At 35.5% G+C, this 72089-nt stretch overlaps 2 protein-coding genes and 1 pseudogene across 2 annotated transcripts in view; 1 reads left to right on the plus strand and 2 right to left on the minus strand.

The window, feature by feature from the left end:
* Positions 1-13480: 13480 nt before the first annotated feature.
* On the minus strand, positions 13481-14407 carry LOC103267466 (olfactory receptor 8D2). Its single transcript, XM_008065060.1, has one exon. The coding sequence runs from the start codon at positions 14405-14407 to the stop codon at positions 13481-13483; it is 927 nt and encodes a 308-aa protein (XP_008063251.1).
* A 3980-nt stretch (positions 14408-18387) lies between these two features.
* LOC103267477 lies at positions 18388-38810 on the plus strand (annotated as a pseudogene).
* A 32881-nt stretch (positions 38811-71691) lies between these two features.
* LOC103267467 (olfactory receptor 8B3-like) overlaps positions 71692-72089 on the minus strand; it is a 933-nt gene continuing 535 nt past the window's right edge. The window contains 1 exon segment of the mRNA XM_008065061.1: positions 71692-72089. This exon segment is cut by the window's right edge and continues 535 nt beyond it. Within this exon segment, the coding sequence (XP_008063252.1) occupies positions 71692-72089 (398 nt within the window).

Raw genomic sequence — 72089 nt, forward strand, 5'->3', positions numbered from 1 at the left:
AAGAGTATACTTTACTTTTCCAAGAAGCAGCATGGGAATCTAGTTGGTCCACCCCTTTCAACATGAGCTGACTCCTGGTAGAGCCATTTTAGACGAGTGTGTGTGTGTGTTGTCAGCATACTAGTTATTCTATTCTTTTATTAAGAAAAGGTAACCAGAGATAATAATGATTCTCCTTCTCTTCTTCCTCCTCCTCTTTTTTCTTTTTCTTCTTCTTGTCCTTCTATGCTTTCCTTTTCTTCTTCATTGATTGCATCTTATTTCTAAGTGCTTCACATGTATTATACTATTGAATTTGTCAATAATCCTTGAAATAGTAATTATTATTTATATCCTTGTTTTTCTGATAAAAAAAAAACTAAAACATATGGAATTTATCTAAAGATTAGTACCTGGGGAGGAGGGTAGAGGGCCAGAGTCATTTTTTTCCCTGCTAAGCTTTTCTATTTTTACTTAATTGCTGTATTAATATCTATTAGCACCTGTTATCTTCTGACTCATTAAAAATGGAGAGAATGAGGGACTTCAGGAAACTTGACCATTATAAGGTTGCAGAATGTTCCAGATTTCAAAACACTCCCAAAAAAGGAACAAATTTAGGTGATGTGCCACAACAGGGCATGGGGCTTGGGCGTGGTGAGCACCCTGGAGACTCTGCACACCTTGTTGTGGTTTAAACAGGAATAGCAGGGAGCCACACAAACTTCTTTATAGAGCCTTGGAGAAAATACAGAAAAAAGATAAGAAATGTTTGGGGTTATGGCAGAACCTGTTATATAATGAAATGCTACATATACAAAAATTATATAAAGAACATTTTCCCAAAGCAAGTTTAAAGGGGCACACTGAGGCGCTGAGTTCATAGCCTAGAGCAGCATCTCCCAGACAATGTTCAAAATGTTCTATCAAGGAAAATAACAAAACAAATAAGTGTGCTTCCATTTTTAAGTAAGTATGTCCATATATCTTAGAAGTTTATAGCGAACGTTTGTGCCTTAGAGTCTCCAAACAGTATAGCTAGAAAGAAATACGTTCAACTTTGTGAACTCAGCACTTTCCATATTGACTTGATTTAAAAAACCATTAAATGAGCTTAACCAGGTGAACTTATAGTCTACTCAGCAAACCACTGGAAAGGTTTTGGTGTCAAAGTGGTCTTTTATATTCGTCTAACTTTAGTGCAGACCAGTTTGTAACATTGGGAAAGTCATTTAACATAAATTCCAGTGTTTGAATTTGTAATAATACTGGTTTCAAAAAATTACCATAATCAACTAAAATAATGAATGCAAAGATTAATTATCTAAAAACACTAATCAAAATTTAATGAGGTACATATTTTAAAATATGATTGAATATAGAAAGACACATAATGTGGGACGATGGAAATATACTACCTTGGTATGAAAAAAAAAAAACGGACATGTTTCTTCTTTGTCCTATATCTTTTACCATGGTATGAATGATGAAAATATTTTAAACATTTGGGACTGGTTAGGTTTTTATTTATTTATTTATTTTAATTTTATTTTTTGAGTTGGGATCTCACTCTGTCACCCAGGCTGGAGAGCAGTGGCACACTCCTGGTCACCGCAGCCTTGGCCTGCTGGGCTCCTGCAATCTTCCACCTCAGCTTTCCAAGTAACTGGAACTACAGGCATGTGCTACCACGCCCAGCTAATTTTTGATTTATTATAGAAACATCTTGCCAAGTTGTCCGGGTGGGTCTTGAACCCAGGGGCTCAGGCAATCCACTCACCTCAGCCTCCCAAAGTGCTGGGATTACAGGCTGAGCCACTGAGTCCACATTTACGTCTCTAGATTTAGAAACTTTGAGAGGGGTTGGAGGTGCTGGGTCGTTTTTTGAAGGAGTTTGGGTACGGGAGGATTTTTATCCCAAAGGGACAATGCTCTGAGGCCAGGAGGAAATATAAGGGCTACATAAGCTGAATGGACTCTTGATCTACCTCCTAGTGGCCTGAGAACATCTCTTTAAGATAGATGAGAAAGTAGGAATTTATATTTAATACTCTGTCCAAAATGAATACTCTACTTGGGATTATATCTTCATCTCTTAGAAACGTGTTGTGTAGGCCTGGAGTACAAGAAGACAAATACCACTAATAAACACATAAGCCAGAAGCATTTCAGGGAAGCAAATGCTTCAGAGCCATATGGAAACCCCAGGCAGGCTCTCTGCCCCAGAGCTGGTTGAACTTAGACTGGGAATCATTCCTGCAGATTGTGTGGCCTAGGTTACAAAGATGTAACAAGGCAAGATTCACAGAAAAGGAGAAGAAAGGGTATAGCCATGCAGAGAGAATAGTGGGGTAGATACTCCTGAGTAAAGATAAAATGTTGCACGCAGGTTAGCAACCTTGTTAATCCCAACTGCCCTTCTATTAGATATGATGCAATTACCATAAAGGAAACTATACACTTACCTTGATCCCGTAACAGAAATTGAAATTCTTAAAAATTGCTCACTTTGCTCATGTCAGAGATCCCTGTTATAATTAACAAAGAGCAAAGTCTCTCCCACAGACTCAAGGACTCAAGGACTCGAGTATTTGGTTGGCTAAAAGTGAAACATAAAAAGTTACCTCATAATACAAACTCTAGGGGCTTTGAAGCAGATCATTACCTCTAGCTTCCCTAATCTTAAAAGCAAGAAGGTGTCATGATATGCACCTTTCATCTGAGGTTTAGTGAGTTTAGGGATCTCATTAGGGATACAAAACACACACAAACACATACAAATCCCCCAAGACCTATTGAGCGTAGAGATTACTGGAGTGCTCACCATTTAATGACTCTCAGCAAAAATGATCATACCATGTTCTGAGCCCCCTTTTGCTGCTGTCTATCCCAAGAGTGATAAAGATCCTGAAATAAAGCTTTTATTTTTTAAATGTCCCAATGAAGACATTTAGAGAAATTAGAGTCACTTTTCACAAAATCAAGTCTAAATTCAGTTACTGGCTCTTGACTAAGATTTCATCAATGAGTAAGAATTTTTTTAAAATTGAAAAAACCAAGGACAATGTAAATCTTTTCTAAAATTAAATTTATTTGATTTAAAGACTGTCTTTTCCAAGGCTGTCAATTTTAGAATTTAAAATGTTGTGGGGATTCAAAGTATTATTTTATATTATGGTATGGTTCTTACAATAGATAGTAGTTATGCTTTATGGTTGCTTGCTTATTAATTTGTGTATTGTGTTTGAATGCCTTTACTTGACACACCAAATTTTAGCAATCTTATAGTGGTCCCTCATTAAAATTTTTTTTGTACTGGGAAGCTAGATTCTGAGAATTGTAAAGTTGATTAACCTAGACAGAATGTAGATTGTCTTGTTTGACCTTCATGTGAAAGGTCAAAAATCTTTTAAGACCTTGAAAAAGGATTCCAAGAAACCTTTTCCACTGAACCAATCTTCCATTACCAGAATTCAGTAATTATTCTGCCTCTGTTCCTATACTATTTCCTATGACTACAGTTTATCTCATTCAATGGCTTAAACAACTTTAGTCCATTTTCACCATTATACCTGTCTAAAGTACTCGTGCTTCCCATTGCAGATCACTTGATGCATGTGTTCTTCTGATGTGGAGCCAAGTCAAAGGGGGTGTAGCACTTTAGAACCACCTTAGCTTTGTTCTGCTGGCCAGAAATACCAGGGTTCCTTCAGTGAACTCCTTGAAGTTGATTATAAAGCATCCAAAGATCTGTAGTGAAGTTTACAGATAAATAATATGTTGTTGATTCAGAATTACATTTACTCAGTAGTGTGTTTTAGTTCCAAATCTGTCCTTAATAATAGTAATATCATTAACCATAACAACTACTCTTTATACTATCATTATGAGAGAGGAGATAGCTAGAAAAAATGCTAGGCAGACAGACAGGGTGGGTTTCCCCAGTAACAATGTTATGAACTTCCAGCAGACCTTTGGACTGATAGACACAGATGATAAACAAACTCCCTGCAAGCCTCTCAAGCTGGAGCTTAAGTATTCACTGATGGGATAGAAAAACAACCAATCGGCTCACCATTAGGCCCATACATCCAGTCGATTTGTCCTCAGTACTGACCAATCAGAACAGCTAGTGTGCCGACCAATTAGCTCACAGCTAGTGCTAGCCAATCAGCTCAGTCTTAGGGTTGTATAAGCACCAGGTTTCAGCTCCAAATCAGCAATCCCCCTTGGTTCCCCTCCCACTATGGTAACTTTTCTGTTCTCTCAATAAATACTGCTCTCTCACTTTCTGGCCAGTCAGTGTCCTTCATTCCTCCTGGGCACAAGACAAGAACTTCAACCTGAAGAGCTACAGATGATCATCAGTGCACCCCAGAGGTTGACTTGCTACCTGACAGAGCCAGCTGAACTGGGGGAGCTTCTGGAAGAAGGGGAGACTCCAAAGCTGAGACAATTCTGGAGGCTGCAATACTATCAGGGCTTGGCTTGCCAGCCCATTAGAGCCAACACCTCTGGGACCAGACTTGCCAACCCATCAAGCTCACCTTCTCTGGGACTCAGCTGGCTGACCCACTGAGCTGACACGCTCGAAGCCCAGGCTGACCTGAAAAATCCATGTCAATTATTAATAATACTGTTTATCAATGCTCATTGTGTAGTAGACATTGGACTAGGCACTTTATGTATAAAATGCTGATTTGATTAAAATAAATGTAACTCTGAGGAAGTCATTGAGACTCTGAAACTCATATTTCTAACCTTTAAAACAACAGGATTCAAGTAAATTATTTTTCAAATTTCTTACTGCTATAACTTTTATGGAAGGAAAACTTATACCAGAAGCAGAAGGACACTTTTTGTGATTCAACTATTCTTTAATTCAGAAGTCATGTTAAAATTTTTTGACATTTTATTCCAATAATTGTTCATGATGAAAAGGTAGAAAGAATCCTGGACTGATACTTAAGAGATTAAGACTCTAATTTTGGTTTTATGCATATTATCTCTGACTAAGTCAGTTTAAACTTACTGAACTTTAATTTTCTCAACTGTAAAATAGTCCCATTTAGTTCATGGAAATGTCATGAAATAATGTAACATATATTACAAAATGCAATTTGAAAATTATGAGACACTTTCAAAAGTAAGAGATTAATAAAACATACAACTTACCCCAAAAGGCAGTCCAGAAAGTAATGTACTGCCATTCTTGTCTCTTCTCCCCTCTCATTCATGCAGATATCATTATAGGCACAATTATTCTGTATTGTAGGTGATAGTGAAGGTGGATTTGTTGGCTGGGAATAACACAGAGGCCTGAGTTCTGCCCTACTTTAGCTTAGAAACTACCTGACTAAAATAGAGAAACTCAGACAATGTACCGACAATGTAGAAGAGGCTCTACTTCTAATCATTTCCGAAAAGCAAACAATTCCAACAGCAAAAAGAAATGAGACCATTATGACTGGCTAGAGTACTGGTGTTTGTTATAAGTGACAGATACTGAGAGGTTTTAAATGCCTATAATGATGAATCTTCAAGATGTAGAAGGTGGAAGAAACAAAGGTATCACTTTTATATAACAACAGATGGTGATAATAACTTGGACTCAACATATGTCCTTCCTCTAAGCATTTAGACATATATATTCTGAATGAGTTAGAGTAACATATTCTGGTTTGTGGCTAATAGAGTTTCAAAATCACTTTTTCTGTGTTATTGCCTCAGTCAGTACTCTAAGAATCATAGAAAAAATATGCTACTTTTAAATTAATCTTATAGGTCCTTGTGTCCCTAGAGGCCTGTGGTAGGCTAAAAAGTGTTCCCCAAAAGATATTTACATCCTAATTCCTGATACCTGTGAATTTTACTTTATAGAAAAAAGGACTTTGCAAATGTGACTAAATTACAGACCTTGATATAGAGAGATTATTTGGATTATCCAGGTTAACACTATATGCAATCAGTTGTATTCTTATAAGAGGAAGCTGAGAAAAATTTCACGAACATACACAATAAAAGGGAATGTCACCACAAAGGCTGAGATTAGACTGATGCAACCACAAGTGAAGGAATGCAAGCGGCCATTAAAGCTAGAAGAAACAGGGAACAGATTCTCCTCCAGAACTTGAAAAGAAAGGAAAGCCTGCCAAAGTCTTTATATTGACTGATTAGTACTATTTTTAGAATTCTGGCCTTTACAGCCGTAAGAGAATAAATTTATGTTGTTTTAAGGCATGAAAATTACCATAGTTGTTCTGGTAGCCATAGAAATCTAACATAGAAACCAAGAAAAAGATTTTTTATTAACTTCTTGCAAGGAAATTTTTTCCCACACATTGTACATTCCTAGGTATAAGCTGAGTGCAGGCCAAAAAATTAGCCCGCTGATGCTGAAGGCAGAACAGGGTCTCATCCCAAATACAGGTGGTGAGAGTGTGTAACTGTGCAATGTGAGAAAATGACATACTGCCATAAAAATGAGAAGGAGTCTTCTATACCCAAACTCACTTTTTGAAAAGCTAAAATGAACCCACTGAAATATATTCTCTACTCTCTTCCAAGTAAGAATACTTTATACTTTCTGTTGATCATTTGGACTGGTGTTTTTGTCTTTTTAGTGTATAACTCAAATCCTGTATTCTGCAGTTTGCCAATTTCTTCAATATGTATTTAAGCTGAAAAGAGTATCTTATAATTAAATTTAATTTATTTCATTTTCAAAAAGAAATGAAGCAATTAAGGCCAAAGATTTCCCCAAACCAACTAAGCCAGTCACTTCTGTATAATTTATCTTTACACTGACTGAAACACTATATGAAAAAGCTAGTATATTGATTTTCACAGAAACGGGGATACTAACTGAGTGTATATGTAAACTCATTCAGATACATTCTTATTCCAATACTCAGAAAGATCCTATAACTAAGTTACCCCTAATTTCCAGCAGGAGAGAACAGTATTACTATCATAATTATAAAATGGGATTGCAAATAATTAAGTATAATATTCTATCAATGAACACTTTTTTATTTTCAAGATGTAGGGTGCAATACAGGGTTAGGGACATAAGTGGTCATAATCCAGGCGAAGTTTAGGCCTCCCGTTGGTCCTCACTTCACCTGGTTTGGGATCAGGTACCCTTATTAGTTTTGTGTGTCCACTCCTCCCAGGGCAGTTTCCTACTACTGCCAATCTCTTTCATGTAGTATTATGATTCATGTTCAGGGTCCACTTATGAGTGAGAACAGTTCTTGTTTCTGTGATAGATCACTGAGCATTATAGACTCTAAATTCATCCAACTTGCTGTGAAGTCCATAATTTTGTCCTTCTTTATAGTTGTGTAATATTCCATTGTGTATATGTACCACATTTTTTTATCCAGTTCACTTTCAATGGCCAGCATGGTTGGCCCCATGTTTTTGCTGTTGTGAATAGTGCTGCAATAGACATGCAGAATACTCTTTTTTGAAGAAGTAAACATATTCATTTTTATTGTGGTAAATAAGTGTGAAGGGGAAAGAAAACCAAAGTACCAAAAAGAGAGTAATAAACTAAGAACAAAGCCATATCCACCTTCCAGAAGATGTTTCATAGCTCAGGGCAAGCTGATACAAGAATGACACAATTGAAATAAATTACTGTTACCTGCTTTAGACAATAAGCACTTTATGGTGACAATCATGTCTAATTCATTTTCATGTCTTTGCCACAATAACATTCAGTACATATTTAGTGTATACCAAATAGTGAACGAATGTATGAATGAACAATTTGTGCCTGAATTCCTTTACGTATCTTTCAAAGTCCTGTTTAATGCTCTCCACTTAGCTACACACTACTTTCAGACATTTCAATCTTCTGAAAAGTATCCTGCAGACATGCTGTGTTTATCTTCATACCCTGATCTAATTAATAGTTTTTATTTAATTAAAAAATAAGCTTCTCTCTTCAGTCTGCTTAGTTAAATGTTTCCTTATCTTTAAGGCTCAGCTTGGTCTTAACATGTTTCATGTACTTCCTACCTCCTTCAGTACAAATGAACAAGTTATGTAAACCAGAATTCGACTGCTAATTGTACAATATATATTGCATTTTTTTTGTAAAATGTCTTAATACAGAGTTTTGAAGGCATGAACCAAACCAATTTATAGTGGCAGAAAAAGTATCAGTTGCTGCCTTAGGACAGGGCTACAGATAGGGATGTATTGCACAAATGTACAAGGAAATTTTGGGGATGATGAGAATGTGGTGATGTTCAAACGTGGTCATGTTTTGCAAGTGAATGTACATATATCACTTCAATTGATTGGAAATTTTTAAAATTTTTAAAATGTGTAGTTTGTTATACTTCAGCTATATCCCAACAGGTTGTTAAAAAAAAAAAAAAGTCATTGGACAGCTAAATTTGGGAATATTACAAAGCATAAAATCTTTGTATGTTGAAGAAGAGGTTTAGAAACATCAAAGTTGATCCAGGAATCTGCTGAGGTTAAGTCTTCAGTTGGAACAAAATATAAAATATTATTTAGGCTGCTTCTAAAGTGGGAGCTCAGGTATCACCAGGTATTTGAATAGTTCCCTCCTATGAATGAAGTTAGGCCAAATTAAAAACAAGGGAAGGAAAAAGTATGGTCTCAATTTTCTTCTGTAGTCTAGTTTGTACAAGATGATAATGCTTTCAGTTTTATACTTTTATCTTTTTAAACTCAGTCGGGCTCAGTGGCTCAGTTTGTAATCCCAGCACTTTGGGAGGTCGAGGTGAGTGGCTTGCCTGAGCCCGCAGGTTCAAGACCCACCTGGGCAATTTGGCGAGACCTCATCTCTACAATACATCAAAAATGATCCAGGCGTGGTAGTGCGCGCCTGTAGTTCCAGCTACTTGGAAGACTGAGGTGGAAGGATTGCCGGAGCCCAGCAGGATGAGGCTGCAGTGGCTGGGAGCGGCCACTGCACTCCAGTCTGGGTGACAGAGTGAGGCTCCAACTCAAAAACTAAAAATAAAAAAAATTTTAAAAAACTTAAAGATGTATGCATATTCATATTTTAAGGTCCTCCATTTTTTGATGGGGTTCATTGAGTAATTTATTGTACATAATGTTGCACGATGTATTTGGGCATAATTTAAATGAAAAAAAGAATATGGAGTAAAGTTTTTGACTTGTGAAAAATGAGACCTTTAAGTTAAATTAATGTTCCTTCTTTTTTTGTTTTATAAATTTCTAGGGGCATCAAGATGAAATATCTATTTCACCGACCACAAGAGCATACAAGAGGAAATAGTAGATATCTAATGGAATGGTTTCATATAGAATGGGACAGGATATCCTGCCTTTTTCTGTCACTATGAGGGAAAGCTAATCTTTTGGTTAACTATAGGCTATACTTTTAATTCCAATAGAAGAAACTAAAAACATGAGAATGTGTAGTTGTGGGTGGAAGTGGGAGCACTCTTCAGTCCTTCTCTCCACAATTTTTTTTTTTTTTTTGAGTCAGAGTCTCACTCTGTCGCCCAGGCTGGAGTGTAGGGGCATGCTCACAGCTTTGAGTTGCTCTTCAGGCAAGCCTTCCGTGTCAGCCTTCCAAGTAGCTAGAACTACAGGCACACACTATCAAGCCCAGCTAATTTTTTTTATTTAATATATTGCAGAGCCGAGGTCTTACGAAGTTGCCCAGGCTGATCTCGAACCCCTGGGCTCAGGCAATACTCTTGCCTCAGCCTCCCAAAGTGCTGGGAGTACGGGCTTGAGTCACTGCACCCAGCCTCTCACAATTTTTCACATCTGTCTGCTTTTATCTCTGGCCACCCTTCAAGAGAGGAGGAATTGCTCATTGGTGAGAGGTTATTCATAATGTTATGCTTTACAAGAGATCAGTTATTTTCCCTCAAGATCAGCAAACGCAATGGTGTTCTCCCCCATCTTGCTTTTCATATTTTTGTGGGAAAGCAAACTGACACATAACTTTATATTTCTCTTCTCTTCCTATTTCTTGAAGTATACAACCTAACAAGTAAGCCAGACCAATAAAGTTCATTTCTGGTAGTTTACACATTTCTTAGACCTCTCTAAGAAATTGTATGTACTATTTCTTGATATAGTAGTAGTAGAATTTCAACTTATTATTCCATTATTATTGCTATTATTCTATTATTCCCAGACAGAGTCACAGTTGTACATAAGTGCTACATAAGTGCTAAGGAAACTGTACATAAGTGTACATAAGTGCTTGTATATAAGTCCTTGTACATAAGTGCTAAGGAAACTGCCAAACCAGATGCAACAAAACCAAACCAAACAACTCACTACTCTCTCTCAATAAGCATTCAGCCTAACCAGTTCCTTCTGTTTATACATGTCTTGGCAATCTATGCTGCCATTGTATTGAGGAGACTGAGCACAATACTTTTAATTGTACTTCATTCTCATGTTTATGAACCTACGTGCTATTTCATCAACAACTTGTCCTTCATTATTCTCTGCCATTCCTTCATCCCAGTCTCCAAATACTGAAGACCTTTTATCAGAGGAGTGTGTGACTCAGCTTTACTTCTTCCTTGTTTTCCCTTTTTCAGGCTGTCACTGGCTTCAGGGTTATCAGTATACCATTGCTATATAATGTAGCTGTATCTTGTCAAGTATGTTGGTGATAAAATGTATATTTTGCACCAATTGTTCTAGAGTCAATTCTACTAACCATTATTTTGTTTTTCCCCTGCTGAAGTTCTTCTGTTCCAGCACTTATGCCACTAAATTATTGCTTCCATGTTTCACTGCACTTGGAGATCTTATCTCAACTCTCATTAAATTAAATTCTCAATCCTTATCATTACTGACATATATCTACATATAATCCACTGATGGCAGATTTAAAGACTTCAGCATCTGTAGCTCTGAGATAAGACTAGTATCCAGGCATCTAGTGAGATGTACAAGTGACAAATGTGCTATAAATTACCAGCTTATCAGCCAAGGAGGCAGACTATTTTAATGAAAATATTTTTTTTTACTGTCACCAGGGAGCACGTGACCAAAAAAATCTATTTTTTTCTCATTAATGATTTTTGACTTAATCAGACAATATTGCCCACAGCACTGTCAATCAATACCTATTTTTAAAATTTACTTTATATATATAGGAGGAGATATAATACTATTATTTCTATGGAGATAGAATTGATTGAAGACTTTTGATACTTTGGTTTTACTTCATAGAATAGCTCCCCATCTAGAAGTGGAATATGAAAGAAAATAGGAAGATATACAGTCAGAAAGACTAAAAAAGGCAGAAGGAACACTGGAAAACTTTTTATCTGAAATTTGGTAATTTTTAAAAAGTTAAAAAATTAAGTGGAAAATAATCATGTATTGCTCTATCATAGATTAAATCTCTTTCTTCTTTGAAGTTATATTATGTCTTAAGTTTTAGGTAAAAGCCATTTAGTTGACTTCTACAGCTTCATTGAGAATCCTAGGGGTGTGCTCAAGTGAAGAGTTTTGTCTATAGTTTACAAAGTGAAAGAAACTATGAAGAAAATTGCCTTGGATTTAAATTGCTCAGAAGAGACTCAACTCAATATCCCATAAACAGATCCTTTTTAATTAAACTCCAGGGTTCTCTCTTCCCACAGCAAAGTTAGTCAATTTGTAGGCTACAAAGAAAGCAAGGTGGTACATAGAAAGACAAGAATTGGAAACAAGCTGACCTAGATTTGAATTTAAGTTCTGTATCCAGGCACCTAGGGAGGTGCACAAGTGACAAATATACTATAAATTATTAGCTTATCAGCAAAGAGAGTAGGACATTCTGAGAAAAATATTTTTTACTGCTACCACAGTCTTGAAAAATCGATTTGAACTCTCTGAGGACAAAGTAATTTAGGATAATGGTATCACATTATAGATAATTATAAAGATTATGCACAAATATATACAAAGTAATTAGAACATAAAAAGTGCTCAACAAAAAGAATTGTATATGGATAATATTCCATCTGTGGCATTGGTTACAGTTTGTCTTAAAGAAATGTTAGTCACCAAAATTGTGCTGAGAAATGAGGGTTTAAGGAGAAATTATTGGCAATAATTTGGTTAATTAAAATGAAACAGGTAGGAAAAATGGAAAGCAAATTGTATTTTTTGATCCTGACAATCAAGTCCTTGGTTATGATAATGAAATAAATTATAACAATGCCAGAACATATGCATGTATACCTCAAGATGTATAATCATGGGCATATCTTCTGCAGTTTATGACCTTAAACAAAGATTACACAATGCATTCAACTAAGGCCTTCACAACATTTAAAGTCAAGAAAATCTTATTTTAAAACATTGACTACCAGCTACACACCATGAGGGTGAAAGTGATTAAACAATTATATATTTTTAAAATTTTATTTTTGTAAATTTAGGGGGTACTTTCTTCCTAGCTACCTTATGCACATATGTCTAATAGAGAGTTCTATACTTAGGTGCAAAGTGATCTGGAGGTCTGGAATGATGTTCCAGCATGGGGAATCACCAGTGAGATTGTGTTTTTGGTCTCAGAGAGGGTTGGATTCCCACACCAAGAGGAAATAGTAGATATGAAAAAAAATCACAGGATGTTAAAAAATGAATATTCATACAGGGGATAAGAAAAACCACAGAATTCCAGAAGAAAGGCATCACTGACATCATTAAAATTGTTATTCAAATACAAAATTAAAAATGAGTTCAACTTCCTTCATGGGAGTCAAACTTTACTAGACTTTGTGCTGGATAGTCATAGCCTAAGGGAGGCAATGTGGAACTTCAGAACAGTTATTAGTGATCTCTTCTGAATGTGTATAAATTGTGGATAAGATTAGCCTATTTATTTGCCATCTTTTGCCCTAACTCACAGCCTAAACACATAGTTCTGTCTCCTCTCTCTGCCTGTCTCTCTCTCTCTCTCTGTCTGTCTGTCTCTCTCTCTCTCTCTCTCTCTCTCTCTCTGACTCCATAATCCACATATGAATTGTTCTTCGTCATCAAATATTCCCCTCAGAGCTTCATCTAAATATCCTCAATATCTTAACATAAAGGCTTTTGAACTGAAACACAACCTTTCTTCTCAAAAAGTTAAAGACGTCTCTTTTCCTGCCTTCCAGGAATTTTGACTTTCCAATTAACATCATCCTTCTCAAATGCAACCCTTAACTCACTGTCTAGCTCTCAAACACTTTCAGAATTAATATGTTCAATATATTCTTTTTTTATGTTTATTTGCCCTCCCTCTTCAATCAATTCCTGTTTCTCTATTACATTTCTAAAGATTATATTGACTATCAGAAAATCATATTTTAATAATCTCCAAAGATATTTCAATCATTCTAAAATATAAAACATATATTTTATAAATAATGATGAATTTTCTCTCTGGAAGAGAGAAAGAAAATTACAGAGCACTTATGATAACTTTGTATGTGGTTCATTTTTATCAAGCTTCCCATGAGAACCCATTTTGTCAGAGTGACTACCTTCTCCCAAACATCTTCCTCAGTTCACTCTTCACATCCTTGTTTCTCAGGCTGTAGATCAGGGGATTCAACATAGGGATCACTGTGGTATAGAAAACAGAGGACACCTTCTCCTGCTCCATAGTGTTGCTAGAAGGGGGCTTGAAATACATGAACGTTATAGACCCAAAAAAGATGCCCACAGCCATAAAATGGGAGCTACAAGTGCCAAAGGCTTTGGATCGTCCCTCAGTGGAGCGAATACGAAGGATACTAGAGAGGATAAAAGCATAAGAGATGATGATGGCCAGTGTAGGTGCTAAGGTATTAACTCCTCCAATAATAAACAGGAGGATCTCATTGATGTGGGTGCTGGAGCAAGACAGAATCAATAAGGGGAGAATATCACAAAAATAATGATTGATAATATGAGACCTACAAAAGGACAACAATGACATAAGGGTAGTATGGACCGTGGCCCCAAACAAACCCAGTGAATATACCACAGCCATCATTATGGTACAGACCCTTTGGGACATGACAATATTGTAAAGCAATGGGCTACAGATAGCAGCATAACGGTCATATGCCATGACTGTCAGAAGATAGCCTTCTGCAATTACAAAAATAAGAAAGAAAGAAAGCTGAGTCATGCACTCCAGAAATGAGATGATGTTCTTCTCTGACACAAAATTCACCAGCATCTTAGGGGTAATGACGGAGGAATAGCAGAGATCAATGAAGGACAAATGACTAAGAAAATAATACATTGGAGAGTGAAGTTGAGAACTGATAGCAATTAAGATGATCATGCCCAGGTTCCCCACCACTGTGATCACATATATTCCAAGGAACAGAAGGAAAAATGGCAATTGAAGCTCTGGGAGTTTTGTCAGGCCTTCAAGAATAAACTCAGTCCCTGAAGAATGGTTTGAGGGAGCCATGTCTTACAAGGTATTGTCTGTGGGAAGAAACAAGAAAAAAGAGGCACGTTAGTCTTATTTCCTGATTCCCAAAGCAGAAAATGACATGCCTTTCACAGTTGTTTTCATCCCTGGTAGTATTATTTGTCCCATGACTAGTTCCTTTCAGGAACCCATTAAAAGCTCAAGGACAAGAACTATGCGCATAATCCAGAGCCTTGGTCACCCAATCCTGTTAAATGCTCCTCTTTAATTCAGAGCCCTTTTGTTTTGTTCCCAGGCTTTAGCTTCTAACTGCCTCACTTTGAGAGAAGGCACATACTTTCCAGTCCTAACTAGTTTGTTTTATTGCTTTTAAAATAAGACTCCCTTCTCTCTTTATCTGAGCATTTGTAACTGGATCGCATGAAAAATTTCAGTACCCCAGCATTTTTAGTGACTGAAACAATGAAAAATCCATTTAGGCCCTTGCTTGCTTGCACATGTTAACTGCTCACTTTTTGCCCAATATCCCTTTTTTCCCACAATATAATAACACACTGCTGGTGTACTGTTTCTTTTCCAAGCAGAAAGAACTTTAGGGACACCATAATTTTTGCAGAAGAAATGAATGCCTTTTAAATGTTGCAACCAGCTGCAGACACCCAAAAGTCTGCTTGCTCAAGGTGTTATCTGATACTGAAGAAACACAGATGTTTTTCCTTTTGTGTTCCCTAAATTCTCTCCCTCCCCCACTTTCTAGCAACATAAAAACTCTTGCTTCATCCCTTTGTTAAGACTGATCTAAGAGATCTTGCTTTGCTGCCTTTATTCTTTGGCCATATGAAATAAACCTTTCTCTGTCTCCAAGTACTTGTGACTCAGTGTTTGGCGTTAGCTGCACATCAGGTCCATGAGCTTGAATTTGAGGTTCTACTAAAACGTATATGAATAGAACCTTAAGACTTTGTTACAACGTGGCTTCCAGTCTAGCTCTGATGATGTCAAAGTAGTTCATTTCTATTTGCCAACCCATCTACATGAATCAACATAATTAACACTATCTAAAACTTGGAACTAAGAAACACAAAAGATAACTATGAAGAGACAGTCAATACAAAAACAAATTATAGTAGCGGCTCTATTCAATTCAGACCCTCATTATCTCACTGTTCTTGGAATGGAGAACGGGAGTGGGTCATGACGTTCTTATATTCGATGTGGATGTAGTTGACAGAAATGTGATGCCAAAGGCTATTCTTACACTATAGTTTAGACCTTTCTTGGTCCAGAAATAGCAAAGAAGTAGGGTTGACTTTCAGATGTGATACCTGAACAATCAACAAATCAGTGCTTCTCTCCCTGGTCCTGCCTTGCTAACCATCATTCATGACCAAATCTCACTGACCTTTTTCTCTCAAAGCTGTTAGATCAGAAATGAAGAATTTCTTGTTTACTGAGTTAGTTTCTCCTACAGCTCAAGCAGAGTATTCAGGGTTTCTTGCTTTCAACTGAAACACTATATACTGCTTCAGAATCAAGTTTGACAATTTTTCATTGGGTTATTTGAATAGTATAAAATATTCCTTTGTTTTATGATACTCAAGAGAGAGGTGTATAGTGTCTGGACATTGGTATGGCTTTGAATTCCAGTTTTCTCCAAAATGAGAAAAAATATCATGGAGGAAAGACTTCACAAGTAGAATGATATATACTTTGCTTTTATTTTGCATAAAAAACATTTTTATGACTACAAAAACAAATTTATAAAAATTTCTGCAATATTTCTTTCTTATATACCTTCCACAGTTCATTAAGTTTGCTCAATATATGTGTTGATTTAAAGGCTGAATTGGATGGGGTATCATTATCTCCAAGAACACATGAGAAGAGATCCATGTTTTGGAATTTAAGAAATTGATTAGATAATACTCTAAGAGAAAGAGAGTCAGAGTTGCCGGGTTGCAATTCTAACTAGCCCCATTAATGATGACTACGAAATTGTATCATTTTCAGGTAGATGCTCTGAACTCATTCAATGAACCACATGAATCAGACTGATGCTTGACATTTTTGTTACTCGTACAGGAGCCAATAAGCTATGAAAGTCAGCAGGAAGAGAGGTGGGGCACTTAGGGTTGAGACCCACTTAGTGGGGACCACAGCTTTTGGATAGGCTTGCATAGAGCTGACTGAATTTTCTTTTATAGTCCCAAATAATTTAGAAACCATTACCACTAGAAAGCATTGTTCAGAAGTGAGAACCACAGCAGATCTCTCTATTTGTGACTGTAGAGATATTCCTGCTGATTTGAAGACTAAAACTGCTGATCTCTCAGAGTAAATAAAGCTCATTAGGTTATGCTTTGGCAGAGTCCAATAGATTGAGGAAAGTAATAGATATGCAGTAATAATTTGCTCATCTGGAGGTATTTATCTAGTCACTTAAAATCTCAGCATTATCAAAAACCTGAATGCGAACAAAATCTTTTAAAAATTAATATAAATGTCACAACATCCACTTATGAAAGTTTATTCATGTATCAGTTCATGTTGGTCCTCACTTAACATCATGTCATTCTTTTTCTTACAAATAATGTTAACATACCTGAAGAGACCAGAATGAAGGCAGTAAAAAATCCTCAGAATAGTTCATGTGTATAAAAATGATTGTTCTGAATTATCAAAAGAGCATTTGTTTTCACTATCTTCAAATCAAAAAGGCAAAGGAATGTGAAATGCAATATTTAAATTTTCTATCAAAGTAATTCAATAAACAAAGCAGTTTAAAGTTAAGAAAAAATAATTTAGTATTTACATATGTGAGATTTCACTGAAAAATGAAATGATATTATACCAGATGAAAATAAAAGTGAGCAACTTTATTTATATACATGATATACTTCTCCATGGACAGAAAGTAAGAGACTAATTTGCTTCTCTCTCAATGTTTCTCCCCCATCGTTGGTGACTTACAAATTTACTGCTTTTAAAGCTTTATCACATAGTCCTGGTATAAGACAGAAAAGTGCCAGCTCTTTTCCTTGAGAAGCATAAATGCATATCAAGAAAAGTAGCTTTTTTTTTTTTTTGCATCATCACCTATTCCAAAACATAAGAATACTGCTCAGCAGATTCTTCATGAAGTTATCCATAAAATATCCAGGATTTAATTTAAAATTTATTTGTGTATATGTGCGTCTAACTAGAATTTAAAAAGTCAAATTATGAAATTTTATTTCTTTTGTATAACATAGATATACAAATTTAACACAATCTTTCTTACAAACTTCTACTTTGAGGGAAGGTATTGATCTATCATTTTCTCCCACTAGAAAGATGGCATTTAATAAAAATTTACCTAAACTAATCTGTTGTAGGCTATAGAATATAAAGCTATAGGTATTAAAGAAATTCTAGTGTTCTTCTCATTTCTATCTTGTAATAAAAATAAAGATACAATTGGTTAGACATCCAAATCTCAAATAACATTGGGAATGAAGCTTCTTTTGGACTCTAATAAAGCAGGTGTTTTTGCCAGGAAAATAGGACTCCTAAGGACCACTTCCGGGCAGAGAATAAGGTCTAATTTTTCATGAGATGCAAATGCTGTTAATATTCTTTTGTTTATTACTCTCCAAAGCAAATGTTATAAAACATCTATATAACATTAATCAGAACAAAATCTTTGTTAATATTAAACCTTACCTACCTTGGTTATATAATTACATACATGGTCTTCCTATTTAAAGTCAGAAGAATGGGGTAAAAGCTAGCATGATCCCACTACTCGGTGTAATGTCTGTGTGACTAGAGCAAGTAATTCACCTCTGAGTCTTTATTTCCACACCTATAAAAAGAGTAGCTGTGAAGATAAAAAGATCTGTACAGAGCTTTGTAAACTTTAAACCATTAAGTACCTGTAGGTCACTATTTTATAATACATTTATAAAATGCTTTATGAGTTTGCTGTCTGATTGACTCCAAGGATTCTCAAAGCAACAGGCCCCTTTCCTGAGGGCATGAATCAAAAAGCAGGTGAGTGTATGCATTGCTCAAGATTATTAAGAGAAAAGCCATGCTTGTTCCTGGCTGTTTTCAGGAGGAGTACTCTCTTTTAACTAGAAAAATAAAAAATTCAAAAGTTATAGTTTAAGAAGCATAGAGGTCAAGTGATGCTTGGGATTCCTATAGTTACTTTGGGAGAGTTGTAAAAACTTGGGCACATATTAGAGGCTATGACTAACAGGACATTATGATTTATATATAAGAAGGTAGTGTATTAGCAATTATGCCAACTCTGTTCCTGCTCTATCAGGAACATGTGTTACAGTAAACTGCTCAGACAAGAGCAACAGGAGGATGAGATCATGAAATGTTCACATAACCAAGCATGTTGACCTTTCCACATCTAAAATATTCTTAACAATTTTTTAAACCTTGACAGCAATGATTAAGAACTCAGTCACAACTTACATTTGCCAATTTAGCAAAACAATTGCCAATTGTGCCTTTGATTGGACATAATTTAACTAAGAAGCCATCTGCAAAATGAAAGTCTTCTAAGTAAGCCAATGAAACAGATTTCAGGACAGCAGGACATTAAAATGTTGGGTTCTACAACATTTGCTTGGCTCATTAGTGGTTCTGAAAAAAATACTAAAACTAAAATGGAATAATGGAAAATTGAATCAAAGAAATTAAGTTATTTAGGGTACATTCAGACAGAAAATAAGCTAATAAATATAGATGACCCTTGGTTTACTCTGGGGTCCCGAAAAAACCATCATAAATTGAAAATATGAGGAGGGACCCCAAAAAACCCTGAATTTACTTACCAAAAAATTGTGTATTTATTCTGACATGTTTAAACTTCAGTCACCTTCAAAGTACTTTTTATTTTATGCAAAACACCAATTGAGATGCTTTTTTCACTGCTCAAATTGGTTTTTGAACCTGTTAATTTTGATATATTTTAGTGCTTTTGCCATTTTTTGTTTCATCTCTTCCACATTCACGTCAGCAAAACATTTTCCTTTAAGGACTATTTTCATTGGGGAAACAACAACAAAACTGCTCGGGACCAGATCGGGTGAATAGAAAGGCTGGGGCACAGGATTCATGTCTTTTGAGGTCAAAAACTGCTGAACCCTCAGTGCATTATGGCAGGTTTTTTGTATAAATCATCCATCATGAATTGGGCAAAAATATTGGAAGAATCTCAAAAAAAAAAAAAAAAAAAAAATTCACTGAAGCCGAACGCAGTCTCTCACAGCAATGCTAGTTGGCACACTGATGTTGATGGCTTCCTAGAACACTTACCTAGTGGGGGATGCCTGTACTACAAGGTGTCCACCCTCCAAAAGCTAATTCCAGGTTTTTTGGGGTCCTCCCTAACATTATAAGTCAAATATGCATTTAATGCCCCCATTATACCCATTATAAAGTCTAAACCTTTTTTTTTTTTTTTTTTTTGCGTTAGAGTCTCACTACGTCGCCCAGACTGGAGTGCAGTGGCGGCTCCCAGCCACCACAGCCTGGACCTGTTGGGCTCCAGTGAACCTTCCACTTCAGCCTTCCAAGTAGCCGGATCTACAGGTGTGCGCTACCACGCCCGGCTGATTTTTGACTTATTGTGGAGATGAGAGCTCACCAAGTTGCCCAGGCGGTCTCGAACCTGCGGGCTCAGGCAATCCACTCACCTCAGCCTCCCAAGGTGCGGGATTAAGGCTGAGCCACCGAACCCAGCTGTAAAGTCTAAATCTTAAGTGGAACCATCTAAAATATAGATGTTCTTTGACTTATAATAGGGTTATGACCTAATAAACCTATCCTAAAGTTCAAAAATTGTAAGCCAAATTGTTATAAATCAGGGGCCATCTGTATATGTGAAATTCAGGATTAATTTTTTTCCAGGAGAAATTTTCAGAACAGTTGGCCTTACGTGCACCTACATTTTTACAGCCATTTAAAAAAAAAAATACGTGAATGCAACATCAAAAATTAAATGAATACAATAGTACAGTGATAAGAGTTTTAATGCCACTCTAGGGTTCATCTACTTATAATGCATCAACTCTTGGTCTTGCCACTTTCTGATTTTGTGACTCTGCACAAATTATATATTTCCTATGACTTAATATCCTCAGCTGTAAAATTTATCTCATAGGATTTTTTAAAAGAATTAAATGAATCAATAGAGAATACAAAATAAAAAGCTTGGTTCATATTAACTGTGATATAGCAGATTTCTATTATTAATCTAATATCTTAAGGAAGCAATTATTAATTGGTGTATTTCCATAGAACCAATCCAAACATCATGTAGTACATATATGACCCGATGAGAAATTGATTCCCACTTACCTTCAAACATTTACCTTCAAAAACTGGAATCCTAGCATTAATTGAAAACGTTGAGATCAGGCTTAGAAATATACAACTAATTCCCAAAGGTCTACAAAATCTCTCAAGATTTGGCTCTGTGTGCAATATGCAATGAATGAAAAAACAAACTAGAATTCATATGAACTCAAAACTATTTCGTCACCCAAGAAATCAACCTCTGTTAGTTAAAATAAATAATGAAGGATACTTTGTCCTTCTATAACACTTCAAGATTTTCCAAGTGTTTTGCCAATCATTATTTATCTTAACTTTTTTTTTTTTTTTTGGTCTGAATCTTTACTTTAGTTGCTCTCAGACAGCCCCAAAGAGCATTTGCTGTCTGGGAAAACTTCTCCGTCTTTCCTATTTAATAGTCCTGCTTTCTGTATAAAATCAGTTAGAGAACATAGGGTCTCAATACAGTTGTTTTTGAAACAAATCCAATTAAAATATACTTTCCTATAAAAATGACTTTTATATTTTCATTTGTGTAGTTGACCTGTTTAAATCACAGTTTTCTACATGGTAACATAATGGCAGATAATTTAAGTATTTCTGTAACATAACAATGAAAATGAATCACTGACCCTTCAAAACATGTTGAGATTGCTTTATGGATATTCCTTTCTCATGCTGTCTTTGTTGCTTGAGATATAAATGCTATGTTAACAATTAGAAAGAACTATCCTTCCATATCTGGTCCATGAAAGTATTTACATAAATTAGAGATAATTTATTTTTGTAGTTTTGCTAGAATTTACAGGTAAAACCATCTCAAGAATTTTTAAGGAGATAGAAATTGCAAACTATTGATTTGATTTATTGTGATTTATTGATTTAACTATAGGTTTATTCAGATCATATATACATTAGTTTTTGATAAGTTGCTTATTGCATCTAAGTTTTCAAATTTCTTACATAAGATTATTTAGGGTATTCTCAGGATGTATTTTGTTGTTTGTGATGTTTTGTGTCTCCATTTTCTATTCTTAATATTTATTTGATTCTTTTTAATTATTGCTTAATTGATTTGCCAGAATTTTTTCTATTTTATTAGTCATTTTAATAACTAGCCTTTTATTTTGTTGTTCTTCTTTCTCATTTCTTATTATTCTCTTTTCTAATATTTATTATTGAATTATATTACTATGTATTATATTAATAATTAATACTATAATACTCTTAAAGTATTATTATTCTTTGAGTTTACATTCTAACCTTAGCACATTAATTTCAAAATGCTTTCCTTTTTAAAACAAATTTAATTAAAGGCCAAAATTTTTTTCTAACGACTACTCCAAATGTATCTCGTAAACTTTGGTATGTGCGTTTTAATTGTTCTACAACCATTTTCATTTTGAACTTTTTCTTACCGTGTGAAATATTGGGAAGTGTTTTATAAAATTTCAAATGTGAGAGTGGTAAATATCTTTTTGTTGTTGTTGTTTCTTTCTAATTTTAATTCACGTTAGACAGAAAATGTGGCCTTCTTGATATTGGCTTTTTTGCATTTGTTGAGATCAAATCTAAAGATGAGTCCATTTGCAATTTTGAAATGTTTTCTATATGTTCTAAAAACACAATGTATATTTTGTTGTTGAATGCAAAGAACTATGTGTACTATCTACAGTTCTAGCATATTAATTTTATTGCTCAATTTTGCTTTGCTTGACCTATAAAAAATTAAGAAGCATATAAAAATCTCGTTCTATGCTTCTGGATTTGTTGATTTCTCAAAATTCTGTCATATTTTATATGATATATTTTGAGGTTATATTGGTGTGTATACACATTTTAAACTGTTATATCCCATTATTTGTACTGTTGTATGTTGATTTATTAATCTCCAATGATCATATTTAAAGTATATTTTTCTTTGTATTAATTTAATTATGCCAGTTCCCAGTAGATTTTTGCCTAGTATTTCATTTTCATTATTTTACTTTTATTCTTCAAATTTGCAGTAGTCCCTTCTAAACAGTGCATAACTGTATCGGGATAAGACTTGAGAATTGTGTACATTTTGATCACCTCTAATCTGAAAGTCTCACCCTTTTAAATAATTGGCTTATTTTATTTACATCTATTGTTTTTACTTATATATTTGGATTGATTTCTACTATTATTGTTTTTCTATTTATTATGCTTCTTCTGTTCTGTTCTTTCCCCTCCTTTTTTGGTTGCATTAAACATATTTGTCTATTCAAGTTTTTCACTTCTCATTTGAAAATTACATATTTTATTTCTACTCCTTTGGCAGTTACTCTCACATTTTAGCATGTATACTTGAATTAACAATGTCTAAAATAACCTACATACACATGTTCCTCTCAAACAGTTAAAAGATCATAAACTATTTTAACTCTAATCCTCCTCCTTTTACATAAGATTGTTGTTTGATAAGTTAATGTCATTTTTAAAAATACTCTCATTGCTGTTATTATTATCATTTTTTACTTACAGTCAATGCCTATTTATATCTACCAACATGTTCAACAATTTATTCCCACACTGGGGCTTTTTGTATCTTATCCATTTATCTCTGACTCCATATCTACCATTCCAAAGTCCACCTATTGATTGTACTTTCAATGAGAAACAGAAAATATGGTAGTGGTAAAAATACCCCCGTCTTTGCCTGAAACCGTCCTTATTTTACTATGACTCATAAATGAAAGCTTGACTGCACATTTTTTCTCATATTGGAAATATATTATTCCACTACTTGTGAACTCTATTTTTGCTACTGAGAAATTTATCATCACTAATTATTTTTCTCAGCTGGGCTCGGTGGCTCAGCCTGTAATCCTGCGCTTTGGGAGCCCGTGGGTTCAAGACCCACCTGGGCAACTTGGCGAGATCTCATCTCCACAATAAATAAAAAATTAGCCGACTGCAAAGCCAAAGAAACCATCAAGAGAGCAGGGAGACAGCCTACAGACTGGGAAAAGTATTTGCCAACTCCAGGTCTGACAAAGGCTTAACATCCTGGATCTACAAGGAACTCAAACGTGCTGAAAAGAAAAAAAACAAACAACCCCATTATAAAATGGGCAAAAGATATGAACAGACACTTCACAAAAGAAGACATCCGAGCAGCCAACAAACACATGAAGAAATGCTCAACCTCACTAATCATCAGGGAGATGCAAATCGAAACCACACTGAGATACCACCTAACTCCAGTCAGAATGGCAATTATCAACAACTCAAAAAATAACAGCTGCTGGAGAGGGTGTGGTGAAAAGGGGACACTTCTACACTGTTGGTGGGAGTGTAAACCAGTGCAACCTCTGTGGAAAGCAGTGTGGCGATCCTAAAAGCTCTAAAAATCGACCTTCCATATGACCCCGCAATCCCCCTACTGGGAATATACCCTGAAGACCTCAAATCACTCTATAAAAAAAAACCTGCACACGTATGTTTATCACAGCGTTGTTCACAATAGCAAGAACCTGGAAACAACCATGCTGCCCATCAAAAGAGGATTGGATTAAAAAAATGTGGTACATATACACGATGGAATACTACGCAGCCATAAAAAAGAACAAAATCATGAATTTCGCAGCAACCTGGATGGAACTAGAGTCTATAATACTGAGTGACCTCTCACAGAAACAAAGATCCGAGTATCACATGTTCTCACTCATATAATGGACCTTGAACATCCAATGTAATACTATAAGAAAATGACTGAGCGAGACCTCATCTCTACAATAAATCAAAAAATTAGCCGGGCGTGGTAGCATGCGCCTGTAGTTTCCAGCTACTTGGAAGGCTGAGGCGGAAGGATGGCCGGAGCCCAGCAGGTCGAGGCTGCGGTGGCCGGGAGCAGCCACTGCACTGTCTGGGCGACAGAGTGAGACTCCAACTCAAAAAAAAATAAAAACAAAATAAAAATGACTGACGGTACTGGGAAACTATGGGGGGGGAGGGGGATGGGATTAATAGTCGCAAATATCTGTCTGGGGATGGGGAAACACTTCTTATCAACAGGGTGCCTGAATGAAACGTAATTGTACACCTAACCCTTAACCGTACCCCACAAAATCATAATAAAAAAAAAAAAAATTAGACAGGCGTGGTAGCGCGTGCCTGTAGCTCCAGCTACTTGGAAGGCTGAGGCGGAAGGATCACCAGAGCCCAGCAGGTGGAGGCTGCGGTGGTCGGGAGCCACCACTGCACTCCAGTCTGGGCGACAGAGTGAGACTCCAACTCAAAAAAATATATATATATATTTTTTTTTCCCTTTTTATGTAGGTAGTTAATCTCTCTCCACCTCTCCCACACTATTCTTATTCTCTAAATAAACATTTCTGGGTGTTTATTTAGTTTTATTTATTGTGTGTGTAAGAATTTGAGTGTTTTTTTTTTATTCTAAGTCATTTTCTGTCATTATACATTTAGGTATGGCCTCTTCTCAATTCTATTTCTTGAGCTTTTTCAGGAGATTTCTGGGTATATATAAGATTTGTCTCTTTAGTGTCATTTAGGCTCTCTTTCATAGTGTCTATTTTTATCTTCTGTCGAATATTTTGCTCAGATCTATCTTCTATTTATCAATTATTTTTTCAAGTATCTATTCACTTTTTAAAATGTCAATGATTACATATTTCTTTCTAGAATTTGCATTTAGTTCTAATTCAAATCTGTACGCCACCTATTTATAGTGACATAGAGATTCGTGTTAGTATTTTTAGTTTCATTATCTTTTTTATTTTTTTATTTTTTTTGAGTCGGAGTTTCACTCTGTCACCCAGACTGGAGTGCAGTGGCCGCTCCCGGCCACCGCAGCCTCGACCTGCTGGGCTCTGGCCATCCTTCCGCCTCAGCCTTCCCAGTAGCCGGAATTACAGGCATGTGCTGCCACGCCCGGCTGATTTATCTTTTTGTTTTTAAATTATTTTAAACAAATGTTTTTTATTCTACAGTAGAAGTCTAAGAACATGGAGCATAATGTCACTCTTCTCCACTGAGTTCTGAACTGCTGAGAAATAAGATATATTAGGGACAAAAATGTCACCTCTTAACACATAAGTTTGGTGGTGAGGACACTAACATATTTTTCTCTTTGATTTTTATTTTTGTTTTTGTTTTTTTAATCAGAGTCTCACTCTGTCGCCCAGGCTGGAGGGTAGTACACACTCACAGTCACTGCGGCTTCAACCTGCTGGGCTCAGGCAATCTTTCCGCCGCAGCCTTCCTGAACTGGAGCTATAGGTGTGCACCACCACACTCAGCTAATTTTTAAATTTATTGTAGAGACAAGGTCTCGCCAAGTTGCCGAGGCTGGTCTCGAACCCCTGAGCTCAGGCAGTACTCTTGCCTCTGCCTCCCAAAGTGCTGGGATTACAGCATGAGCCACCGCACCCAGCTACATATTTCAAAATAAATAGACTTGCTAATATTTTCTCCTGCATGACTGAACAGCTACTGATCTCGTTGCCAGGTTCACCTCTCCCTACAGTGGGAGGATCTGATGTTCAGGATAGAGAATCAAAATGGAGCACATGCTACCTGTAGGCAGGCTAGTGTTCTAAAAGAAAAGGGAGAAGATGGGAAAAGTTATCCTCAGTCAGACAGGGGCTACAGAAGGGCTGGTTGATTACACTAAAGTTCCTCCACATGGAAGGAAACAAGGAAGGAGAAGGCGATAAATATCCCCTCCTTACTCCACAACTGTCTTTTATAGATTAATATTCTAAAAAAAGCTGTTGGGGTTCTAATGTTCCTAATTGTTTTATATAATTCTTCCCATTTATAGTGTATTGTTTGCCTTTTTTGTTATTTTTTTCCACTGAGGAATTTTACACAGCCTTACTTATGAGAAATTTCCATAATTTTTTTTTCCCGGCAACTCAAGATGAAAAAACAAGAGACTTACAAAGAAGGGGAAGACATGAAGCAAAGCTATAAAAGTAAGATATATTATGTATATTAGGGGAAAAAAAAAGATTTTAGGGGTTAGGAAAGAGGTCTCTAAAGAAGCTCTTTAGTGTCAGAGACTTGTTCCAGGTTGCCTTAAGAAAGAAGGCTAGTACAGCTGGAGCCTACAGTAGGTTCTGGCAGTGTTAAGATACAAGGGTGAGAAAACATGAAGTACATGATAATCTGGCAAAACACTTTTAATAGTTAATATCTTGACATATACATCTGTTTCATGATTATAAAATACTGAGCTTTCTGCCTATTTTATTTTTTATTCTTTTACCATGTGTTGTTTCACGTCAGTGAACCTCATCCAATCCCTAGCTTTCACTCAGGGATGAGTGGACATCAGAGATGGTGTGAGTCAGTGTCTCAGGATGAGTAAGGGTCCGTGCTTTGTGAGAACACAGGTGAAATCAGAAAAGAAGTGAGGGTCAAGGATGGAGTAAGTTTGGTGGGGATGTGATTTATGGAATGAGGTCTAAATATGGAGATAAGGCCAACAGTGTAGTCAAATCAATAGATAAAGTGAAGAAAAGAGTGAAGCTCAGTGTTTGGGATAATGTTCAGAGGTGCAGAAGAAATGGTAGAAGAGTTTAAGAATGGGTAAAGGTGCAATAAAAGTCAGGAAGATGGACAGGGTAAGGAAGGGTGAAAATGTGAAATGTGGCAAGTATTAGAGGTAGAATAAGATTACAGGGTGGAGCAAGGGATGAGGAAAAACTAAACAATCTTCATTCCTTAGTATAGGAAATAAACCCAGGTTAAGGTGAGATTTATAAAGAAATTCATAGAAGGGGAGTTATAAGTAGAGTAGATAATAGGAATGAATGAGGTTTCGGGAATTGTCAGAGACTTATAAATGGAATGAGAGATAAGGTAAGTAAGACTCACTAATGATTGATGAAAAAGAATGACCTTGATGTAACCAATTAGTTAGTCCTTCTCTCCTACTAGACTAATTTTATTTATGAAGACCTTCTCTGCCTTATTCATTGCATATCCATTCTACAGAGTATGGTTCTGACACATACCAGGCACTCAATACATATGTGTTAGTAGTCGTGGAATTAAAGTCAAATCAAAATGACCCTTTGGATATTGCTTGTGTGTGATCCTTGTTTCTGCTTTTTAGTGTCTTTGTCTGTGCTCTTTCCATATCAGTCTGGACTCCACAAAAATGACTGCTCTCCTGATTTCAAAGATTGCTAGATAATATTTTAGCATAGGAAATGGACCTTTCTCAATATCAAGTAGCTATAAAGTTTAGATCCTCTTGCCAAAGAAAGCCTCAAGGGACGAAAAATCTGTTTGACACACAGTGACTCCATTTTCTCTCTGTATTGCCCGTGTTCCCTGCTTCTATATCCTAACATAAGAAGACCCTAACACTTAGAGGTGTTTCTAGTAAAAAGACAGATGGTTCTGATAAAAGCTTGGCTCCATTGGCTATGAGGTTGAAAAGATGAAATAATTTTTCAAAGAGGTATTAAATTAGGATGCTCACAGATTTTTCTTCTTGAGAACCTAATTCTGGTCCTTATTTTCTCTCTTCCACAAATGTTTTGGGTGGAAAATTTTCAATAATATGAATTAGAAGAGTCCTGCCACAGATTCCTTAGCTGCCTAAAGTGATGAGGGTATCAGAGTACAGACTTCCTCCACTGAATGGTCCTGGGACTCCTCCAGAACTAAGAGATCCATTTCATTGGCCTTCTTAAGAAGTTCACTTCAGTTGCAGCAGAAGGAATTGTCATCTTTAGAATCAGAAGAATAGCCTAGTGATTCAGCACATAAGATTTTATATCATTTGTAGATATTGAGTAATTGATTAGTACCCAGAGGCAGAGCCTCTCCCAAAACTTTGACATTTGAGCTAAGATGCTCGCAGTGTCTCCTGAGAGACACTATCTTCGAATGAAATTGTATCTCTACACTAGAGATTTCCTAGTCCCCAATTCAGTGGAGGATATAAACTTCTGTGTCCTGACTCCCTCGGCACTTCTAACCCATGCCCTAGACATTAAATAGTATTCCACTGGCTCAATCATCTATAGTGTTTTACAATAAGGTAAAAATTTGGAGACTAAGAGAGTATAGGTACTACAGGCCCTTAAAAATGGGCACATGCAGATCAGGCTCAGGCAGGTCAGGAGTTGTTTCCTTATAGCGGCATCTCATAAATAGGACCTCTGTTGATTTCACTGGATGAAAGTTACTGTCACTCGTACTTTTATAAGTTGAAGCCTCAATGTTCCAAATATTACCCCTGTTGTGACTCTTGCTAAGTCCTCCAAAACCAAAATATAGTGAACCTTATTTCACTGCAACTAACTCCAAAAAGCATCCCAAAATTCTTTTAAAGTGTCGGGTGTTCTTTTTTAAAGTGCCAATCTATAACGTACAAACCCCTATGTAGGCATTACCATGCTCTGAACTGAGAATTATACAAAGACACATATTTTTCTTAAGACAAAAATTGGCTAATAAATTGGAAAGTTTGAAGAGAGAAGTCTTGAAGTTGTAATTTGACCAGTGGAATTATCAGAAGAAATTAGTTCTGAGAACTAAAGCGGTATGAGGTGAAGCAGAAAAACACAAAATGTACTGGGGAAAGAATGATTGGCGCATTTGAACTGAGGTCAAGAGTATAAGCCAGGAAAACTGAAAATCAATTCATACGACTAAGAACAATTTTTGAAGACTTAAATATCCTTTTCTTATCATTGGACCTTAATACTATGAAGAGTGATTAATGAATGTTGAACAGCAGAACGACATGATTAAGCCACCTTTATAGAAAAATAAACGCAGAAGTAGAGCACATAAAGCAGAAGAGTCTTGGAACAGGAGGTCAGCAGAAGGCCCATGTAATCATGAAGCCAAATGTGACTTGGGAGACACAAGATTTCACACAATGTGGAAAATATGAGACACAGAACAAGAGGAATAAACACAAAATGAACATGTTTTTGGACCTTGAAACTAGGCGAATAGCATTTTCATTCATATAAATGGGAAGATACTAACAGAAACTAGTTTGGGGTGGAATGTTGATGAATTCACCATTGTAAATGTGAAAAATTGAGGACACAACTCAACTTGTATTCTGACTTATTCCAACAGGCACATTAAAATGCAAGTCTAGAATGCTCACCACCACCAACCACCCTCTATCAAGACCGCTCCCCTTCTGAGTAAACATGCTCCTACCTCACTAGGTCTCCACTCACATATCATCTTCACCAAAAAGACTTCATTGCTTTCTCACACAGAAGTTGATTCTTTTCCCTGTACTTTCATGTGTTTTTACTCCAATGTAGAACTTAACACAGAGTATTGAATTTACCTGTGTGTTTAATTTATCTCCCCTCTGATTCTTAAGAATCAGATGATTCTTCCTCAAGGAAGAAATGGTGCTTTTTTCAAAGAATCTCATAAAATATTTGTCACATCATAGAAACTTATTTAAAGATTATGGTGGTGATGGGTTTTTAGAAATAGTGATGGTGGTCATGGTGAGTTGGAAAAGAAGAGTCAAAAAAAATAGGGGAAATTACCTTAATAGAGGTGATTATTAAAATTGTATGAAATGAATGAAATATTTACAGGGGAGAATGAAAGTCAGGCAAATACAAGTGGAGTTTTGGATCACAATTACGTTAGATAAGACTAAACTCTACTCAACAATGCATAGTCCATTCCTTCTTCTTCCTTTGCCTAACAAACTTGCAAGCCTAATTTCTCTTTCTCATGTGCAGTCTTATCAGTTGGATGGCTGACATATCAATTTTAGATTTAATATACTTGATATTATATATGAGAGCAGGAAAGAGACCCTTATAAGGAAAATAATTCAATAATAATGTGTTAAAAAATTAAACAGAATATGTAAAATATGTGCTCATAAGATGTTGTTACTAATTAGTAGGATTGGCAAGATTTTCCTACAAAATATGTGTCTTTTGAAATACATATTGAGTAGATCTATTGTTTTCATACTAAAGATTTCAAAATTTTAATTATTGTTATCTTCTCTGTACCTGCAGAATAATTAAAAACATTTTAGGGATCAGAGTTTTGAAAAGGTTGAAAAATACTGACTAGATGATAAGTCTGCGAAGGCCAGGAACTTATATCTTTCTTCCTTACCATTTCATCCCATGCCTAGAACACTGAGATAGTGTTACACAGTGATACGTAGCAGGAAGTGCTGTATAATACCTTTTTGGCTGAATAAGTGAATATGTTTCAGGATGTTAATTTATTGGTATAGTTTGCTTTTAATCTTCTTTCATAAATGTAATAATGGTTTAATTATCTCTTACATTTATCTCTTTAGCCAAAGCATTCTTTTTTATGTTATCACGGGTAAAGATTCATCATCATAAAATCCCAGAAATAACTAGTATGCAACCTGGTTTCATTTTTATTAGAGTTCAGGCTCACTAAATAAAAGGGAAAGATATGATGAATTTTAACTCTGAATAATACATCAGGCTGTAACAGGATTTAAAATCATAATTGGAGGAAGGCATGAAAGAATAATGTGCTCTCTAATACCCAGTATTTATTTTTAAAACTTTGGTTTAGTATTTCCTCAGAAGCTTCAGTTATTCTAATGAGTCCCAATGCTTATTCCCAACCCACTTGCATACACCAGAGAAGCATAATTCCTTAAAAAAAAAGACAAAGAAAAGAGAAATGAGTCCCACAAGATAAGCCTGAAGGAGATGAATACCACATGGATTTATTAAAAGTTTTTTGTTTTCTTTGGAAACTTTTGAGGGCTTATCTCTAAATGATGTAAGATACAGATTCATTTTCTATCTCAAATTCCAAGGGAATTTTATCTCAAAGGAATCAAAGTCAGACTGTAGAAAATTGCTAATACTCAAATGAAATGAGTCTGAGAACTACTCTATTTCCTAGTCCCTAATGAGAAATCTTTTGAATTTTTTAATTTTTATTATTTATTTTATTTTTTATTTTTTACTGAATTTTTCCTCCATCTCTAGCCTTTATGCTAAGAGAAGCATCAGTTAAGATGGGTTGAGAGCTAGGAAGGTGGGATAAGTCTATCTCCAAGAGGCTTTATTCGTGGTGAACAAAATTTCAAGGCTTGTCCCTCCAATTTTCAGACCAAAAGGTTTTTTGCCGATACATCAAAAATAGGGAGAGACACACGATTACTTAGATTGAGAGACTAAAAGTTAAAGTGAATGACAGCTTACTATTTTTTATTGAGAAATATAGCTGCTATGCTACAGAATCTCATACTATAATTGGCAGCAATAATATGACTCAGAAATAAAATGACTTGTCAAGTCCTCATAGTTAATAAGGGGTGCAGTGGGACTTTGGGTTCAGAACATTCAGAACCCCTTCCTTTACATAAAATGCCCTTCTCCCACCACTTCCTGGTTTCCTCACCCTTGTTCCAATTCTCTATTGTCATTGACTTGAAAATGAGATTAGAATGTTAAGTTTTAGACTGAATAGGCATTAAGCACTAATGCTCCTCTGAAATAAAGTACCAGTGTACTATCACACACAGACACACACAAAAACCCAGTAATAACACAGTGAAAGTTGTACATTAGGACTGTGAATATAGTTTATAGTACACTGACTTATATTGGGCTTTGAACTCATTTTATGTCTTGGAGCACAATATTTATGCCTGAAGTGGTTCTTGAAATATGTAAGAGCTAAGTATCTTATTTATGGTATAGTTTCTATGAAATCTTTGAATTTTATTTTTATGAATAATAAAATATAATAAATTATCTCACAAAATAGAAGATCATTTTGGGGACTTAATTACATTGTGCATTGTTAGAAAAATACTGAAGGGTGTGTGTGTGTGTGTGTGTGTGTGTGTGTGTTGGAAAGAAAGAGAGAGAGAGTCATTCAGAGGTAACTCAAACTCGTTAAATAAAATCTTAAATTGTACAAGATGAATTTAATATAAACATTATTTATTAACTAGAACCAGTAATTTGGACACATTCACTGTGAATCAATATCAAACAAACACTTAAAATAATATGAGTACAGTAACTTAGGAAAACTAAGCATCACTTTAGGAAAAATATCCGAAATGAAATTTTATTTAGTTATACTATTAGCAGGTGAATGGAACCCAAGTTGGGCTGAGATGTAGTCCTAGATGCTGGCTCATTCCTCTGCCTCTTTTCCTTTCCTAATTCCTTTAAAAGCCTTTCTTTGACTACATCATCAATTCTCTTGCTCCGTATCTATATGCTGTTTGTATTTGACATAACTGAATCGGAGTGCCCCTCTAAGTTTTCTAGTCATTCACTTCAGCTGTTAAGCATTTTAACTCTATGGCCACAAAGCCTCTGACCACAGCTGGGTCTCCCTTCTAATCCACTGTCAGACTCAGCATCTACTGTGGGTTATTTTAAACCTTCCCTTCATTCCTGAGGTTCTATCCTTCATCTCTGTTATCCCTACAGGCAGATGGCAATCTACTATTTAATGGAGGAAGACAATCAGCAGGTGTTGAAAGAATAAGAATAATGTCCCCTTCCTGCCCAAGAATATATCCAGTCTCATAGCTCTAATTTACCCTGCCTCCAGGATATGTTACTCAGTCAATTATTTCTTCTCATTTCCTGATTCAGACTCTCCCTTCTCTTCAGGCTTTCTTCTAGGCTTTTAAACCTGGTCAACTACAGCCACTCAAAATATTTTCATCTAGTTTCAGTCCTTGTTTCCCCCTTAGCATTTTCCCATATCTTTCTTTTTTTTACTGTTTCCTTCTTTTGTTGTTGTTTTTTAATAGATGTTATTTTTTTAGTGCCATTATAGGTTCACAACAGTGGAACGTATACCTTCAAATATCACACACTAGTGTGGTATGGTACATATGTTACAAAGATGAGCCAAGATTGACACATCAGGCCAGGTTGGGTAGCTCAGCCTGTAATCCCAGCACTTTGGGAGGCCAGAGTGAGTGGATTGCTTGACCCCCAGGGTTCGAGACCAGCCTGAGCAACTTGGTGAGACCTCGTCTCCGAAATTAAAAAAAAAAATTAGCCGAGCATGGTAGCGCGTGCCTGTCGTTCCGGCTACTTTGAAAGACTGAGGTGGAAGGATCACCAGAGCCCAGCAGGTCGGCGCCGGGGTGGCCGAGAACGTGCCACTGCTCTCCAGTCTGGCAACAGAGTGAGACTCCAACTCACAAAAAAAAAAAAAAAAAAAAAAAAAAAATATTGGCACCACATTATCACCCATCGTTGCTTTATGGTTACTCTTGATGTGGTAATTCAATAAGTTTGGACAAATGTATAATAATGTGTACCCACCATTATAGTATCATACAGAATAGTTTCACTGCCCTAAAAATCTCTTGTGTTCAACCTGTTCATCACTCCTTCCCTCAAACCCTGGAAACCACTGATATTTTTACTATCTCCATGCTTTTGTCTTTTCCAGTTTATCATATATTTAGGATCTTACAGTATGTATTCTTTTCTAATTGACTTATTCAATTTAGTAATATGCATTTAAAGTTCCTCCATGTCTGTTTGTGACATGATAGCCCATTTCTTTTGATTGCTGAATAATATTACATCACATGGATGTACCATAGTTTATTTACTCAGTTACCTATTGAAGGACATCTTAGTTTATTTCCAAGTTTTAACGCTTTTGAATAAACCCGTGTTAAACATCTGAGTGTGGGTTTTTGTATGGACATAAAGTTTCAATACATTTGAGTAAATACTAAGGAGTGCAATCGTTGTATCATGGTAAGAATATGCTTAATTTTATACATAATAGTACACCTCTATGACATTGGTCTGGGCAGTAAGTTTTTTAATATAACCCTAAAAACACAGACAACAAAAGCAAAAATGGACAAATAAGATTACTTCAAACTGAAAACCTGTACAGCAAAAGGAATAATAAAGTGAAGAGACAACCTATGGAATGGGAAAAAATATTTGTAAGTCATATATCTGATAAGGGGATAAGATACAAAATATATAAGGAACTCAAACAACTCAAATGTAATAAAACAAATAACTCAATTAAAAAATGAGTAAAGGACTTGCAAAGACATTATTTCCAAAGAAGATATGCAAATAGGAATCAGGTATATTTTTTTTAATGCTCAGCATTAGTAACAATCAGGGAAATGCAAATTAAAACCACAGTGAGACATCTGTTTGCCTGGCCCAGAAAATGGTTGATAAATGTTAAAATTCACAAGATGGTGAATATAAAATGTTTCCCTGTAGAACTATGCTATATAAGTTTTAATTTTAGCTAGATATGTATAATTTAAGAATTATATCTTCGTGGTCAGTTACCTATTTTATCATTGTGTAGTCAACATTACTATCCCTGATAATGTTTCCATGTAAAAAACTACCTTGCCTAAAATTAATATAGTTATTTCAAATTTCTTTTGGTTGTTATTTTCCTGATATCTGTTTTCTATCATTTTATTTTCAACTTCTCCATATCTTTATAAGGTGAGCCTTTTATAAACATCATGTATACATTTTTAAAATTATTGCCTGAAATGATAATAATCTCCATCTTTTGAAGTGTGTCTAGCCCAATTAAATGTATGAGGGTTATTGATATAAATTATTTTTTCATCATTTAAAATTTTGCTCTTCATTCTCTCTCTCTTGCCTTTTTAAAATTTAATTTCCTGTGCTTCTTTTTCGTTCTTTTATTCTAACTCTTCAGAGGTGGGATAACTACTTCCTATTCATCCTCTTTTTAGTAGTTACTCATGTGATTTTACCATGCACACTTAAAACCCAAATTTAATTTCTTTAACCCCATCTTGAAAAATCCAAGAAACTAAAGTACAAATTTTGACACCACTCTAATAAAAATATTGGCATCAAACAGTATTTTAGTTCTAACTACAATAAATAAATATACATATCTTACTTTATTAGTAGAAGGAATATATTAAATAGCTAATGGTTCTTTACATTTAATTACATATTTGCCAGTTTTCTTGCTCATAGTTCAGATTGATCTTTTTTATTACTTTTATTCTTCCTGTAGGTCATTCTTTAGAAATCCTTTTAGTGTAAATTTGTAGTGAAAACTGGATTGTTTTTTGTTTATCCAAAAATGTCAATGTTTTATCCTTGTTTGTGGAAGATAGTTGTGCAAGTTACACAGTTTGGGATTTTGACATTTATTTTCTTACAGCACCTTGAAAATATTATATCAAGGTCATTAGTGACATTGGTGACACTGCAAAGTCCATCTATTTTTGGTCATCATCTTATTCTTCTCTTAAGGATAACTGACACTGTTAATCATTTCCTTCTTCAAATACTTTCTTCCCTTTTTTTGCAGGACCCTTCAGGCTTTCTTGAGTTCCCACCTCATTCTCAATCTTTTATGCTGGCTCATTCTCTTCTCCCAATGTCCTGGGACTCAACTTCTGAATTTCTTTATTATGGACAGAACTTTGATGACCTCCTTTAGGGTTAAGACCTTAAAATCATTTGCATGTTAATGACTCCCAGATTTATATCTCTAGCCTAACCATCCCTCTGAGTTTTGTACTATAATATTTAACTCTCTTGTCAAGATTTCTGCAATTCTATCACCAACTCTTTATGCTCTAGGCTGAAATTTTGGTCTTGCCTCCCAAATCTGCTCCCAAATATTTTCCAATTAAATTAATGAAAAATTTTCTTTTCAGTTAAACAAGCCAAAAACCTCAGAGTCAACATTGGTCCCTCCTTTCTCTTTTATACCAAATTCAATTAATAGCAAATCTTGTTACTTCTACCATCAAAAACTATCCATGCACAACTGTTTCTTACCACCTCCATTGCAATTCTAATCTAATCTCTCATTATCTCTTACCTGCATTATCACAACAGCCTCAAAATAGTTCTCTCTGCTTTCCACCTTTGCCACACTACATACTAGCCAGAATGATCCTGTTATAATGCAAGTCATATTATGTCACTCCTATGTCCAAAACTCTCTCATGACTCCCCATCTCACTTGGTAAAAGCTTAAAATCACTCCACTTAATTTTTGTTGTTCCTTATCTACTTCTCTTCCCTTACTCTGTTCCAGTCTTCTTGAAGTTGCTTTAACTGCTCAGTCACCACCTTCATACCTTAGGATCATTGCACCTACTGATTCTTCTTTCTAGAATGTTCTTCCCTCCGCTGTTTATGTGGCTTATTTCCTCACCAACTTCAAGTTTTTCTTCAACAAACAACTTAGCAAGGTCTTCCCTTAATACGCAATTTAAAGATGTATCCCTAATACCCAATTTAAAGATGTAACCCTAACATTTTCAATATCATTCCATGTAATTGATTTATTGTATTCATCGTAGCCACATGAGAACAGGGATTTGGGCTTATTTCCTGGTATATTTATGGTGCCTAGAACACTGTGGAGGAGTGATACTAAATATTGGTTACATAAATATATGTATGAGTAAATTATTTCGTTTTCTCTGGTTTATCACTGTTGTTAGAGGTCTTTGCCACTCTGTAATTCTTTTCAGGGTGACCCATCCCTTTATCAGTTTTAGATTGTCTTAGTCTTCACTGTTATATAGTTTCAATAATGTGTATGGGAGTGGGCGTCTTTTTATTTGCTCTGCTTTATATATGTTGTGCTTTCTATATTTCTGCCCTCTCCTCATTTCTACTGAATTCTGATTAGACATTTAGGAGACCTGCTCATTCTGTGTTCCACAATTTGTAGCCTCTTTTATAATTTTTAAATCTCCTAGTGTCTCTGTGTTGTCTTCAAAGTAATTTTTCTCAGTCTTTCTTCTAATTTGTGTCTATTTTATTTCAGAGAATATATTCCCAAAAGCTCTATTTTGAATTTTTATAGTCTCTGTTTCTTATTAATCTCCATGGCTCTATTTGATCATTCTTTAAATCATTTCATTTTGCATCATTTATCATTATATGTCTAATAGTTCAAATATTTCAAATCCATGAAAGTCTAAAATTTTTATTCTTTCTGATGACTCTCAGAGGTTGTTCTTTTTTCCCATTGTGAATCTGGTGATCTTTAATTATGAAGTTATATTTAATTTATCTTTTTTATACACAAAGACAGGATCTCACTATGTTGTCTGGTCTAGTCTCAAACTTTTGGGCTCAAGTAGTCCTCTCACTTCAGCTTCCCAAAGTACTGAGATTACAAGCATGAGCCACCATGCCCAGCCTACTTAGTTCATCTTAAGCTTTGGACCTAGATTTAATTTAATTTAATTTAATTTAATTTTTTTGAGTTGGAGTCTCACTTTGTTTCCCAGGCTGGAGTGCAGTGGCACACTCACGGCCACTGCAGTCTCGATCCAGCCTTCCAAGTAGCTGGAACTACAGGTATGTGCCACCACACCCTGCTAATTTTTTTATTTATCATAGAGATGAGCTCTCACCAAGTTACCCATGTCATGAACCCATGAGCTCAGGTAGTCCTCTCATCTTGGCCTCCCAAAGTGCTGGAATTATAGCCATGAGCCACTGTGCTCGGCCTAGGTTTAATTTTAAAGATTCAGATTTAAGCACCTGATTTTGTTTCTGGTATTAATAGTTGACATAATCCTCTGCTCTCATGTGAGCCCCTAGATCCATACTCACAAATTATTACTTCAATTTCAATAATTTATTTTTTTAAAGTTTGCTGTAAGACAATGGATGGGCCCTCTGGGAAGCTGTGGCGCGAGGGTCCTCCAGAACATCATTCCTGCATTCACCTGTGCTACCAAGACTATGGGCAAGGTCATCCCCATGCTGAATGGAAAACTCACAGGCATGGCCTTCTGTGTCCCCACCCCCAGTATATTTGTAGTGGACCTGACCTGCCATCTGGAGAAACCCACCAAATATGATGACATTAAGAAAGTGGTGAAGCAGGCATCCAAGGACCCCCTCAAGGGCATCCTGGGGTAGTCAAACACCAGGCTTTGTCCTCCAACTTTAACAGTGACACCCACTGTTCCACCTTCAATGCTGGAACTGGCATTGCCTTCAATGACCATTTTGTCAAGCTCATTTCCTGGTATGACAATGAATTTGGCTACAGCAACAGAATGGTAGACTCCTTGGTCCCCGTGGCCTCCAAGAAGTAAGAGCCCTAGACCTCCATACCTAGTGAGAACATGAGAGGAAGAGAGAGGCCCTCAGTTCTAGAGAGTCCCTGTCACACTCAGTTGTCAACCACACTGAGTATTTCCCCTCCTCAGAGTGTCCATGCCAGACACCCTGAAAAAATACATTTTATACATATCCACATATGGGCCCCATCTCATCATGTACCATCAATAAAGTCCCCTGTACTAAAAAAAAGTTTGCCTAGCCGGGCTCGGTGGCTCAGCCTGTAATCCCGCGCCTTTGGGAAGCTGAGGTGAGTGGATTGCCTGAACCCGCGGGTTCGAGACCCGCCTGGGCAGCGAGACCTCATCTTTACAATAAATCAAAAAATCAGTCGGGCGTGGTAGTGCATGCCTGTAATTCCGGCTACTTGGAAGGCTGAGGCGGAAGGATGGCCGGAGCCCAACAGGTCGAGGCTGCGGTGGCCGGAAACGGCCACTGCACTCCAGTCTGGGCGACAGAGTGAGACTCCAACCCAAAAAAAAAAAAAAAAAAAGTTTGCCTAACTTTCTTCTTTTCTTTATTTCTTTCTTCTTTTCTCCTTCTCTCCTCTTCTCTTCTCTTCTCCCCTCCCTTTCTCCTTTCTTCTTTTTTGTTCTCCTTGGCAAGTCTCCATATATCCTATGTGCAAAACAATTCTATAAATATTATGTTTTATATGTGATCTAGTAATTTTATAGCAGAACCCACAAGAGTATCTATTTCATCAGTAAGTGAGAATTAATGCTTCCTATTTATTATCTTTGTATTTACAGAAAATGTTCACTATTTATCTTTTTTAAACAGGTTTTTTCTTGTAATTTCTTCTGTCTTCACCCTGATAATAGATAAATATTCAAATATATTACCCAGCACCATTGAACAAGACCTCAATGAATTTGGCAGCACCCCCACAACAGTCTCTGCAGACAAAATAAGTATGAGTAGAAAGCAATCAGGGTATCCTGCAGCCTCCTACATCAAGGTGGCTCCCCTCCAGACACATTGCCTGCTCTGAGCTCAAGGAGTGTGAAAGGACCCCCAAATGTCTGAATGCACAGCACAAACCCACAGCCCTCAGGCAAGCCAGCCAACAGAAACACTAAGCAGGATTTCTACAAGGCTGATCCCACAGCCCAGAGAGAGAGAGAGAGAGAGAGAGCAAATTACCAATACCCTCAGAAGACAGGAAATTAGCACATGAACTCTGGCAACACAAAAGTCAGAGTCACTGCCCTCATACAATCATGCCAGCTCCCAACTAATGAGTCATATAAAGAACAAATTGTCCACAACGACAGATGTAGAATTCAGAATAAACAGAGTAAAGAAACTTATTGAGATCCAAGAGGAAGTACACTCTCAGATCAGAAAGGCAAAGTGGAAACTAAACTCTCAGATCAAGAAGTAACATGGTGATTCAAAGAAAGAACCACACTGAACTCTTAGAAATGAAGAACTTGCTACAAGAATTTTAAAACAGCCACAAACCTTGAAAACAGAATTGACCAAGCATAGAAAAGAATTTCAAAGTGTGAAAATCAATCCCTAGAAGGAACTCAATCAGATAAAAATAAAGAAGAATGAATTTCAAAAAATGAAGAAAACCTTTGATAGGTATGGGATTATATAAAGAGCCAAATTTATGTCTGATTGGCGTTTCTGAGAGAGAAGGAGAAAATGGTAGCCTTCTGGAGACAATAATTGCAGACATAATTAATGAAAACTTCACCCATTTGGCTAGAGAGGTTGACATACAGATACAAGAAAGAAGAGAAGTTCTGCACAATACTTTGAGATGACCATCCCCAAGGCACATAGTTATTAGATCATCCAAGATCAGCATAAAAGAAAAAAATCTTAAAGGCAACTATAAAGAAGGGATAGAACACTTACCAAGGAGATCCATCAGAATAACAGTAGGCCTATTGACAGAAATTATACAAACCAGAAGAGATTGGGGGCCTATAAATGCCAGCCAAAAACTTATTGCCCGCCCCAAGTTAAGTTTTATAGATGAAGATGAAATAAAGTCCTTCCCAGACAAGCAAGTACTAATAAGATTCCTCACCTATAGACTGGCCTTGCAAGAGATGCTTAAGTGAGTTCTGAACATGGAAATAAAAGAAAAATGCTACCTAACACAAAAGCACAGGCACACAACTTATAGACCACATAAATCACCCACAAAACTGAGACCACTAAGCAACCTTCAACACTATGACACATATAATATAGACAGATATAATAACCCTGAATGTCAATGGTGTCAAAGTTCCACTTAAAAGACATAGAGTGGCAAACTACATTAAAAAAACAAGACCTATCCTACTACTGTCTCCAGGAAAAACAGATTCAGATTGACAAATGAATGTGAAAATAATTTATAATACAAAGTGATACATGCTGCAGTAGAAGAAAATATCAGTGAGATGGAAGCCAAAGAAGAGGACCCTCACTCTGTCATGGAAATTTAAAAAATGTACCCAGAAAGATAAGACCACTACTAATAAAATAGAAGTGAGTTCAGATCAGATAAAAAGTATGGATCATAGGTTAAAATTACCCCAACCACAAAGAAAATGTTCAGGGGTATGACAGATGATATTTCACTCTACTGTTTAATCCACAAGTACCAACTGGCACTGAGAATTCTATCACACATTAAAATTTTAAAAGAATTTCCATTCAAACATTTTTTTAATAAGCTGGAATCTTCAATGCATTGATGTACATTCCTAAATCGAGCTTTCTTTGGAAACTAGAGAGGTGGTCAGAAACTTAGGAACAAAGTAAATGCTTTAATATGTATATACTTTATATATATTTCTGATATCCATACATTTTATACATATCCACATATATAGATTATATGTACGGATACCAGAAAATTCTTACCTGAATGAAAAATATATATATTATTTGAATCACTGCTCTGCAGACTTTCCTAGTTTGAAATCTTCAATCCAAAGATTCAATTTAAAGTTCTGTCAAAGTGATGGTAACCTTTTCACATTTCCTAATCCCAGTGTCATTGGTGAGAAAGTCCTTGCCCTCAGTCCTTATTATCTAATTGTCCCCCTCTAGTTTTAGTCTCTTATGTTTCTTTTTATTTAATCACTCCTAGAAAAAACTACCCCAAACCTCATTTTACCACATTTATAAATTCAATCATTTATTTTAAATTCACAGTAAATTCTCAATATTGTGACCTACTTATGAAAATTGAAAACCCCTGATGATTACATCATGATTATATATATATGCAAAGAGCAAAGGCTACTACTTACCCACTCTTCACTTCTCTTAACTGAGTTCATTTTGTTTTATTCTGATTTTCAGGAATAATGCTTTTCTAAGATAAAACATAAAATGCCCTGACCCAATATTCTGGGACTCAAGATAAAGTTACTAATTGCTGAATCAACTCTGTAATTGAATTACAACTGTGATACTTGGTTCTGATTCAATCGTTATGTTTAATAACAGTTCTAGTCTCTATCTCTAATATTTCTATATTGATATATTCCCAAATTATTTTTATCACAATTATCAACAACTATTTCTTCAGCATTTCTTTTAGGAAAGACTATACCAATAAATGTTAAAGGGTTAAGAAATTGGGCCAGGTGCAGTGGCTCTAGCCTGTAATCCCAGCACTTTGGGAGGCCAAGATGAGAGGATTACCTGAGCCCGAGGGTTCAGCCTGGGCAACTTGGTGAGACCTCATCTCTACAATAAATCTCACACACACACACACACACACACACACACACACACACACACACACACACACACACACTAGCTAGGCATGGTGGCATGTGTCTGTAGTTCTGGCTGCTGGGAAGGCTGAAGCAGAAAGATCACCTGAGCCCAGCAGGTCAATGCTGAGGTGGCAGTGAGCGTGCCACTGCAGTCCATCCTGGGCAACAAGGGTGCAACAGTCTGCACTCCAGCCTGGCCAACTCAAAAAAAAAAAAGAAATTAAAAGTATGAAATATGGAATGAGAAGTATACCCTGTTTATTACATCATTAACCTAGGCATAATGATATACAACATACTACAAATTTATGTTATGGAATTGTACTTGTGCTTCCTCCTATAGACACTTGGGAGTAATGTCTAAATTTATCATTTGGTGTGGTAAAGATAAAGATAAACATCTCTTCACTGCTATGATTTGAATTTCTCTAGTTTTTTTTTTTTCTAAGTGTTACTCTACCTTTGCTAGTCCTCTTCTGTGTGAATCATCCACAATAGAAAGCTGTTCCCATATACTGGAGTCTTCTTCTCAATCTTATTCATGAATTAGTTTACTGCTCAGCTTGGTAAAGCTCCAATTAGTGTTTTGTAACCTTATTTTATTGTAAAATTTAGCTTAAATGTGCATATAAAAGTGTACAAATTATATTCACTTCCACCTACTATAAAAACCACACCTGTAACCACCATGTTGATCTTTAAGTAGAATATGGCCAGCACCCAAGAGCCTTCTACGTTGCTTTTCTGGATTGTAGCGCCATTCTTCTATTTTCCATCCTGATTCACCATAGTCACTCTCTGGCTTTTCTTTATAGCTTCATCACTAAGTAGGATCACCTGAATTCAACCCAGAAAAAAAATTAAGAGAATTTGCAAAAGGCACAATATGGCCATGAAATCATGTTCCTCATGTCTGGAATGCCACAATGCCCTGCAGGAAAAACTGGGAAATGTGTGTTCTTAAAGAAGAGTGAACAGCAGCAATATCTACCGCACTGAAGTAATTATATTAATGCCCACCAAATATCATTCATATGGGAGTAAATAAGATATTGAATGTAAGAACTTACTTCTGACACTGGACTTAGTGAGCACTAATAATAATTATTATTATTATAAGCCACACAATGTGTTTTCCTTTGTTATATAGGCTATTATAAAATGAGAATATATACACACATTCTAAATTAGGTAACTGAGCTGTCAAATATGAAATATGAAAGATGTTTCTGGACATTTTTCTTATTTGGCTATTTGTGTTTTATTTGTGCTCTGAGGCACTTTTTAACTCACTAAAAGCACTGTTCATGTTTCATTGAACAAGCAAATAAAGAATAAATCATATTACAAATAAATAAGTTCAAAACATCCTGTCAAAAAGTGAGCAAAGGACATGAATGAACACTTCTCAAAAGAAGATATACATGAAAAAATGCTCAGCCTCACTAATCATCAATGAAATGTATATCAAAACCACAATGAGATACCACTTAGCCCCAGTAAGAAAGGCCCTCATCAATAAATCAAAAAACAATAGATGCTGGTGAGGGTGTGGAGAAAAGAGAATGCTCATATACTGTTGGTGGGAGTGCAGTCTAGTTCAACCTCTATGGAAAGCAGTGTGGCTATTCCTAAAAGAACTAAAAATCGACCTTCCATATGATCCAGTAATACCTCTCCTGGTAGTTTATTTGGAGGAACATAAATCATTCTCCAAAAAAAAAAGACACCTGCACATGCATGTTTACAGACATAAATCATTCTACAAAAAAGACAGCTGCACGAGCATGTTTACAGCTGCACTGTTCACAGTAGCAAAGACAAGGAACCAACCCCAATGCTCACCAAAAAAATGGATTGGATAAAGAAAATATTGAACATATACACAATAGAGTATTACACAGCCATAAAGAAGAACAAAATCATGGACTTTGCAGCAAACTTGATTGAGTCGGAGACCATCATACTTACTGATCTTTCACAGAAACAAAGAACTGAATACCAAATGTTCTCACTCATAAGTGGGACCTGAACATTAATTCCTTTAGCAGAAGGGAGGAATTGACAGTCAATGGACACTGCCAGGGGAGGCAGACAGGGGGCACATAGTATCACAATAGAAACGTAGTCCTAAAACACAGGAATTGAGGACCAGTAGGAGGTCCAAACTTCACCTGCACAAAGCCTGTGAGAGAACCGTAATAGAGTATACCATAGACTTAGGTTAAGAGCATGCTATAACCCAATAAATATGTAATCGGCTTGTGGACAATAGCACAGTCATCTTAGTTTTCTGCTTTAAAACATAACCTGTAGCTGTTTAAAGTTTCAGTTATGGGAAAAACTGCAAAGCTCCAGTTCAAGCTTCAACCCCTTCCCTTGACCCCCTTTCCCCTTAGCAACAACCAATCAGGTGCCAGGGGAAAATCACCTAAAGTTTCCAAATGTCTCTGCAACTTCCCCAGCTAGTGGGCCAAGGTCAGCCCGAGTCAAGCTAGCCAATCCTCCATGATTAAGCTGACCACCAGAGGTTACTACCCAATTAAATGGTAACAAGATTGGAAAGTCCCCCCAAACTCCTCCTCCCTTTGTGTGGAAACATAAAAGGTGTCTGCTTAAGGAAGTCAGGGCCTCTGGGTGTACTCCACTGCATCGGTTGTTGACAGAGGTCCAGGCTCGAGCTTGCAAATAAAGACCCTCTTGAACTTTCATCGGAATTGGCTCTTGGTGGTCTCTCGGATTGAACATTCGGCCACTACACCTGCGTGTGTAAATAATCCTGACTTGTACCCCATGTATCTATAATTTAAAAAAGAATAAGTAGGTTAAGAATAAGCAAATCTATGTAATTTTTAAAAATACTGAAGGATTTAGACCAAAAAGACTCCAGAAGTAGCCTCAGCCTTACCACTTATAAATTGTGACTTGGAACAAGCCATGAACATCTTTGAGCACTAGCCCATTATCTACAATATGGGAAATTAGGATTCCTTTCCATGTTTATCTCTTTATTCTTCCCTGGAGGAGCACTGACAGAGACTGACAGGAAAATACAAAGGAAAGTGTGCACAACATTTCTCCAAAAAGCAATTGTCACACTGCACATGTCTCTTCTAAATTCCTTCTTCCTAAATAGTTTCAGTCACCACTCACTAATTTTCCTCCTGAAATTTCTTTCCTCTATCTACCTGTTTCCTTAAAAATGTGGCCACAGATTTTCCACTTTCATCATCTAAAACTACTGTCAAAAAAAAAAAAGTTTATGGGAATGTCATTGTTTTGGACTAGCCCCTCACACTAGACCCCTCCAGATCAGACCAGACCAAACTGGAGTCACTTGTGCTAAGTGCCACATAATCAAACTGAACTTTGAAATAAACCAGTTTTTCAAATTACAGGAAAATCCAGTCAACCTGAGTCAGTATAATAAGGAAGTCCCTTCTGTTTTAACCCTATAAGGAGAGTAACTTTGAAATGACCGATCCACTTTCTGTTCCGTTTCTGCTTTCTTCAGTCCTTTTTTGCCTATAATACCAGCCTCCTTCGCCCATTTGAGAATGGGAAATGAAAGTCAAATGGAGCTTCAAATTAAATTTGCTGTAATTTTATCTTTGATAAAATCCATATGTTCATTGTGGATGATATGCTTAATCAAAGCTTAATGGAGAATGCAGGGCTCTATAGGATAGAATACAAATTCAAAATGAAATCTAGTTTCTAAAATCTCACTGACTATTTCCTATAGAGACCATTGTATTTATTGGCCATGTGTCTTTTGGTCTTTACCTAATGACATTTTCCTGGCACCTTTGTCTCCCATGCCCCTACCTACTCCCTGAATTGTTAGTATTTGTAAACATTGAAAAATATTTTCCTTTAATTTAGGTTAAGAAGTCTCCTCCCTATTTAACCCAATATTCTTTCAACCCAACAGGTCTCCTCTTTCACAACAAAAAGAACCATCAAATTGTTTTCCTAAACAAACAAACAAACAAACAAAAACCATGCCTAACTGGAAAGAAGTTCATGTGTCATCCTAGAACTAGGCACAGTAAACTTTCAAAAAAGCAATGTTTGTTTTCATGTTTTATATTTGCTGAAATAAAATAATCGAATAAAGTAGAAGCAAATTATACTAGATAAATTAATAGATTTGAAATCAGAAGTCTAGTTGTTTATTCTAGGATTTTTACCACCATGCTGGGCAACTGTAAGTAAATGATTAACTGCTCTGAGCTTTCCTTTCCCGATCATGCAGTAAATATATATTAAATATTGGCTATGTACTTTTTTGAGAATACACAGGTAAATTTAAAAAAAAAAACCTCTTGGCTAAAAGAAACCTAATGCATAATTTTTACAACTGCAAAGTAGGTTTTACTTGATAGTCTTTATGAAATTTTCACTCTCTGGCATTTACAAAAGATATTTGCTTTCTCAGTGAAGAATGTAAAGATGCGAGTTGAAAGAGATTTATTCATGTTTCCAATCACAAGTAGCAGAAAACCACCCCAATTGACACAATGTTGCCTTTGTGTTATTTTATTCAATCATTGACAAATTATTGATCTTTTTCAGAAGAAAAGTCGAAATGGAAAGAGTAAAAAAACAGATATAGTACATTTCTTCCTCAAAGTTATTACTTAATGAGAAAAAAATGAGGACAAACATATGCAATTATGAAGAAAAATGGAAAACTTCCTCTATAAAAGATGTTAATAGATTATTGAGAAAATACTCAAATTTATTTCTTTCTTAAGAAAGAAATAGGATAAAATAGCTGCCACTAAAATTGTTTTAATTAAACCCACAGAATCTCCCTGTCTGTAACTACATGCACAGAGAGATACAATCTTGAGTTAAAATTTTCTCCTACTCAGGGTTTCTCTCTCTGTTTCTCAAACTGTATATTAATGGTTTATCATAAGAATCACATTGGTATAAAAGACAGAATTGATTTTGTCTTTATCCATAAATCCAGTAAAGGATAGTTTGGGATACAAAAATGCACTTGATCAAAAAAATTTAGAAAATTGAAAAAAAAAAAAAAACAGAAATAGTAATTAGGTGGAAATTTCAGGTGCTGAAAGCTTTGGACTGACCTTCTGTGAAGCTAATATGGAGGATATTCAAGAAAGAGGGAACAAAAACATAAGAGATAAAGATGGTGACACTGGGCACTATGAAAATAATGCATGCTGCAATGAAAACCACCTGTCCGTTGATGTAGGTGCTGGTGCAGGAGAACTGAAACAGAGGGAGGATGTCACAGAAATAGTGGTTTATGGTATTTGCATCACAAGTCAGTCTCAACATGCATCCAGCATGGGCCATGCACTAGAAAAGGTCAGCAAGTGTGAAACAAGTATAAGGCTGGAACACACTTTAGGAGACATGGCAGTGTTATACAAAAGTGGATTACAGATGGCCACATAGAGATCGTAAGCCATTGACACCAGCAGACAGCATTCAGAAATGACAAAGAAAGTGCAGCTGGGTCATCCACCCAGTGTAGGAGAAAATATTCTTCTCTGATTTGAAGTGTATCAGCGTTTTGGGTATAAACCACAAAAGAATAGCAAGGTCTATGAAGGAAAAGTTGAAGAAGAAAAAGTACATGCGGGTATGAAGGTGTGAATTCAGCACAATTAGAGTTACCAAGCCTAAATTTTTCATCTGAGTGACCACATATATTATTGGAATCAGAAAGAACAGGAGGAGTTGGAAATCTGGCTGGTCTGTAAATCTCACCAGAATGAATTAAGTCACAAAAGAGCCATTTCCAGGAGCAAATCTTCTGTAAGGGAAGCTGTGGACACAAGAGAAAAGTTTTCCCAGCTCTTCTCACAATGTGTTCTACCACAACATGGAGTATCACTGGGACTACCTGAAATTAGACCAAGATGGAATATCACTGGGACTACCTGAAACTAGACCACAGAATCTGCCTTTGCCTCCACCATGATACTGAGTGACATTCACCAGCTTAGCCTACGGAGTAAAAGCCAGTGCTGCCATTTAACAGTAGAAAAAAAAAACAAGGAAGAAGAAAGAAGGACAGACTAAAGCAGAATCATCTTTCTTCCAACTGATCATTTCTTCATTCACTTGCACCTTCTCCTCAACGGTTGAAAGCCTTAGCAACCTAGAGCTGACCTCTAATGCAGATTAGAGTCAGGCAGAGCGGGAACAAAGAACATTGTCTCTAATCCAAAAGTAAGGGACCAGAGTCTAGGAGAGATTAGGTTACTGCCCCATGTCACAGAATAAGAAGCCTAAATCTAGAACAGAAAGAGTTTTGTCCATGAAGAGGGACAGTAGAAACTAAGACATTGTACCTCCTGGGGATCCTATTATTTCTGAATCTTCTATGCTCACCCACCAGTTTCTCTTGAGTGTCAGGAATGTACAAAATAGGAAACAAAGTGGCATATCTTAGATCTCTGGACTACCATATGAAATGAGGAAGACATTATGCTAAGTGAAACAAGCAGGACACATAGAGAAACGCTACATGATCTCACCTATACATGGAATATAAAATAGTTAAATTCATAGAAGCAGAGATTAAGATATTTGTGGGTTGCCAGGAACTAGTGGAAGAGGAAATTGGGTGATGTTGACCAAAAGGTATAAAGTTTCATTTACACAGAATAGATGAGGTACAGCATGATAACAGAGATATAAGGTACAGCATGATAACAGAGTTAACAATGCTGTATGGCATATTTGAAATTTGCTGCATCAATAAAATCTCAATAAACCTGTTAAAATAAGAGGAGGACATTAGTATACATGGAATTCAAGAACTCATTCTCCTTAGGCCAGAAAACCTTGGTGCTTTATCATTGCTATTTACCTATCTGATCATGGAAAAGCAATTTCACACCCTGAGGCTCTGGTTCTTTGATTCTAAGAGAATGCAACTCAGACTTAATTTCCGATAGGTCCTTGATATTGTTCTGAATTGTGAGCCATAATTTATAATTATAACTTTTAGTCCACCCAAGCAGCCCAGAGAAACAAGCATTCTTTATTATTATCACATTTCATCACTTGATGACACACAGATGTTTAATGTGAGATTAATGATATAATGCACTTATTTGGTTATAAGCGATGTAGAAGCTAGCTCAATCTCTTCCCCAGAGAATAGATTCTAAGTGAAAAAGGCAAATAAGATTGTATTTACACCATGGACCATAATCTGGTTTTAGTTCCTGAGCCACTCAAGTTTCCCCTTCACTCTAAGGCAGGCAATGTCCAGCCCACGGTCCATGGGTCACATGCGGCCCAGGACAGATAGCAATGTGCCCCTACAAAATCTTTTAACATCATGCGTTTGATAGCATTAATTTTCTTTGTGACTCCATGCACAGTTCCATTTTTGAAGCCTCGTTAATGACATCACTCTTGGGCTGCATATCCCTTTGTGAGCAGCTGTTTTTAATTATGAAGCACACAAAGAGAAAACTTTGAACAAATATTTCTGATGAGCACCTCAAGTCTTAAAAACTATAATACCTTGGGTAAGTAACATAACCTCTCTGTACCTCAAATTCATCTTTTTAATAAAAGTAGCATTTCTTTCATGGAATTGTTATGCTGATTAAATGAAAAAAAAATAATAAAAATGGTTAGAACAATGCCTACCATAAAAGAGTCAAATGTAAATGTTTTTATGTTCTCAGACTTTCTGGTACAAACTTTATCATGACACTCATCAGGATTTTTGTTTTCATTTTAATTGCTGTGTTCTATAAAATGAATTGTATAGCTTACATTACCTCAGTAGTGACGTATAAGTTCGTAACATATATTATTTCTGCTTGTTTACTACTTTCCTTCTGTTGCGAAATACAGAGCAGAGTATATAGTAGATACTCCTTAAATATTTGGAAATCACATTGTTCTCTGACAGAAAGTCAGACACTAAATTTCTGATATAACAAAATTTTTGAACTCTGCAGTATCTTCTTTGCTCTCATCACTTGCTAAGGACTTTTTCAAAATGTCACGTATGGTTTTGAAACTGGTAGCTTTACTAAATTAGGCAAGAAAAGGAAACTTATGATGCAGTATTTTGGAAAAAGATCTGAGGTAACGAGAAAATTATTAGTTACATGAATTGAGGTTAGAAATTTCCCTAGGAGACACCATAACTTCTTGTTATATTAAAAAATAGACACTGAGATGTCTTCAGAGCATCCTTGTACCAACTCTGGCTTCCCATCATGAAAAAAAGTTCAATAAAGTTCAAATAGAACTATAAACAATGAAGTTCAAATGGAAGTTATGGAGTAAGAACTGATAACCTGACTTTTTCTCTGTGAGACCCTAAGTAAAGATGAAGAAATAGAAAGATGACCTGCCAAACTATGAATTATAAAGCTACAGTGTGTTCACGTCCTAGTTCCTGAACTGTCCCAAACCAAGTGACCATGTTTAAGTGTTTCCTTTTGTTCCTCAAACCTCACCATAATTTGACATTTCAGATCAGATTAAAAGTATGACAATGCTGTCTATAAAGGCAATGAATAATTGCATTTCTGGCCATTGGAACTCATAAATGTGTCCTGGAAAGTCCTACAACATGACAGTTGTGTGTATTAGTGAAGAGAAATGCAACAAAATATGTTTGCCTTATTGTGAGTATTAACTAATCAACAACACACTCCTAATGTAAATGCGTTGACTCTAGATTTTGCCGTATATTTAAATTCTCTACACAACTTAGTCTATAACTCATGACAAAACACAGAAGTATCACTGGATCTTTAGGATAAAGCCTTCTTACAAATTTAAATAGACATAAAAATAAGAATTTTCTTCTTTACCAAAATTACTACAGTGTGAAAAATTCCACTTCTAGGAATACACCCAAGAGAAATGAAAACACATGTCCACACAAAAACTCGTTTAAAAATGCTTACAGCAGCATTATTCATAATAGTCCAAAGGTGAAAACAACCCAAATGTGCACCAGTGAACAAAAGGATACACAAAATGTGCTATAGTCATACAATGGAATATTATTCAGTCATAAAAGGTAGAGAAGTACTAATATCTACAACACAGATGAACCTTGAAAACATCATGCTAAGGAACAAAGCCAGACATAAAAGGAAAAATGTATATCCCATCTATATAAAATGTCCAGACAGGGAATCTACAGATGAAAATAAACTGGTGTTTTCTCAAGGCTCATGGAAGAGGGGATGTAGAAAAGAGGTGTAGGAGTTAAAGGGTATGGTATTTCCTTTCGGAGTGATGAAAATATTCTAGAACTTACAGTGCTGGTGGTTGCACATATGTATGAATATACTAAAAATCATTAAATCATATACTTTGCATTGTATACTTTACATGGGAAAGCTGTAGTTTATGTGAATTACATCTCCGTAAAGTTGTTAAAAAAAAGAAAAAGAAAAATCAAGCTAACTATCCCTATGAATTAAGGCATACAGTTATGTGGTTTCAGTAGGTCCCTATCACATGAGAATTTTCTCACTTGAAAACTAGTGTTTCAGTGATAATATAGGTAAACAGCTCCCTCTGATGGGACCTGTTGACTTAGACAAAATTTAAACTAATTAAAAGGTGAAAAAACTGCTCTAAAAATATTTTAAAAATCAAATTAAAGTTCTTAAAGTATATTATTCTAATTTTAACAATTAAGAAAATTTTATAAATTGTAATATAACAGAAGAAAATTTTGATAATTATTTTGCACTCTCCTTTCACTTCCCCTCTGTCACTATAAGAAGCATTTGAATTCTTGAGTGTTAGGAGCTAGGGAAAACAGTTCTTTCAGAGTAACTCAAGGAGAGAAAGTGCTTAGAGATTCTCTCTCTTTCCTCTTCATCTTCATTCTTTCTGTTTTGGGTGATCACAAATGATGAACATAGTCATTTAAAAGCATTCTAAAACCACCCTCACCTTTATTTTTAATCTGTTAACCAGTGGAAGTAATATCCATTAAAGAAAAGATGCTAGTATAGTAAGGAACTCATTCAAGTAACATTTGAAATAAAGTGAAGGGTTAGAGCATAGATACAAATTGACTCTTCGTAGATTATACACACACACACACACACACACACACTCACAAACACAAATACACACATGTATATACATATGTGTATAAGTTATGGCCACATTTTTAACAAGGATACTAAGATGGAGGGAGAGAGTAGTCTTTTCAACAAATGCTACCGGAGCAACTGGACGTATACAATCAAAGTAATGAAATTGAACACCTACATCACACCATAAAAAATTAGCAAAAACGTATCATAGATCTAAATGTACTATGCACACTATAGAATTCTTATAATCTTACAGTACAATTATAGGCCTCTTAGAAGAAAACATCAAATAAATTTGGTGGTGTTAGGTTAGACAATGATTTCTTGGATATGACATCTAAAGTAAAATGACAAAAGAAAAGAATAGATAAATTGAACTTCATCAAAATTTTATCAACAACTCAAAAAAATAACAGCTGCTGGAGAGGGTGTGGTGAAAAGGGAACACTTCTACACTGTTGGTGGGAGTGTAAACTAGTGCAACCTCTGTGGAAAGCAGTGTGGCGATTCCTAAAAGCTCTAAAAATTGACCTTCCATATGACCCTGCAATCTCCCTACTGGGAATATACCCTGAAGAACACAAATCACTCTATAAAAAAGATACCTGCACACGTATGTTTATCGCAGCATTGTTCACAATAGCAAGAAGCTGGAAACAACCATGCTGCCCATCAAAAGAGGACTGGATTAAAAAAATGTGGTACATATACACGATGGAATACTACGCAGCCATAAAAAAGAACAAAATCATGAATTTCGCTGCAACCTGGATGGAACTAGAGTCTATAATACTGAGTGACCTCTCACAAAAACAAAAATCCGAATATCACATGTTCTCACTCATATAATGGACCTTGAACATCCAATGCAATACTATAAGAAAATGGTACTGGGAAACTATGGGGGGGAGGGGGATGGGATTAACAGTAGCAAATATCTGTCAGGGGATGGGAAAACACTTCTTATCTACAGGGTGCCTGAATGAAACATCATTGTACACCTAACCCTTAACTGTACCCCACAAAACCATAATAAAAAATACTGATTAATGAAAAAAAAAAAATTTTAAAATATTTGAGTTTTAAAAGACATCATCAAGAGAGTGAAAAAATAGAAAAGAAATATTTGAAAATCACACATCTGATAAGAATCTAGTACCCAGAATACATGAAGTATTATAACTAGCATAAAAATATATAGACTACTCAATTTTAAAACAAAGTATTTGACTAGACATTTCTCCAAAGAAACAAAAAAGCTAATAAACACAGAAAAATATGCTAATATTATTACTGATCAAGAAAGTACAAATCAAAGCCACAATGAAATAGTACCATGCACATACTAGAATGGCTATAATAAAATAAGGAGATAACCCGAAGAGTTGGAAAAGTTGTAAAAGAAGTTCTAACCCTGGTGGGAATGTCAAATGTTGCAGTCACTTTGAAATCAGTCTGGCAGCATCTCACAAGGTTAAAAATAGAATTACCATATAATCCAGCTTTTCCTTTTCCGTGTATATGCCTAAGAGAAACCAAAAACTATGTCTACACAAAAATTTGTGTTAAATGTTTATTAGTACTATTATTCACAATAGACAAGAGCTAGAAAAATTCAAATGTTCATCAGTTTATGAATTGGTAAACAAAATATAGCATATCTGCACAATGAAATGCTATTTGTCAAAAAAAGAATGAAGCACATTTACATGTTACAAAATGGAGGAATCATGAAAGCATTAATCCCAGTCAGAAAAGTCAGTCACAAAGAACACTTGTTATTCCATTTATATGAAATATCCAAAAACCACAAATCCATAGACACAGGAATTTGACCAATGCTTGTCCAGAGTTAAAGGTGGAAAGATAGGAGGGTGATGGTTAAAAGATACGGAGTTTCCTCTGAAGATAGCTATGAAGACTCTAAGATTTATTGTGGTTACAGTTACACTGCTCTGTGAGTAAGCTAAAAATTACTAAATTTTATAGTTGTATGTGTATATTGTATGATATTATATGAATTTATCTAAATAAAGCTGTTACCAAAAAAAGTAAACTTTAAATAAAAGAAAAATATGCAATCAAATTGGAAATTAGAAAACATTTTTAAATGAATTAAAATGTAAGCACAATATAACAAAATGTGTATAACATAGTCAACATAGTGCTTATGCGACAAATTTATGAAACCTAAATGACTATATTCATAAAGAAGAAAAATCATGAGAAAAGGACTTAAACTTATATCGTATAAAATGGCAAAAAATCAAATTAAACTCAAATCAGACAGAAAATAGAGGGTTAATTATAACTGTTCAGAGATGTAGGAAATAATACAACGAATAAAATAAAAAAAGTTTATCTAAAAGTTGAATTTTTTTACATTAATAAAAGTTATATTTCTCTAAACAGGTCAGGCAAAAAAAAAAAAAAAAAAGAATAGACATAAATTACCAACATCAAAAATATGAGAAAATGTTGCTATGGGTCTACAGACATTAAAGAAAAATAAAAACATATTATTAATAAATTCATTGACAATTGTGTAATTTGAGAACCAATGAAATGAACCAATTATTGAAAGATACAAATTGCCATATCTCACTTAAAAGAAATAGGAACAACAATGACCTTACATTTATTTAAGAAATTAAATTTTCAGTTTAAAATCTTCCCACAAAGGAAACTCCAGGCACAGACAATTTTGTTCTTGAATTCAACCAAACATTCATAGAATATATAATGCAAATTCTATACAAACTTAGAAGAAAAGTTAAATGGAAGTGAAAACATCACAAATAATAAGTCAATCATTATTCTGAGACCAAAACTACACAAAGTAGTTGCAAGAAAACAAAACTGAAGCCCAGTACCCTTCACAAACATAAATGCAAAATCTTTTTTGAAAAACTTTAGTAAATTGATCTAAAAATATATTATAGAATAAAACATCATGACAACGAAGCTTTAACCTCGAGAATGCAAAATTGATTTTATATTTGAATATCAATCAGTATAATTCACCATATCAAAAAATAGCAAAAACTATATGACCATCAAAATTTATTTATTTATTTATTTATTCCTGAATTGGAGTCTCACTCTGTCGCCCAGACTGGAGTGCAGTGGCCGCTCCCGGGCTCCAGCGATCCTTCCGCCTCAGCCTTCCGAGTAGCCGGAATTACAGGCGCGCGCTACCATGCCCAGCTGATTTTTTGATTTATTGTAGAGATGAGGTCTCGCTGCCCAGGCAGGTCTCGGACCCAGGGGCTCAGGCAATCCACTCACCTCAGCCTCCCAAGGCGCGGGATTACAGGCTGAGCCCCATCAAAATTTAAACAGAAAAATACTTGAGTAAAAAATATACTTATGCACCATTTTAAAAATTTATAAGTAAAACCAAACTTTCTCAACCTGATAAAAGACATATAAAGATAAAACATGCAACCAACTTCACATAAATGTAAAAACTGAATTCCTTACTCCTAATGGAGAAAATGAGGCAAGAATTCCTTCTACTGCTATTTGATATTCTACTAGCAGTGATAGATAGTACAATCTGGAAAAAATAATAATAGTAGGCAGATAAATACTAAGAAGTAAGTAAAAGAATATCTATTAGCAAATGACATGATTGTCTACATAAAAATCCAAAAAAAATCCTTTAAAAAAATTCCACTACAAGTCGTAAGTGATTTTAGAATCACCCAATATAAAACTAACATTATTTCTATTTATTAACAATGAACAATTAGATATTGAAATTTAAAAAAAATCAACATTTGCCACAACATCAACAATTATAAAACCTACTGGATAAATTTTATAATATCTGTGTAAGATATGTACACTACAAACTAAATGATTAAAGAAATAGAAGACATATCAATAGAAAGATAAAATGTGTTTATGAATTAGAAAATTCTCCGACCATCATTAATAAAACAAACAATAACAGATGCTAGCAAGGATGTGGAGAAACAGGAATGTTTCTACACTGCTGGTGGGAATGCAAATTAGTGCAACCTCTCTGGAAGACAGTGGGGAGATTTCTGAAAGAACTAGAATTGACCTTCCATATGACCCAGCAATTCCACTATTGGGAATATATCCGGAGGAACTCAAATCTTTCTGCAAAAAAGATATCTGCACACACGTTTATTACAACACTATTCACAATAGCAAAAACATGGAACCAACCATGTTGCTCATCGAAGCTGGACTGAATTTTTTTCAAATGTAGTACCTATATACAATGGAATATTATGCAGTCATAAAGAAAGACAAACATATGGACTTCGCAGCAACTTTAGATGGATTTGGAGTCGATCATACTCAGTGATCTATCACAGAAACAAAGAACAGAGTGCCATATGTTCTCACTCATAAGCAGACCTTGAACAATTTTAATACTATAAGAAAGGGATTGGCAGTGGTGGGAAACTGTCAGGGGAGGAGGGTGGGATTGGCAGTTGAGGGTAACTGCTAGGGGACGGAGGGGCATACCTCATCAACAAGGGTACCCACATAATCAACGTTTGTATACCTAACCCTGAATTTCACCCCACATCTTCATAATAATAAGAAAAATGAAATGAATTAGAAAATTATGTATAGCTATGATGATTATCACCTCCAAACTCATGCATATATTACATGCAATTACGTAAACTTTAAGTGGAATGTTTTGTAGATTGCTGATTCTCCACTTTATTTGGAAAGTCAATGGAACAAGAATAGACAATATAATTCTTCAAAAGAACAAATGTGAAGGACCCAGAAAAATAAAATTTAAGACTTGCAGTAGCCAGGCTCAGTGGCTCAGCCTATAATCCCGTGCCTTTGGGAGGTTGAGGTGAGTGGATTGCCTGAGCCCGCGGGTTCGAGACCCGCCTGGGCAGGTGAGACCTCATCTCTACAATAAATCAAAAAATTAGCCAGGTGTGGTAGCACGCACCTGTAATTCCAGCTACTCGGAAGGCTGAGGTGGAAGGATCACCGGAGCCCAGCAGGCCGAGGCTGCGGTGGCCGGGAGCGGCCACTGCACTCCAGTCTGGGTGACAGAGTGAGACTCCAACTCAAAAAAAAAAAAAACAAACACTTGCAGTAATGCTGGAATAATTAAGACTATTATTTCCAAAGTTAGATAGGTAGTTCAGTGAAAAAGAAAATAGAATCCAAAAACATACCTACATATATTGGATCAATGATTTTGGCAAAAGTTCAAAGGTCATTGATGCAAATTTCTCAACAAAATACTGAGAAACTGATTCAGTAACACATTAAAATGATTATATACCACAACCATGTGGGACCTATGCCCGGAATATAAGGATAGTTTGACATGGAAAAATTGATCAATTTAGTACATGTCATTAATAGAATGAAGGAAAAAGAAAATAAATGATTATCTCAATTCATATAAAAAATGCATTTGTCAAAATTTAACATTGTTTCATAGTCAAACTCAACAAATTATGAATATAAAGATACTACCTTAACATAGTATAAGCCACAGGTGAAACATCTACTGTGAACATAATACTTAATGGTGAAAAAGACTGAAAGTTTTTCTGTAATATCAGGAACAAGGCAAAAATGCCCATTTTTGCCACATCAATTCAAAATAGTACTAGAAGTTCTAGCAAGTGTAATTAGGCAATTAAACAAAAGACATTTAAATTAGAAAGAATAAGGAAAATTATCTCTGCTTGCAGTTAATATAATCTTTATATTAAAAACTTCAGAGAGTCTGCCCAAAAAGCATTAAAACTAATATACAAATTAAGGAATAAATATAGCAACATATAAAGTTATCACACAAGAATCAGTTGCATTTCTTAAAAAGAACAATAAATAATCAAAAAAGAAAATTGAGCATGGTAATTTAAACAATGTCATAAAAAATAAAAATATTTAGGCATTAACTTAACCAAGGAGGTAAAAAACTTGCACAATGAAACCTACTAAACATTGTTGACAGAAATTTAAGAATATACAAATAAAGGGAAACATATTCCATGTTAATAGATTTTAAAACTTAATATTTCTACAGTGTTGATATTACCCAAAGCATTCTACAGATTCAGTAGAATACCTATCAAAATTTAAATGTCATTACTTACTGAAACAGAAAAACTTATTCTAAAATTTATATGGACTCTCAAGGGACTTCAAATAGCCAAAACAATCTTGAAATAAAAGAACAAACATGAAGGACTCACATTTTCTGATTTCAAAATTTACTACAAAACCATAGTTATCAAGAAAGTGTAATATTGGCAAAAAGACAGACATACGGACCAATCGAATAGAATAGGAACCCAGAAATAAACTCTATCATTTATCTTATATATAAAACTCATACTATATAATCAAATGAATTTTGGAAAGAGTACCAAGAGGATTCAATGAGAAAAAGAAAAACTCTTCAATAAATATAACCAGGGAGGATTTTAAGATGGTAACAGAGTCGATAAAGTGTGAGTCTCCATATAAGCGAGTGTGTGTAAGGACAAATATGTGTGTGTGCGAGTGTCTGGCTGAGTGGGGATGTGAAAACAAGCTGCCTGAGTTCTCCTGCTGCGGCAGTTGCCCCACGCTCTGCTACATGAATCCACAGCCCAGAGGTAGACACCATCATTGGGACCCTACTCAGAAGAAAGCAGCGGGAAACAGCAGCTTCACTGTACCACTCACCACCACAGCCTCCAGTGCCATCGGACAGATTGGCAGTGAGGACCATGTAGAAAACAGAGTGAAGGGATCAGTAGCAAAGTCCCAGCAGAGGAGGAAATGAAGAGGTATCTGTCCTGGAACCAGGGAAGAGATAGGCTCTTCTCTGCCCACTTGAATGGCAGTGTTACTCCCTGAGATTGGGTGGGGGGATTAAGTATCTCTCTGAGGTTGATCACCATCAACACAGAGAGGATGCTCAAGGTGCATTATCCCCAAAAGGACAGTCCTGACATGGAGACCCAGTAGCCCCATCTTCCACACTGGGCCATTCGCAGGTCTGCATGCAATCAAAGGTGAAGAATTCAGCCCACAGTGGATGGATGGGAGTGAGTATTAAAGTGATTCAGCCTTCTTCCTCAGTGATTGTGAGGCATATGACCCACACAGGGAAGAGCCTGATCAGTGCACATGGAGACAGCTGAACACAAGTTGATCTGTTGAGAGTGGTTTGTAACCTCCACCTGACTACACAGTGAGCAAGGGACTAGGTCTGCAGGCCAGAGACCCCTCCCTTCTGCCTCCATCCAAGATTGATGTTGCTTGGGTAATGCCTGCAAAAAAAATGAACCCAACATTTCAGAAATTGCCACAAGAAGGCACACAAGAATCTTTAAAAATTTGTTAAATTATTTTTTTATTTTTTCATTTTTTCTTTCCCTCTCTGTGTGTGTGTGTGTGTGTGTGTGTAATGATGTGTTTGTAATATGTTTTGTTTTGGTTCTTCTTTTTTGCTAAGGACATATATGAGGGTGAAAGTGTCTTCATATTATTGGTTTTAATTTTCTTTTTTTATTGGTTTGTTTGTCTGTTGGTTGGTTGTTTGGCTTTTCCTTCTCTACTTCTTTCTCTGTATTATCTTTTCTTCACACTTCTCACTTTCTCTATTCTTTTCCCTTCCCTTATGTTATTTTGTACTCAGAAGTTATACATATGTTCCCACTGCATGTACATATTATGAATTGGTGGAAAGTGTGTTCCAGGAGGCCAACCCTAGTCAGTAAACATTGTGATCCGCAGGCAACTTTTGAATTTGAGCACTCCCCAATTCACCTTATTCAGATCTCAGAACTCTAAAAGCACAGCACAGCTCCTCACCTCTAGCTCAGCTTCAAAATTGAACAAATCTGGAGGTTATAACTAGGGAATAATAGGGGATTGAGCAAACAAAAATGAAAAATATTCCCTTTCTCAATGAGCAATGGAAGAAAAGAGAAAAGAAATAAACAAAAAACAAGGTATCCCACAAAGTCCCAAAAACATAGTGCATGAGAATATAGACTTTGGGACATAAACAATGAAGAGTACCCAGAATTAGTCACAGATCACAAGTGAAGAGATCAAGGTATGTTTGGAAAGGATGAATAAGAATCAAGAAAAGCAAGAGGAAATCATGAAAGAATTAATAATAGAGATGTAGACTTTAAAGAACACAGTCCATGAAATAAATAATAAACTGACAGCATGAAAACAGAATTAACCAAGCAAAAGAAAAAAATCTCAGGACTTGAAGACCAAAATATGAAATTAATCCAATCTGTTAAAAATATAGAAAGGAAGCTTAAAAAGACAGAAGGGAACCTCCAAGTGGTTATAATAAGAGGCCAAATTTATACCTGATCAGTATACCTGGAACAGAAAAGGAGACAGAGAACATCTTGAAACAAACATTCCATGAGGTCATCCAAGTAAACGTCCCTCATCTCAGAGACGTGACCATTCGAAAACAAGAGATTCAGAGAACCCCTGCAAAGGCATCTAAAGAGAAGATTAGCCCCTAGACACAATAATTCACTTACAAAAGAAGGCATAAAAGAAAACAAATTTAAAGACAATGAGAGAGAAAGTTCAGACTACCCACAAGGGAAGACAAATTAGAATATCAGCAGACTTATCTACAGAAATACTACAGCCTAGAAGGGACTGGAGCCCAGTCTTCAAACTTCTCAAAAATAAGCAATTCCAATCAAGAATTTCCTACCCAGATAAGCTAACCTTCATCAATGATGGAGAATTAAAATCCTTCCCAGACATCTAATCCCTAAGAGTTTATGCTGTTTCCAGACCAGCTCTAAAGGAGACACTTAAGAAGGTATTAATGACAGAAGAAACAAACAAAAAAAGGATTACCATGCACTTCACAAGAATGCAAGAAAGCATAGAATCAACACAGCATACATCACGACTGCAAAATTAAAAACACACATGCAAATCAACTGAAAAATTAAAAGAAAACAAACAGAAAAACTTTATAAAGACCTCATGACAGGGATAAATTCTCACATCTTAATAATCAGCCTGAATGTGAATGGACTAAGTAGACATAGAATGGCAAACTGGATAAAATAGCATGACTCAGCAATATGTTGCCTCCAGAAAACACATCTCACCATGAAGAACACCCACACACTCAACATTAGAGGATGGAAAAAAAACTTTCAGGTGAACAGAAAACAAGAAAGATAGGAGTCATGATTTAATATCAGACAAAACAAACTTCAAGCTATCAAAAATTTTAAAAGATAAGGAAGGACACTATAAAATGATAAAATGTTTAATCCATCAACAAAAAATATTTATTCTAAATATAGCCAAGACAGGAGAACCAGGCTTTATAAACCAATTACTAAGTGAACTATAAAAAGATATTGACTCTAATACTATCATAACTGGGGAGTTAATCACCCATTAACAACACTAAATAGATCATCAAGGTAAAAAAGCAACAAGGAGATCCAAAACCTAAACTTGATACTTGACCAAATGGATTTAATAGATATCTACAGAACACTCCTCCCAACATCCATGGAATATATATTCTACTCATTACCACATGGAACATACTCCAAGATCCACCATGTGCTTAACCATAAACCAAGAATAAACAAATTTTTTAAGATTGAAATACTGCTACGCACCTTCTCAGACCACAGTGGAATAAAAATAAATATCACCATTAACCAGATTCCCCCCCCCAAACACACAAAGACATGGATACTAAACAGCATGATGCTATAAAACTCCTGGTCAAACAGAAATCAAAGCAAAAATTAAAAGATTCTTGGAAACAGAAGAAAACAAAGACATGTCCTACCAAAACCTCTGGGATGCAATGAAATCATTATTAGGAGGAGAATTTATGTCTATACACAAATCAAGAAAATAAAAAGATCAGGTGCTAACAACCAAGGGAGCTGGAGATGCAAGACAACCAAAACTCACTTTAGCAGAATAATCCAGATCACCAAAGTAAAAGCCCAAATACAGGACATAGGAGACAAAAATATCAAAGAAAAAAAAAATTCAGTGAAACAAGAAGTCGGCTTTTTGGAAGGATAAGCAGGATTGATGAACTCCTAGCCAAGTTGACCAAGAAAAGAGAGAAAAGTCCAAATAAATGCAATCAGAAATGCAAAAGATCAATCACAACTGACCCCAACAAAATACAAAAGATTGTCAGCGATTTCTGTGCACAGCTGTGTGGAAGCAAACACAATAATCTTAATAAAATGGAGGACTTTCTGACATTACACAACATTCCAGAGTTGAAACAAGAAGAAATTCAGGCCCTAAATAGACCAACAACAACCCAGGAAACTGATTACATCATAAGAAAACTACCTTCAGAAAAAAGCCCTGGACCAGACAGCCTCCACCAGAATTCTACAAAACATGCAAGGAGGAGCTGATACCAATACTACTGAGAGTATTCCAGGCAACTGAGAAAGACAGAACTCTCCCTAAATCATTTTATGAAGCTGATATCACACTGATACTCAAACCAGGTAAGATCCAACATAGAAAGAGAACTGCAGGCCAATATCCCTGATGAGCATAGATGCAAAAATTCTTAACAAGATTCTAGCAAATTGGATCTAACAATATATATCAAAAATTATCCACCATGACCAAGTAGGCTTCATCCACAGGATGTAGGGCTGGTTCATCATCCGCAAGACCATAAATATAAATCAATACATCAACAGATGTAAAAACAAGAACCACATGATTATGTCATTAGATGCAGAAAAAGTTTTTGACAAAATCCAGCAATGCTTCTTGATAAAAACACTTGAAGACCTATGCATAGAGGGAACATACCTCAAAATAGTAAAAGTCATTTATGATAAACACACAGTCACTATATTGCTAAACAGAAATTGAAAGTATTTTCCATGAAAACCAGAACAAGACAAGGTTGCCCACTCTCACTCCTCCTGTTCAATATATTGATGGAAGTTCTAGCTAAAGAAATCAGACAAGAAAATGAAATCAAGTGTATCCAAATAGCAAAAGAGAAAGCCATGTTATCCCTCTTTGCAGACAACATGATTCTATACCTTGAAAACCCAAGAGAATCTGTCAATAACCTCCTTGCACTGATAAAGGACTTTGGCAAAGTCTCTGGGTACAAAATAAATGTGTAAAAGACAATCTTATTTTTATAAACCAACAACAAATAGGTAGAGAACCAAGTAAAAAGCACATTCTTATTCACAATAGTCACCAAAAAAAGACCTTTGCATCTTCCTAACCAGAGAAGTGAAAGACTTTTACAAAGCTACAAAACACTGCTCAAAGAAATCAAAGAAAACACAAACAAATGCTCATGGATTGAAAGAATTAACATTGTTAAGATGTTGATACTAGCAAAGGCAATCTACAGATTCAATACAATACCCATTATATTACCAACATCATTCTTCTCAGATCTGGAAACAAAAATACTGAAATTAATATGGAAACATAAATGACCGCAAATAGTCCCTAGCAAAAGAAACAAAGTGGGGGGAATCATCCTTCTGTACATTAAACTTTATTATAAGGCTACATTAATCAAAATAGACTGCTTTTGGCTCAAGAACAGGCATATAGACCAATCGAACAGGATAGAGATTCCAGAAGCAATACCTCAATTTTTCAACCAGTTCATCTTCAACAGTCTTCACCAACAACCACTGAGGAGAAGAGAACCTATTCAGTAAATGGTGCTGGGAAATCTGGCTGACCACATGCAGAAGAATGAAACAGAACCTCTATGTATCACCATACACAAAAATCAGTAATAAATGGATCAAATAGCTAAACATAGAAACTCGAACTATAAGAATCTTAGTAAATGCAGGAGACACTCTTACAGAAATTGGAAGAGGAAACCAATTCCTGTTCAAACCCCCATAAGTCCATGCTATAAGTTATAAGATAGACAAGTGGGGCTTCATCAAACTGAAAAGTTTCTGCAAAGCAAAAGAAACCATTAAGAGAGTGAGGAGACAGCCCACAGAATGGGAAAAAATATTTTCTAACTGTATATATGCAAAGGCCTAACATCCAGGATCTACAAGGAAATTGAATGTGCCAAAAGGAAAAAACAAACAGTTCTGTTAAAAAGTGGGTAGAAGATATGAATAGACACTTCTCAGAAGAAGACATGAGCAGCTGACAGATATATGAAAAATGCTCAGCCTCACTAATCATCAAAGAAATGCAAATCCGAACCACATCAAGATACCACCTAACTCCAGTAAGAATGGCCATCACTAATAACTTAAAAAACAACAAATGCTGGAGAGGATGTGGAGAAAAGTGAACACTTCTACACTGTTGGTGGGAGAGTAAACTAGTACAACAGCATGGCAATTTCTAAAAGATCTGAAAATCAACCTTCCATATGACTCAGCAATCCCCTTTCTGGGAATATACCTGGATGAACTCAAATCATTCTACAAAAAAGATACCTATGCATACATGTTTATTGCAGCATTATTCACAATAACAAACACATGAAACCAACTGTACTGCCCATTGAAAGTGGACTGGATTTTTAAAAATGTGGTACATATACAGGATGGAATATTATATAGTCATAAATAAGGACAAAATTATGGACTTTGCAACAACTTGGATTTTGAGTCTATCATACTCAGTAATCTATCACAGAAACAAAGAACTGAGTACCACATGTTCTCACTCATAAGTGTATTCTGAACATTTATCATAATTCTACGTTAAAATGATTGGCAGTAGTGAGACACTGCCAGGGGAGCAGTGGGGTAACACATAGCATCAGTAAGTATATCTGTTCCCAAGCCAGGTGAACTGAGGACCAATGGGAGGCCCAAACTTCACCAGTATGATGACCACTTATGTACCTAATCCCGAATTGTACCCTGCATCTTTAAAATAAAAAAAAAGCAAATAAAATATAACCAGGAAATGCAAAAAAAAATAAAATTCTTAAAAGAAAACACAGGGCAAAATATCAAGTTATTGTACTTGGCAAGAATTTTTGGATATGATACCAAAGCAACAAGCAACAAAATTAAAAATAGACAACTTGGACATCATAAAAATGATTTTACATTGCTTACCATGAGAAAGTATTAGCAGAGTGAAAAGGCAATGTACATAATGAGGGGATATGTTTGCAATTATATATCCAATAAGAGATTGATATCAGAATATTGATAGAATTCTTAAAATTCAACAACAAAAAACAAAGAAACCAATTCAAAAATTTGAATAGATATTTCTTCAAAGAATATGAAAATGACCAACAAACACATGAAAAAATGCTCAACATCACTATTCACTAGGGAAATGCAAATCAAAACTGTAATGAGATACTATCTTATATCACTGCCTGCTATTAAAGAAAGAAATAAAAAGAAAATAACAAATGCTGTTTTTGTCTTTATTTCTTCTAATTTAAATAAAAATGGATGTGGAGAAATTGAAACTCTTGTGCATCATTGATGGAAATGTAGAATGGTATATCCGCTGGAGAAAACAGTGTTGTAGTTTCTCAAAAATTAAAAATAGAATTATCATATGGTACAATAATTTCACTTCCTTCTGTAGACCCAAAAGAACTTAATGCAGTGGCTCAAGAGAAATTTGTATATGCATGTTCTTAGGAGCCTCATTCACAATAACTAAAATATGGGAGTAAACCAAGTGCCCTTCAACAGATGAACAGATAAGCAAAATGTGGTATATAAGTAAAATGGAATACTAGACAGTGTCACGAGGAAGGAAATTCTGATATGTGTTACAACACTTATGAACTTCAAGGAATTAGGCTAAGTGAAAGAATCCAATCATGAACAAATACTGATTCTACTTGTATGAAGCATTTAGAGTAGTCTAAATCATAGAGACATAAAGTAAAATGTTGGTTACCAGGAGCTGGGGGAATGGAAAATGGAGAGTTATTGTTTAATTAGTATAGAGTTCGGGTTTTACAAAATGAAAAGAGTTCTGTGCATAGATGGTGATGATGGTTATACAACATTATGGCTACATACCTCTAAACTGTACATTTAAATGAGATTACAACAGTAAATTTTATATTATCTATATTTCACCACAATAAAAACATTGAAACAAAGGAAATAAGAACTATCAAAAATAATGCTTGGTGAATTCCTTTAAAAAAATTTTATCAAGAATGCGAAAAGAGTTGGGCAAATGAACTTACAATACAGAATAAAAAGTATGCCTTCATTACTTTACCATTAACCTGAGCATAATTTTATGTATAGCATACTATAAATTTATATAATGGAATGGTGTGTTGGCTTTTATTCTTTCATAGACCTTTTTAGAAATTCTTCATCTGGTGTAGCAATGGAAATAATCTCTGTCCTGGTCTGAACTGGAGTTCTCTGTATCTTTTTATATTATTTCTGTTGCTCCTCTTCTGTGTGAACCATTCCATACAAGGAAACTGTTCCCATAGCTTGGCCTGTATTCTCTATCTTTGCTAATTAACTAGTCTATTGTTCACTCTAAATAGTCTAATCAAAGTTTAATAAATTTATTATATTATGAAATGTAGCATAATGTGTAAATGATATAGATATAAAAGGGTATTAAATACATACTTTAATCAATTTTTATAAAATGAGCAATCACCATACAGATTTATAAATAGAAAATTGTCAGCACCTCGAAGCCCTCTACATGCCCCTTCTTGATTATAATAGCTTCATCTATTCTTGTATTTTCCTTCCTAATTCTGTTGAAATCACTCTCTGGCTTTTCTTTACAGCGTCATAACTAAGGTCACTTTGCCATCTGTATCCAACCCAGAGAAAGACAAAGATAATGTGGAAAGGGCACATTTTGGTCTTGAATTGGTGTTCATCATATCTAGAACAGTCACATGCCACAACACACTGGGGAAAAAAAGCAACTAGGTAATATGTGTTCTGGAAGAAGAATGAAAACCAGCAATCTCTGCCACACTGGGTTAATCATATTGGTGTCTGCCAAATATCACTGATGTGAGAGTAAATAATACATTGAGTGTGACCACTGATTGCTGGCTTTGGAGCCTAAAAAGTGCCTAAAATGATAATGATTACTTTAGGCCACCCTTATGTACTTTTATGTATTGCATAGGCTGCAGTAAAACAAGAACATAATCATACACCCTAAAGTAGGCAGTAGAGTTATATAACATGAAATGTGAAGATTACTTTCAGAACAGTTTTCTTATTGTTTATCATTCACTGATTTTTAAAGTAGGGAATTTCTGTATAATTTTTTTTAAAAACCTGATAGTGATAGAATCAAAACACCCGAGTCCCCGTCTCAGCTCTACCATGTATAAGTTATGATTTAAAACAAGCCATGAACATCTCTGAGTACCAGGCTCAACATCTACGAGATGGGAACTGGAATTCTCTCCCCTGTTTACCTCCCATTTCTTCAGTGAGGAGCACAGAGCAAGACAGATAGAGACTTGCAGAGGAAACTGTGCACAATAGTCCTCCAAAGAACAATTGTAACTCCTACACATATTTGTGCTGATATTTACAGGGGTTGACCCAACATTATTTCAGAAAGAGACTTTAAACAGTGAAAGTGATTCCTCCAGTCTTTCCCTCACTGAGGGTTATGTGATGCTCTCCCTTAGGTCTAAAACTTCCTCACACTGAGATTCTAATGCATAAAGGTGCATATTTTGCAACACATGGCTCTCAAATATAAAACACTTCATCTAGTGTGCAGCTGAATTAATAGTGAACTGTCCCAACACTAGACAGAAAGACAGACTGTACCAACTCAAGGAAAAATACCATGTCAGTCCCAACATGTACACGGCACCAACACTGTCAATTTTTAGGAAAAATTTAACTATATAAAACTGTTTAAAAATCTATCCACATGTAAGATGTAACTCTATGTTGTATTGTGAAAATCCCCCTTTATATTTTCCTCCTTACCATGCTTAATTATGTTGGTGACATACAGAACATTGCAACAAGTTGCCAGGCACTTAGCAAGTACAAAATGCTTACTTTCTGTGTGTGTACGTGTGTGTGTGTGTGTGTGTGTGTGTGTGTGTGTGTGTGTGTGTGTGTGTGTGTGTGTAGTGTAAAAAGTTGATATAAAGTAAAGTACAGAGTGGACATCAATTGATACTCGGGTTTGAAGAAGCAAAGGGATATAAAACCCCAAATTCCATTTGCTTCTGGCTTTCATTAGCTCTTAACCAGAGTGTACTCTGATCACACTAATTTTGAACCTAATCCTGAGCAGTAATAGTAGTTTGCTTAAAGAAAGTTTGCATTAAACCAATTCACCATGTAGTCAGCAAACTTTATTTCTGGCCCTTAACTAGGAGGCCATCATTTTCTTTTATCACACAGAAATTCTAAGTTTTCATACTGACTTAGAAAAATCCCCCTCCTAGGATGTAGGTAGAGGAAAACTCCATGGCTTGCCTGTTTAAATCTCAGCTGTGACTATTTCAAAAGAATTATACTTTTTCGCATAACTTCTTTAACCTCATTCACATTTTTTCAAAACTACAAAGTGAAATTCTGTGTTGTGCATATAAAACACAAAAAATCGGTTTGCCTGTTTTTTAAAGAAAACAAAGTTGATACATATTGCTGAAAGTTGCTGATTGAAGGACATCAAAAGTTGCATCTTCAAACTGCCACACTTAATTTTTGTAATGTGTCTTCGTATTTTTTATTTTTATAAAAAATAATCTTGATAAACAAAACATAAGTATTAAAGAAAGTTTAGCTTTTCTGAAATCAAAACATATTTTATGTGTATTTTGAAGCTCTTTGAGTGAAAAATTAGTGATTCCATTGAATCCACTCTGAGCCACCTCAAATACTAATAAAATAACTAACAGAGTAGAGCCTCTGCAATGTCTACAAACCATCTCAAATAGCAGAGATATTATTACTTATTTAGGAACACTCTCCTATTAAAAAGAACAGTAGGTATAGGAAATCTGAATAAAACTCCAACCAAGATAAACTATTTTACATTAATAGAACATCTGGTGTGAAAATCAATGAAGATGATATCAGGGCTAGCAAATGAGGTATGAGTGGTCATTTCAAATTATAAGTCAAAGATTTGGCAAAGCCAAACATAAATGAACAAACAAACAAAAATTATGTTAACTTTCATAATACTGACATGTTGAATGGAGATCAGAAAAAATGGTAAAATAGTAAATATTGTTACAGTTATGTTAGAAAATGTTGAAACTGTCAATTGATTAAGGACTTTAAGAATAGTTTGTTTTTACCAATTTTCTCCAAAGGGAAGAAAACAACACCCGATTCTAGAAAATAAATTGTCACCATTTATTCACCAGACATTTCTTTCAAATTATGATTGCTTTCCCAACTGCTCTATGAGGTTTTAGTACCTTAAAGTCTATATGAAAATAGCAAATGAAAACCAACAAAAACAGCGTGATTTAGTTGTTCCCAGATCTTCCCACCCTTAGATGTAACCTTTCTTTAATATTAGATAACTTCAGTTATCATACTATTAAGAATAATTCTGTGGTCATCATATTTGTAGAGCCTTCCAATTTAGAGAAGAGTGCTGTAGACAGTAGTTTTAATGTTTTTATCATTTTGCTTTCTAAATTGCTTCTACATAATTTGAGTTTCAATTAACACTCACTATTTTTCCTCCTGAAATTGAGGTCTTTTTTCTTCCCGCTTCCCTACAAATGTGGCACACGTTTTTCACATTCATTCCAAAGCATTTTTAACGTATGGTCACTGTGCATTACAAGTTTTATCAGATACTTATTATAGTGAAGGATATTATAGTATTCTATAGAACATATACAATTTCAGGTGAAAAAGTGGTTTCTAAATCCTCATTGACTACTCCCTACAGAGGCACCTCTATCTATTGGCTGTGTGTCTCTTTGAGTCTTACATAATGACATGTTGCTGGACTCCTATTTTCCCTCCTTACTCATGTTCTCTAAATTGCAAACACCTGAAAACATTTCCAGTTATTAAAAAAAAAATTGCACAAAAATTCAGTTCCCTACTCAAACCATTTATCTGTTAACTATCCTACCAAAACAGCCCCCCTCTTTCACAACAAAAAGAACCATCAAACTGTTTTCTAGAACAAAAATAAAGGCCATTCTGGGAAAAGTAATCTATTCTTTAGAATAGATTAAACTCTACTCAACTTTTAAAAACAGTGTTTTCTCAACAGTGTTTCATGTTTAGTGGGTAAAAATAATAAAATGAAGTAAACAGAAGGTATACCAGAAAAAATAGTAGACTTATAATCAGAATGTTATTCGTTTATTCCAGACTTTTTCATGAACAGGCTGTATGACTGTAAGTAAATTATTAAACCTTCTAAGCTTCAATATCCCATCTATGCAATACATTTATATTGGTGATCTACCATGAGCTGCTTTGGGTGTACAAAGCTAAATGTACAATTTATGCCAAAAGAAGCTTAATGTGTAATGTTTTCAACTACAGAGTGGTTTGTATTTGTTAGATCTTATGGAACCTTGTATATCTGTGAAACACTGGCATTTGAAAGGGACATGACACTGGCCAGTGGATGATAGAAAGACAAGAGTAAAGACAGATTTTCTGGCCTATCTTTGTAGTGGCACATTACAAATTTTAAAAAAGAACCCCATAGCCACCAATGGCATATTGTCATTCTAGTGTTTTACTTTATTTAATTATTTGCAGAACCATTCATCTTTTCTGGGAGAAGAAAAATAATGTTCATAATGGTAATTAAGGAAAAAAAACACCCTCACCTTTATAATTAAACAGGAAAAAAAATGATGTAAAGGGGAAAAACTTGTAAATGATGAGAGGAAAATCTAGTATTAAAAATGTAGAGAAATTGAAAGAATACTCAACAAACCATCATCATGACAAATAATAGGACAAATGTTTGCTGTTAAACTATTGCAATAAAATACAGAGACTCCTGGTCCTGTAACCACATGAATAGGCAGATACTGGTTCAGGTTAAAACTTTCTTGTACTCAAGGCTTTCCTCAGGGCAAATTTAACATATCTATTCCTCAAGCTGTATATTAAGGGGTTCATCATGGGAACCACATTGGTATAAAAGACAGAAGAGATTTTTCCCTCACTCATAGACTCAGCAGAAGATGGTTTAAGATACATAAATGCACCAGACCCAAAGAATAGAAAAACAGTAATTATGTGGGAACTGCAGGTGCTGAATGCTTTGAACCTGCCCTCCTTGGAGTTAATATGGAGAATGCTAGAGACAATAAAAGCATAAGAGATAAAGATGGTGACACTGGGCACAATGATGTTAATGCCCACCACAATGAAAACCACCAGCTCATTGACGTAGGTGCTGGTGCAAGAGAGCTGGAGTAGTGGGAGGATGTCAC

This window comes from Carlito syrichta, unplaced genomic scaffold (genome assembly GCF_000164805.1).
Source record: "Carlito syrichta isolate Samal-C Ts95f unplaced genomic scaffold, Tarsius_syrichta-2.0.1 Scaffold308144, whole genome shotgun sequence".
Lineage (NCBI taxonomy): Eukaryota > Metazoa > Chordata > Mammalia > Primates > Tarsiidae > Carlito > Carlito syrichta.

Excerpts from the sequence above, each read along its gene's own strand:
- LOC103267466 (XM_008065060.1), bottom strand. The coding sequence starts at position 14,407 with ATGGCTCCCTCAAACCATTCTTCAGGGACTGAGTTTATTCTTGAAGGC.